General features: G+C 46.3%; 7 protein-coding genes across 7 annotated transcripts; 4 read left to right on the top strand and 3 right to left on the bottom strand.

Annotated features, from left to right (window-relative positions):
* Positions 1-28,427: 28,427 nt before the first annotated feature.
* On the top strand, positions 28,428-28,925 carry PtA15_13A91 (uncharacterized protein; the record flags this gene model as incomplete). The annotated part of the gene is made up of 1 exon (XM_053162772.1): positions 28,428-28,925. One exon carries the CDS (start codon positions 28,428-28,430, stop codon positions 28,923-28,925), a length of 498 nt encoding a protein of 165 aa, XP_053026247.1.
* An 18,490-nt stretch (positions 28,926-47,415) lies between these two features.
* On the bottom strand, positions 47,416-48,506 carry PtA15_13A90 (uncharacterized protein; the record flags this gene model as incomplete). The annotated part of the gene is made up of 5 exons (XM_053162771.1): positions 47,416-47,516; positions 47,600-47,694; positions 47,825-47,943; positions 48,022-48,152; positions 48,260-48,506. The coding sequence occupies 5 exons, from the start codon at positions 48,504-48,506 to the stop codon at positions 47,416-47,418; spliced, it is 693 nt and encodes a 230-aa protein (XP_053026246.1).
* A 497-nt stretch (positions 48,507-49,003) lies between these two features.
* Positions 49,004-51,150, bottom strand: PtA15_13A89 (uncharacterized protein; the record flags this gene model as incomplete). Its single annotated transcript, XM_053162769.1, has 4 exons — positions 49,004-49,718; positions 49,809-50,239; positions 50,336-50,455; positions 50,551-51,150. 4 exons carry the CDS (start codon positions 51,148-51,150, stop codon positions 49,004-49,006), a joined length of 1,866 nt encoding a protein of 621 aa, XP_053026245.1.
* Positions 51,151-59,905: 8,755 nt separating this feature from the next.
* On the top strand, positions 59,906-61,128 carry PtA15_13A88 (uncharacterized protein; the record flags this gene model as incomplete). Its single annotated transcript, XM_053162768.1, has 2 exons — positions 59,906-60,567; positions 60,633-61,128. The coding sequence occupies 2 exons, from the start codon at positions 59,906-59,908 to the stop codon at positions 61,126-61,128; spliced, it is 1,158 nt and encodes a 385-aa protein (XP_053026244.1).
* Positions 61,129-61,375: 247 nt separating this feature from the next.
* PtA15_13A87 (uncharacterized protein) lies at positions 61,376-63,672 on the top strand (the record flags this gene model as incomplete). Its single annotated transcript, XM_053162767.1, has 3 exons — positions 61,376-62,629; positions 62,694-62,824; positions 63,426-63,672. 3 exons carry the CDS (start codon positions 61,376-61,378, stop codon positions 63,670-63,672), a joined length of 1,632 nt encoding a protein of 543 aa, XP_053026243.1.
* A 1,861-nt stretch (positions 63,673-65,533) lies between these two features.
* On the bottom strand, positions 65,534-68,648 carry PtA15_13A86 (uncharacterized protein; the record flags this gene model as incomplete). The annotated part of the gene is made up of 5 exons (XM_053162766.1): positions 65,534-66,473; positions 66,558-66,791; positions 66,874-67,283; positions 67,364-68,141; positions 68,221-68,648. The coding sequence occupies 5 exons, from the start codon at positions 68,646-68,648 to the stop codon at positions 65,534-65,536; spliced, it is 2,790 nt and encodes a 929-aa protein (XP_053026242.1).
* A 1,574-nt stretch (positions 68,649-70,222) lies between these two features.
* Positions 70,223-71,605, top strand: PtA15_13A85 (uncharacterized protein; the record flags this gene model as incomplete). Its single annotated transcript, XM_053162765.1, has 6 exons — positions 70,223-70,408; positions 70,499-70,521; positions 70,605-70,761; positions 70,917-71,002; positions 71,136-71,314; positions 71,469-71,605. The coding sequence occupies 6 exons, from the start codon at positions 70,223-70,225 to the stop codon at positions 71,603-71,605; spliced, it is 768 nt and encodes a 255-aa protein (XP_053026241.1).
* Between the last annotated feature and the right edge of the window lie 322 nt (positions 71,606-71,927).

Raw genomic sequence — 71,927 nt, 5'->3', positions numbered from 1 at the left:
TACTCACCGTCCTCATCAATATTTGTTTCCAAACAAATTGTCATCATGTTCTAATCTTCCCCATGGGACGGTGCAGAGCACCGATGCGAAACATTCCGCGTATCAGCAGTAGGACTCGTGCAGCAGGGAAATGGGCATCACCAAGGCAGTAAGTCTCTCCTAGCCAACCAAGAACTCCGTCTTCTCAGCACGATCCAAGCTGGCAGGCGGGCTCGGGTAACTAGACATCCGGAGCGAAGTGTTTGATCAAGCACATCTGAAGTAAACCTCTCCTAATTGGAAGGGGTTATATCAGCGACACCTTTCGCGAAACACTTGAACATCTGGACGGAATCCAAGCAACTGTAGTCAGGTCATCCGGAGTTTGCATGTTTGAACTGTATCAAGACACCCGTAGTCGTACCCGTTTGTGTGTTTGCTTCCTGTATGTTTAGCGCTTGGTTTTGTTCTCATTCATCGCTCATTCCTCACTACCGCGCTCATCGGAACCTTCTTTGCCTTTTTCTCTCTTGAATCCCAAACTAAGACCGTCACTGACAGGATCTTACAAACACATGATTTCAAACAATTTTTATTGACATTGCACTGACTCTTTGACTATCTTTTCTGATAAATCACATTGGCTTTATATACATCCTTTAACACCACAAACTTACAAAGACAATTTTCATCCATCTGACACCTTCATTCTCTCCAAACAATCACTTTTCACACTTCACAGGTATAATTTTCCTTTGAATAAATCATCATTTGGGACAATATACACACACAGAGCAGAATTGTATCACCAACTCTGCAGAATACCTAGATAAATATCTCATTGAAGATGGATAAATTTTCATTCTACAAAATCAAATGGCTCAGTGTTGCAATTTTCATGTTCTCGACTATTGGATTAACGACTCAAACCCCAGTTGAAATAGTGCTACATAATGCTGCTCAAGGCCCTAGAGTTAAGCGTAAGTGAACCTGATGTATGATCCAAAATGACTGAATACTTACAGAATCTATTTTCTATTAGCTGTAATGGGATGGAACTCTTTCTATCCTTTTGGCTGTGGGAAACATGTAAAAATTAAAGGTCTAAAATGGCAAGCGGACTTGATGGCTCAGAAGGGTTTCATAAAAGCTGGATATACAACTTTTATCATTGAATGCGGATGGGAGGCTAATTCCAAGGGTGATTTTTTTACCCCATATTATGATCTGGTAGTAAGTGACTCTATTATTTATTTTCAATTGAGGATTGGACCCAAATTTCTCACAAGTACAACTATTCCATCAACAAAAAGTACAAATCCGAAGTTCTCGGAAAAGCTGCTCATTTCCGTGAAGACTTCAGACGTAGGCAACTTCGTCTTGGTTTTGGTACTTGGGCAGGGTGAGTTTGATATTGCTGTGTTTTCTTGATAAAATGCATGGATGAAAAGAGTTTAACTAATTGTTTGCATGATTTGGCAATTTTTAGACCACAAATATGCCCAAGATATGAGGGTGAAAATTCACATGCAAAATCCAAAAAGAACCTTCAGACATACATGCATGATTTAATTAAAGCCCTTGGTGCAACCTATATATCTCACAGGCCGTCAGTTAAAATATTTTTCCAAGAAACACATATATGCTTTGAGATTGCTGACTTAAATTTCCATAAATCAAAAAGTTGTGACTGGGCAAAACCTGAAATATTGCAAAATCCTGATTCAGCCAATCAAGTGAATGTATGTCTAATTCTAAAAAATCTTAAAAGGGCCATAGAAAGCTGATGAATGTTGAAATGAAAGTCACGCTACATTGAAATGGAAAGTGAACTAGCAAAGACTGGTTCCCGGAATGAAATATTTTATGCGTGAGTTGAATGGTCCTTGATATTTCAAGAAATCAGTAATATGTTCACTTTATTAACCATCCTTTGTGAAACTAGCACTGGACAGTGGGGGGCTTCCCCATCAGCTAAAGATACCAAAGCCAATAGCTGGCGAATAGCTGATGACACCCTAGATAACTGGAACTCTTTGTAAGAAGCTCAACGACTCATTGCAAATTTCTTGCACTTCCAGCTGAATATATCTGTTTATTTAAAAAAGTATCAGGACATTAAATGCACTTTACCCATATTCCCTCTCAAACAAAGGCCCATATAATGACCTAGGATTTCTCCAATTTGGTGAAAATAAACTAACAATGGCAGAGAAGAGAACACAATTTTGCTTTTGGGCTGCAGCAAAGTAAGTTTTATTCCTACTTCTTCTTTTAAAACTCATCTAGATTCCCCAAGCACACAATTAACCTCAGATACCTCTTGAATAAAATTATCAACATCCCAGATCTCCCCTAATCATTTCAACTGATATATCCCGCCTCAGTCAGGAGGAAATAGAACTACTGACAAACCCCGGGGCAATTGCCATCAATGTGAGTAGTTTTCAAAGGAGCTAAATTTAAATCAATTACTGATGCAAACACTTCCTCTTTTTACACAGCAAGACAACCTGGGGAAAAGTATCACCCTAAATCGCCGATACCCTGCTGACATGGATATATGGAGTGGGCCTCTCAGTGATGGTAGTACAGTTGCAAGTAAGAATTTAATTTCCTCCAAGTTTCTATCTAACTTATATAGGTTTCTTAATTTTGAGACTAATCATTTTAATGAACTTCGATTACTTTCTTCAACCCAGTCATAATAAATTGGTCTGATGATAGCTCACAAAAAACCATTCAGCTTGAAGATTTGGGTTTTTCATCTGCACATGTGGTTGATGTACTGACTCAAAAAGATCGGGGAATTATCAACAAAACGTATGTTATTCAAAATTTGGTAATTCACATCTATTGCTGATTAAAGCTTTTCAAAAATTTCTTGTACCACAAATTCTTACAGTCTAATCACCACAATTGACAAGCACGGATGTTTGTTAATCAAGTTAACTGAAACCAGGCCGGCTCTCAAGAGAAATTTCCAAGATTTCCCGGTTGAAGTAGCTGAAATAAAGGGTTCTGCCACAATAAAACTGACTTCTCAAGGTGTTAAAGTAGCAGGTAACCTCATGCCTGATGGTAAAAGTGGAGTGCGCTGGAGCAAAATTCCTGGTTCAAAGAATGGACCCACTTTGGTCCGCTTGAGTTACATCAATGCAGATCTGTCTCCGGGGAACATGGATGATTCAAAATTAAACTTCAAGCACACAGCTTTTATCATAAACGACAGTGCCCCCTATTATGCAGATTTACCTATAACTGGACTTGTAAGTACATTCATTTTGAAAAGGAAAAAAAAAAATCCAATCATTGGGACTCTGGGTAACACTTCAGCTGATTGATTTTGACATCTGGCAATCTTTAATATCTTGAATGTAACAGACATGGGATGATATGGCTGAAGGATTTCTTGTAGCACTTCCCCTTAAAGTGAGTGTTGCAAAACAATTCACGATGTAACCTAATTTGATAGCCCCAATATTTTTGTAACTGATTATTTGATTATTTCGTCCATTAGCCCGGAGAAAATACAATCTTTATTCAAGGAGAAGCTGGTCAGTATGCCCCAGACTTTCATAAATTGTCAGTTGAGAAAACAGAGTAGCATTCTTCTGAGTCAGAAATCCACCTTTGCAAATCCATCCACATGTATTGTACTACATATGTAAAAACTTTCCCTCAAAATGATTTGTATTGGCTAAAAGCATATCCACAATCTTTCCACTGGCAATATTCAAATTACTTCATCCAATTTTTCTCACAATCTACCCGATTGTTATTTCTTTATTCTACAAAGCATACTCCTGCTAAATGTAGATAAGGATTTCAATCTATGAGTCAAATCAATCCATTTGATCAGGAGTTGAGGTTACCCAGTGTTTTGTGCTTGGGTGCAACTGCTGCACTGCGCTGACAACAACGGCACTTCTGGCGCAGCGCAGCGGTTTAATCAGTGCTAGCGCAGCACTCTGACCGCTGCGCTAGCATGAATTCAAGTAAGAAATGTTCCCAAAATCCACACATTGTTGCATTCCGTTCATGCAAGTATTGTGCATATGCCCAGATGATTTGCAAGTTATTTTATGCATTCTCGAATGATCTAAAGGATGGGGATTGAATTGATGGGTGGATAGACTCACCATTTTATCAACATCAGCAACATGGCCCTTAGTTTTGGAGGTAAAGTGACAAGTGGTGAAAATGCGTCGCACATTTCCAACAATCCGCAGGCAAATCCAAAGTCACTGCGGAGTCATGGACCGCACAGCCAGATCACATGTTACACACATGACAAATCGCGCGGTGGCTTGTACAACACAGCACATGGGGGTTACAAATGGTGGCTACGAGATTACATATTGTATTTTTGAATATGTACATCCTGTTTTTCTCTGAGGCTCTTATGCGCCGCCATTGTGCGGCGCCCTGCAAATATCAATTTCAACCAAGTGCCAAGGTGGTCACAGTGAGTGTGACTTGTTCAGCTCTCAATAGCTGCACTGCAAAAATAACTGGGTCCACTGTAAGAAGTTGACATGCGGGAACTTGAGGAAGGCTTGTGGTGTTGCTCTCAAGACTGCACATATTACACTGATTACATTAGCACCACTAGAAATTAAATATAACTGAGAGCCGCTAAACTTCCAGGCTGTTAGCTTTAGCTGAAATATCGACCCGCTAAGATCCGCTAACGCTAAATTACAGCTAATTAGCGGGCCGCTACAGCTAATTAGCTGTAATTTGTAGCTAAACATGCACTTTTTCCCAAACATTTTGTACCTGTAATTGTAGTTGATTATAAGCTACATTGTAATACTAGCCTAGCGGCCACAAGAAACCGCTAATTACAAAACCACTACACTAAGTGCAGCGTAATATGTGCGGTCTTGTTACTCTAACCTTTCTCAAAGGGTTTGCTCAACCAAGCATCAATGCCCAGTGACTGGCACATTGCACAGTGATTGCACCTAAAAGGCAATTAGGTAATCAAAAGTGGGGTTACAATGGCAGCTTGGTTGGCGCACCCTGCATCTCAAATGCAAGCAGTTGAACCAGATTTGTCTTTGAAGTGCTGGTGGAACTTGATAATTAATTTTGAGGGAATTAGGCACTCATCTCAATAGCTGGTCTCTGCGGGCCATCTTGTTTCTCTTGGTGAATGGTTTTTCCCAGCCATCCAGATAAATGGATATATTAGCAATTTATATCCCCTTGATGGCTGGTCTTTTCCAGACATTGAGGGTTCAGTTAAGTACTACCTTCAATGGCTGGTCTCTTCTGGACACCAAGAGAGTTTGGTGCATTTTTCTGAGTGGTGCACCTCTCTAGCCAAGTTTTGAATGCATTTGTCTGTGTTGTTTTGCTTTTTATTTCTGCTTCAGTTGTTTCCTTCTCACAGGCTTGGCACAGTTTTTCACTTGTAATTTGTGTGGAATGACTCATGAACCAGGTTATCAATGGTAGCTCTGCAGATGACTGATGTTCTGGATGGTCTGAATGGGGCTGGCCTGTGGTTAGAAGCTGTGACAGGTTGTGTCTAAGGATAAGTGGAGTGCTGCTGAGTTTCCTTGGGACCTCAATTGCAAGAGGTGAACATCCTGAAACCCCTCAAACTGCCAGACTGAAGTTCAGGAATCCAAGTCCATGAGCTTTTGGCCAACATGGGGTATTCGACATTCATTCCCCAGAACCTCTTTTTTGGCAGGTGATTTTTTTCCTGGAATTTGAGACCTCCACAAGCTCCTTCACACCTAGATTTTAATTTTGAACCCTCCTAATTTGAGAAACCAGCCAGTCATACATACATCAGATCAGGCATAAGATGTTCAGATGGCCCAGCAAAATGTTGTTCTGCTGTAGAATCAATGTAAAGTTAATTTCAGGTCAACAAAGAGACCCAAAATTATGAAATCCAGTCTGATAGAATCCAGAATATGAATTAACAGATAAAAATTCTATGGAATACTTCAAAGCTAGCAGACACCAAAAAAAAATGTGTTAATATTACGGATCAAATGATTCACAGGCTCTAATGGCATTGCAAGTAGCTCAAGAGAACAAAGTGTTCCAAGTAACAAACCAGTTTTTGAAGTAACTTGGGGATGAACAATGGTTGATCTCTGTGCAAATAGGTATAATGTAAAGGTCTTTGAGGAATAAACAAGATTGAAAAGGGGGCATGATATCCTTGACTTGATCAAGTAACATTGTGGCAAGGTCTGTGTGATCTTCCTTGTAGCACGCTTCAAAGTGATCCAGGAAATAACTAAGAGTTTTGGTGATTTTTTCCGTTGATTCTTGTCAGCCTTAGAGATACATTAAGTATCCAAAAGACTGCAATAACTTAGTAAATAATAATAATTATTAAATTATTATTGCAGAATCAGATTCCTCATCATAAATTAAGGGGGGTCACCCACTTAAAGTACCCCCTTATTCCTATTTCTTCATGGACTAATTGTATAAATAAGAATTGGCCCCAGAAAGCGCCCAAAAATAGTATTACATACATAAATTTAGTAAAACTAACAATGTACATAAAATTAAACTGTTGTACATTAATGAGTAATATTACTCGTGTAAAAATACCCCGTGAAAGTATTATGTAGACTTCTACTGAAGCTCTTTCACATGACAATTGGTTATAAACATGTCATGTGACAGAGTCAGGGAAATTAGTCTATTACAATACAATTAAATTACCCACAGCCAAGCCCTTTTTACGGCTACACCCCTGGATACTCCTATAGGGAGAAAAGGACTCAGTGTTTACGCCCACTGAAGTCTGTTGTGTGGAAAAACCGTCAATTTCACATTGCTCCTCCCTGCCCGCCTCTTGACTCCTCCATGCTCCAAATGTGGAGTTTGCACACCCCACCTCACAACACCCCCCCTCAAACTCCACACCTCTCAGTACAAGCCTTGAAAACAATAACAAAAAAAATAGAGAAAAAATATGATCAGAATAAAGGAGTTAGGGAAGAAAATGAAGAGAGAGAAAAGGAGAAAGAGAAGAAGATATTTCAGAAGGAGACAACTGAGGAAATATTATTGGAAAGGAAATGTTAACAAAAGATTTTCTTCATCAATCTTGAATGGATGGTTGCTTTCACGGGTTTGGTTAGGAAGTCTGCTATGTTGGTTTCAGTGGATACCCAGTCGAGATTGATTTGATTTTCACGGACTGCGTCGTTTACAAAGAAAAAATTGTGTTCCAAACTTTTCATTTGTCCTTTGGATGCGTTGTTGTCGGAGATCAATACCGCGGCCCTGTTGTCACATTTAATTGATAATGTTGGATGGATTTTGAGAGATTTGAGGATGGGGACTAAAAACATGAGGAAGTCCACCGATTGGCCCAGTGGAATGAATTCCGCCGCGCAAGTCGAAGTCGCCACTACCTTCTGTCTCCTCAATCCCCAGGCTACAGGCGCACCAAACAGAGTGATGACAAATCCGGATGTAGACCGTTGAAATTCTCCACCCCAATTTGCATCCACCCATGTCGTCATATCATTTCCGGATGCCGACATTTTCAATCTTTTTGAGCGAGTGGTGTGAATGTATTGAATTAAGTGTGATAAGGCTGTCCAGTGAGAGTCATTCGGCCGACAGCTGAACCTAGCAAGGTAGTTGACCGCGAAGCTGATGTCCGGTCGGGTTCCAAGCGCGAGGTAGTTGATCGATCCAATGAGCGATTGATAGAGAGTCGCAGATACCGGTTCTTCCTCAGATGTCACAAGATTATCACCAATAAGCGGGGTATGCGTCGTAATTAGGTTTGGGTTGACTTCTTTCCTGTATTTTTCCAATATTTGGTCGATGAGCATGTGTTGACTTAGGTAGATGGCATCGGGTTCATACTCAAGTCGGATTCCCACGAGTTTGTCTGGTTGCAAGTCCCATTTGAGGCGAAGATTTTTATCCATGTTTTGTTGAAGCAGGTTGATCGCTGTTTGATCGTTGCCAAACACAATCCCATCGTCGACGTGTATCCAGACGATGATCACCGAGTTATCCTTCTTGTATCTGTACAAACATTCTTCTACCTCGTCACATTGAAAACCCCAACTATGAAGTAACCCCTTGAAGTGCTTCCACCAGCACCTACTGGCTTGTCGCGTGCCATAAAGGGCCTTTTTGAGCTTAAGAACCTTTCCCTTGAGGTGAGGAAATAATTCCACAGGTGGATCGACGTAAATGGTTTCTTCTATGGGGCTATGGACGAATGCCCCGGTAATGTCGAAAGAGTTGATTATCCACTTGTTCTTTACGGCTAAAGTGAGCAGGATCCGAAGAGTAGATAGCGATGCTGTCGGAGCAAAGGTTGATCGCACATCTTTTCCCAAGCGTTGTTTAAATCCTCGCACCACAAACCTAGCTTTAAGTTTGTTGACCGAGCCATCTGCATTGCGTTTAATATTGAATACGAATCTGGTTCCGATCGAATGCTTCCCTTCTCTTTCCATGATGTTGAATGTGTCTATGTCAATGAGTTGATCCCATTCGGAGATACATGCCTGTCGCCACCGTGCGGCATCTGGAGACCGTAACGCATGTCGTAGGGTGCTCGGAATGTCGGCATCGGATGTTGCTTGGAGTAAATCAATTTGATTGTCTTGCTCGTCGCATGTTTCTTTTGTGCGTTCTTGTCCCAGGGTCAGAACTCTACGGGCAACAGCTTTGTTAGTTGAGGATAACGGAGATGGAAATAATGTTTTTCCTTGAAAGTCTAGAAATTACGTGGCACACTCAGAGTTTATCACTTTCTGAGTTGCTGGGTTCCAGAAAAACCACCCCCTCTCGTCGTCTTGATAACCGACAAGATGTCCTGTCCAACCTCGTTGATCCAGTTTCCGTCGTCGCTCTCTTGGAACGTGAATGGTGGCACGTGATCCAAACGGGTAGAAAGTGTCCGCGCACGGTTGTTGTCCAGCCCATTTTTCTAGAGGAGTCGATTTGCACCTTTGATTGGGGATTCTATTCACTAAGTAACAGGCACACCTATAAGCATAAGACCAAAGTGTCGATGGTAACCCCGAGTGAGCTAAAGTGCTGCGGGCGATGTCGCCCAATGTTCGGTTCAACCGCTCGGCTTCTCCGTTCTGCTCTGGCGTGTAGGGGGAAGTGAAGATGATTTGGGAGCCAACTGAGCTGAGATAATCGGATAGGGGCTTAACACAATACTCCTTCGCATTGTCAGAACAAATGAATTTCAGAGCCGATTTGAAATGAGTAATGAGCTTTTTGACTAGTGCAATGATAATGTGAGGTACTTTGGAGCAAGATTTCATCGGATATACAAATGAGTAGGTGGTCGCATGATCGCGGATGGTAAGAAGAAAACGATTGCCGGAGATATCAGGGTCAAAAGGTCCCATAACATCAGTTACCAGGAGATCAAGTCTGTTGTCCCGTGGGATAACTTCCGGTAACGAGTGTCAACGTCGTTTGCTTTTGGTTTGTTTGCATGTCTCGCAGATGAATGGGTCCCAGCTTTTAAGATCAAAGGATGGTACAAAGCGTTTAAGGAAATCTTTAATTACCGAGTCCGACACATGCCCTAGTCGGCAATGCCACTCATACGCAGGAGAAGTAGGATGACTAGAAGATCGAGTAGAGACGGCTTGTATAGAAGGAGAAAAAAATGAAAATGAGTTTGGGGTTATGGTCCAGGATCGATGACGGAATTTAGCGGTGATTGATGCGAAGCTCAAGACCAGATGTATGTCATGATTTGGAAGAAAAAACGGTTGGAAGCCTGACTCAATGAATTGGCCGAGACTAAGAAGTGTGCCGGTCATTTCCGGACTGTATAGTACCTTCGGGATCATGAGGGTGCCATCCCCATTGACCATCTTGAGGTGCCCACTGTGAGTTGCCAGCATTGAACCGTTGGACAAAGCTAATTTCAGCCTCATGGGTGGCTTGAGAGGGGATAATGAAGAGAATGATAGGAAAGATCCGCTCACGTGATGGGTCGCCCCTGAATCCAAAACCGTGCCATCGCCAGCGGCACCCGTCGCATCCGCGCCCACAGCCAATCGAACTGCCGCATTCTGATCCGGGCCTGAGGGTGGGTCGTTCGGGGGTGCGGCCTGACGGGCGAAACCGGAGACGGGGCGACCAGGTAGTGGAGTGTTGGGTGGCGGCAGCTTGGCATCGCTGCGGAGTGTCGGACAAGATGACCTCCAGTGCCCTTGCACTCCGCAGTACGAACACGGTTTACCATGGAAGATAGACGAGTCCGTCGGTCCTTGGTTTCCCTTCTTGATGTTGTTGAGGGCTGCCGATATGTCGTCAACTGATGGGTTCCCGGGTCTCCCCACGATTGATAGTCAATGTGTCGATTGGTTGTGGTGTTGTGGAGGCCGGTTGTTGGGTCTGCCGAGTGGATTCTGACGGGTTGATTGATTGTACCTCGGTGGTTGCCAGTTAGGTTGGAAGGATCTAAAGACCGAGACGTTGGAGGGTTGACTGCTGTCAAATTGGTTGCTTTCGCCGTATGCCGAGGTGATGATGGATTGTATGTCTCGAGCGTTGACGTCTTTCTTATCTCCCAGTTGTAGAGAGATGTTTTGGAATAACTGAGACCTAGACATCGTTTGGGTCGGCGGTGCGATGGCTTGAAGAATGAGACTTTCGACCAGAGGAGGTAGCGCAGCCTGGACGTTCTTGAGGCCCGCAAACACTTCAAAAACCTTGTTGAATAGGCCTTGAACTTGAGAGGGGTCCGTGGTAGGTCCGGTAATCCTGAATTCGAGAAGTCGATCGATGAGCTCCATTTGTCTAAAACGAATAGTACCCTGGAAGTTTGCTTGGACAGCATCGAATGCTTCGGTTCCCTTTGTGTACCGGTCAACAAGTGATGATAGTTCATCGTGTACCGTGATCTGAATAAGATAAAGCAGGCAAGTCTCTTCCTGGGATGAAATCTTCTTGTAGTTTTCCGGATTCTGAAAGAATGCAGCATGGCTTAGCGTCAATAATATGACCCGTGAGAGGTCACATTTCCACTTATTAAAGTTAGAACCGTCAGCCGTGAGTTGCTCAATTTCCGATTTATACACACTTGGTTGCTGAAGAAACTTGTTCCTAGGGGAAACTTCGTTCGCAGTGCTCTGTGACATGAAGGAAAGGGGTGAATTGGGGTTCGATATAGCCTTAGAGGTATTGGACGATGTTTCTGACGGAGATTGAGATGGATATGTTTCCCGAGGTACGTTGAATTTTGGTAGATACTCTGGTGTTGGGAGAACGGTCGTGATAGATAGGCCAAAAGGGTTCTTTACAATTCGATTTGCGGGTAGAGCCGGAACCGATGTTGATGTGCCGTTGTCAATGTGCCGGGTTATGACTTTGGAGAATATGTATGAAATTGCGGAGATAAAAGGTGATGGGGGACGGTCGTTTTCTAACGGATTCGATTGTTCCTCGACCGGAGAGGGTGGCAACGGTGGTAGCTGAAGGAGAGCCTTATATGCCTTCGTCTGCTTTGGGCGTTTCGCTCGTGTTGGGGGAGGGAGAGGTCCTGTGAGGGTTGTTTTCTCGCGCCGAGTATTAACCATACATCGATTGTTGGTTTGCCAAAAATGGAGACGGATAAGGCTAGCGTGTTGGTGAGCAGCCGAATCTTAATCTGTTGTGTGGAAAAACCGTCGATTTCACATTGCTCCTCCCTGCCCGCCTCTTGACTCCTCCATGCTCCAAATGTGGAGTTTGCACACACCACCTCACAACAAAGTCCCCTCTATAAATAGAGGCCTATTTGGCCCTCAGGAAAAGATCCCCCAGACCATTCACCGCCCATAAACTGTAAGTTTGCCGTGAATATTCTCCCCTGCTACTAATGTAGCCCCTTTTCTCTTTTAAACCATCCCCAGCACGTAAAATCCACTGGATTAAACCTTTAAAATATCAAAAATCCCTTATTAGCATATTTACAAGCTTTATCGTTAAAAGTAGTTGCAGTAAGACCTCCGCCTCTGACAAGCAGCCAATCAGTTTAAGCGCTTACCACCTACTTTTCTACGCCAAATTTATTCCCTGTAATTAATAATTATATATTATTAACGGATGTACTTCGCGCACTGCAAAAAACTCGTTGCGCACTGCGGGGGGCGTCCACTCGACGTCCCGGCCACAGTGCGCGGAAGCTCAAAATGCTTCGCGCACTGCAAATGAAAAGCTTGAAATTCTCATTTTTTTTTCTGCCAGCCGGCAGAGGGGATTTTTCTTTCCCCTCCTCCATTTTCTTGGGGTATTCGGACCCCCCAGCATGACATAAAAAAAGGATGATAAAAAAATACAAAAAATAAGCGGAGCGCCTCCCCGGGGCGCACCCCCCGGGGATTCTTAACCTGCTAAAAAGCCATGGATCGGGTACCCAGCCCCTCGAAAACAGAGTTCGAGGGGCAGAAGTACACACCCCATGACTTCGCCGTGCGGATGGCCGGCACAGGCTGGTCCCGGAGCGGAGTACATGCACACTCCCCCAATGACCGGCCAGCACACACGTGGAGTGCAAATCACCGGTCATCAAGGGGATTACGTACTCCTCTTGATGACCGGAACGGTCCCGCTTATCGAGAGGAGTAAACACACCTCTCGATGACCGGAACAGTCCCGGTCATCGAGAGACTAAGCATTCCGCTCGATGACCGGAACAGTCCCGGTCATTGAGAGCAATTGATCCCCTCGATGAACGGAACGGACCCGGACATCGAGAGGAGGAACACTCTTGATGACCGGGTCTGTTCCAGTCGTCAAGGGGAGTGTTTACTCCTCTCGACGACTGGAACAGACCCGGTCACGGTCATCGAGAGGAGTAAACACTGCTCCTCTCGACAACTGGAACAGACCCGGTCACGGTCATTGAGAGGAGTAAACACTGCTCCTCTCAACGACTGAAACAGACCCGGTCATCGAGAGTGTTCCTCCTCTCGATGGCCGGGTCCGTTCCATTCATTGAGGGGATTAAGTGCTCCTCTCGATGACCGGAGCGAACCATTCATCAATCCTCTCCTTGAACAGTTTGCTCCGGTCATTGAGGGAGTGTTTCTCTACTCGGTGACCGCAGCAGACTCGGTCATCAAGATGATTATTTTCTCGATGCCCGGGTTCGTTCCGGTCATCGAGTGGTGTATTTAATCCTCTCAATAACCGGGACCGTTCCGGTCATTGAGAGATGTGTTTACTCCTCTCGATAAGCGGGACTGTTCCGGTCATTGAGAGGAGTACGTAATCCCCTCGATGACCGGTGATTTGCACTCCACGTGCGTGCTGGCCGGTCATCGGGGGAGTGTGCATGTACTCCGCTCCGGGACCAGCCTGTGCCGGCCATCCGCACGGCGAAGTCATGGGGTATGTACTTCTGCCCCTCAAACTCTGTTTTCGAGGGGCTGGGTACCCGATCCATGGCTTTTTAGCAGGTTAAGAATCCCCGGGGGGTGCGCCCCGGGGAGGCGCTCCGCTTATTTTTTGTATTTTTTTATCATCCTTTTTTTATGTCATGCTGGGGGGTCCGAATACCCCAAGAAAATGGAGGAGGGGAAAGAAAAATCCCCTCTGCCGGCTGGCAGAAAAAAAAATGAGAATTTCAAGCTTTTCATTTGCAGTGCGCGAAGCATTTTGAGCTTCCGCGCACTGTTGCCGGGACGTCGAGTGGACGCCCCCTGCAGTGCGCAACGAGTTTTTCGCAGTGCGCAAAGTACATCCGATTATTAATTACATAATAAATCTTCCTCTTTTTAAAGAGTGTTTAAAACCCTTGTAGTGGCCAAATTACCACGTAACAAGTTTAGTAATTTACATTACTAGTGTTTACATCAGCACAGTTATAGTGCTAGGGCCCAAAACCCTTATTTTGACGGGTTTTTTGCCCTAAGCTTCATAAACAGAGCTGTCAATTCTTGCAATAAGTCGAGTTTGTAAGAAGAAATTTCTGTATAAAGTGGCGTCTTGGTTTTAGCCATTGCCTCTGACATTATCTTTTTAGAAAACAACTTCAATAGTTTGATGAGTGGTATGAACGCCTGGGCCAGCTTTAAGACTGATTGATTATAATGCGCTTCAACTTTTGGATCGACAACGGCGAATAGGGCGTATAAGTTGAAATCAATATCTACAACAAGTCCTTCCAATTGATTGTAGATGATATCTAATTCAGATGCTTTCGACCACATAATGACCTAACTTGACACAAGTCCTTCCTGGTGGGAGGCTCGCTGTGGCTGGCCGCGAAGCGGCCCCTCCCGCAGGGAGGGACTTGTGCACAAAGTCAAAATTTTGGCTGAGAAAGAAATCACCAATGGCTGGAGGAAAAATACTTAGCATCACCCAGCCTCCCCCTCAGCTCCTGTGGACCTGCCCCAGAGCCAAATTACACTTCTCAATCTCAGCTTTCAAATGGCGCTGGTCTCATCTCCTCAATCCTTATCATTTTTTCTGTACTAATGTTTTAAAAATAAAAAAAACACAAAGAAATGTAAACCAAGGAATTACAACCCTCATGCCTTGTGGATATTGGATTCACAAGCCTGCAGATATCTGCAGATCCTACACCTGTAGCCACCCAATTGTTGCAGATAGGATATTCAACTGTGCATATTATCAGAAAATCCAAAATTGGATCTTCAGTGCAATGGAATATCCTCCAGGATTCCTTTGACCTCCAAAACAAATTCCTTCAATCAGTTTTGGAGTTTATGCCTCAAAAACTTGGGTGAGGGTGCCCATCAGTACTGCCAAGAAAACTGTCTATTCAGTTTTTCTTGTACACTAGAGGCCAAGGCGGCTGCGCTGCTGCAAAATTTAGGGCCCATTGCCACTCCCACCTAATCTCATCCAATTCCAATACTTCAATAAACACAGCTGTGCTCAATCCATAATGCAACACATTCTCCCACATCTTTGGGAAACTGCTTCCTTCCACACCCTTCCACCATGGCAGCTCTTGCTATAGATTCCACATCAGGACTGTGTATGAATTATCAGATGTATAACTCCTAGTTTCTACCTTGTGATTCAATCAAAAGGGAAACTGATACAATACAATATTGTACCAATTATGAGTATTGTATCACGTTTTTAATACAAATAAACAGGTAGTGGATTTCCTTTATCAGCTTAGCAATACAAAACACCTGGATTGTATAGCTTGCCACAATACACAAATATCTTCGATCTTGCATTTTAAATAACCGCCAATCCATTTGACAAAGGTGGGTCACATACTACACTGTGCTAAATGACCACATTGCACAAGCATAGTTGCCTTTGCCACAGCTCTCATTTTCTGTGATTTTGGCCTGACTTTAGCAGTGCTACACCTATCAGGAGCATTTGATTGCTTTTTCAACTTGAAAATTGAAGTAATGCAGCACAGCAGTCATTTTTTCTGAAGGAAATGGTGAGCTGAGTGCAACACTGCTCAAAGCTGAGACAAAATATTACACTCCGTTCCAGTGGTTTTATTTGCTTTCAATAGATTTTTCTGTTACAATAGCAGTTTAACACAGAACTGCTGCTAGGTTTTCTGGCTGGAAATGTTAGCAATATCACAAAAATGCTAACAGATGTCACATTTCATGCTCAGTTCTAGCAGAATTACACTATTGCTGCACTTAGAGTAGGATGACCAGTTTGGCTTGTGATATGAGTGTTATGAGCAGCACCTGTCATAAAATCTAGTTACACCTTGTAGAGAGATCAAGAGAGAGAGAGAGAATGTATAGGACAACTGCGGAGACAGGGCACAGCAGAATATATATTGAAATTTGACACTGATAGAGGCACACATCCCCTCCCCTCTCTGTCCAGTCCGCCCACTTCCAAGATGAGAGAAACTATACACACATATATATACAAGAGAGAGAGAGAGAGAGACGGACGACGTCGTTTTGGGGAGATAATGAAGAGGAGACGGGGAGGAAGAATGTCCCGAGCGATCTCGGGCGCAGCAGAAGCCAAGGCTACGCGAGAACGGCCTCCTCCTCGTCTCGAGGCGCAAGGCGCCTGTTAGGTCCAATGCAGGCGCCCGTGGACGACGGCCCAGCGTTTGATCCCGCCTCTGATGGGCTACCGCGAGGCCCCGGGCGGCTACAAGCGAACGCCGACACCGTCAGCCCCGCTGTGCCGTCGGAAAGGTTATAGAGAGAAATATATGTATGCGTGGAGCGGGTGTGACGGGGCGTGTTTTGGGGCCGCTGTAGGGCCAGCCATGGTGGTCACGGGCAGATGAGGAGCCGGGTTGTCGTCATCGGAGGAGGGGGAGGAGGGGAGCAGAAGGGCGCGGGGGTCCAGCTTGGATCGAGAGGTGTGTGACCCCTCGATGGCCGGTCCGACCAGTCATCGAGAGGTGTGTGACCCCTTGATGGCCGGTCCAACCGGTCATCGGGAGGTGAGAGACCCCTCGATGACCGGTCGGACCGGCCATCGAGGGGTAATATACTGCGGAGTCCCCTCGATGACCGGTACAGACCGGTCATCGAGAGCTAAGACTCCCCTCGATGACCGCACAGAACGGTCATTGAGAGCTATGACTCCCCTCGATGACCGGCACAGACCAGTCATCGGAGAGGAGGAGTGAACCTGATCGATGCCGGTCTGTACCGGTTGTCGAGAGGTGTGAGCCCAATACCACTACAGACCGACATCGAGAGGAGATGGAGACCTCGGGGAGGATGCCTCCCAGCAAGTGGGGACACAATTGAACTATAACTCACAGCCAAGTTCCTCGGACCCAGAACATGTCTGGATGACCCTGACGGGTCATCTTGAGGATTCAAGCTCTCAAGCTGACCTGTAAACACTCGGATGAGTGTGTACAGGCCTGTACAGGCCGCAGGGCCCTGACAACCAAGTTGTCAAGTTTTGGTTTGGAGGATGTCAGGGCCCAGGGTGTCTGAGCTTGGTCGGATACTTAGGGCCCAATTATAAACAAGTTTTGGGATAATATTGGGATTGTTTTCAAATAAGTTTGAAATCAAAAAAAAATATCTTAATGGTGCAGATACAGGGGCCAAAACTGTTTCCAACCTGTTTCAAACTAAGTGTAAATTATAAACCCACCACCATGCTGGATGAGTTTCTGGTGCAACTGAACGTAAGCCTCCAATACCAAAGGTTGCTCCGTTGGACAGTTGTCCGTCTCGCATGCGCCAAGACAATGGCAGCGACGGCAGAAGCCTTCCCAAGAACTTGGGGGGACAACCTGGGTCGGGACAACTGGCCACCAATGTCTGCTGACTCTCCCTAGTCAATAGATACCCGTGAATCAGCCTTGAAGGCTGATTATTGCGCGCAACATACTGGTTCAACCGCGAGAGCCTGTAGCTCGCTCATTCTGCAAGCTACATATGAGGTCCTGGGCATCAATAGATGCGCTTGCATCCTGGCTATCCATTTATGGTGTCTGTTTTGCAATTACTCGCAAATCAGCCTTGATGGCTGTATCTTGCGCAAGTACATATGCTGTGGCCTTTGGCGGGGGGAAGTACTGGTCAGGTGTATGGTGGGAATCTGCATGCTGAGCTGTAATCACATTCAAAACAGTATTGGTAATCCAGTTTTCCCCAAACCACCTCCCCAAGGTGGTTTGGGTTGTTTTGAGATTTTCAATCCCAAAAAAGTTAGCAAAAAGATCTTTCAAATTTATTTGAAAATAATCCCAATATTATCCCAAAACTTGTTTATAATTGGGCCCTTAAAGGGCTGGGGGGGAAGCTGTTTGTCCCCCCAGGGGATCTGGTTTTGTCCACCCCCTCCCTGAAGGCCCCCTATTTCATTTGAGTAGGCCCCTTCTTGATTTCAAAAAACAAAAATTCCAAACCCAAACAAAACTTTAACAATTTAAACTTTAAACTCACACAAAACAATGCCCTGTGTTCACACATCAGGGTCAGGAGTCTTTCCTTTAGGAAGGGAAGATATGGTTTTTGGGGAAAAAGAGTTCATGACTCTCTCCCAGAAACTTATACTCAAAAGAGGTTGGGATCTCTGGCTTAGCACAGAGATCTCTCCCAAAGGCAGGAGCCCGCCGGGCGGGCGGGACCCACAACTGGGTGGGCGGGTGGGGGCAAAAATTAGTTCTTGGAGGTGCTGTCGGCGCGGAGTGTTACCGGTGGTTGGTTTGCTGGAAGCGGCGTTAGGACCGGACAGACTAGGTTGCACGTGGCCAGGAGTACACCATGGCTGCAAGAAAAGTTTCTTGTTACTGATGTGAAAAGTTTTAGGTTTTCAAGTGGTGTTTAAAAAGTTTCTTGGTTTGAGTTTGGTTCTGGGAAAAGTTTTTGGGTGTGAAAAGTTTTGAAAAAGGTTTTCACGGTTCCAATATTGCGGTTATGAAAAAGTTTTGCAGTTTTCAAACGGTTATTGGAAAAGTTTCCGGTTTGGAGATGGTTTTGGGAAAGTTTCTGCTCTCCCCCAACCATTTTGAAACGTTTCAGGAAACTTTTGGCCCAAACTTTTCACCCAAACCTTTCAATCTGGTTCAAGATAAAGTTTATTGAAAAGTCATCCAGACTGACAAAACTATGGAGGCGCTGGACCGACATGTCGGACAGCTTTTTGTTTTTTGCAGTTTTTGAATTTTTTTGCATTGGCATTTTTTTATACAAATTGATTCTCCAAGATGGCCAGAAGCCATTGGATTATTGGTTTCCACTGTGCCACAACCACATATACAGACCAATATGTACATAAATATGTACATAAGGGCTATTGTGGCAACTGTACCTACTTTCTGCACCGCATGGGTGCGAAAGCAATGCCTTTAACCATACACAAAGGCCATCTGAGGATGTCCTGCGAGTCTTACAGCTTGCTGATGTCCTTGCAGAGGTTAACGGCTTGTTGAGTGGACTTGGGTCCCTGCGGGACGGGGCCTGCACTGCAAAAATAACTTGGTCAACTGCTTGCAGTTGACATGCAGGATACTCAAGCCAAGCTGCCATTGTAACTCCACATTAATGCAGAAGTGCCTTTGTTGGCACAGTCACTGTGCAAGGTGCACAGTGACTGTGCATTGAAGCTTGGGTTGAGTCAAACCTTGAGTAAGGCTGGTGTAACACCACAAGCTTCCTCAGAGTTGCCGCATGTCAACTGCTCACAGTTGACAAAGTTTTTTTTGCAGTGCTGTTGACTCAATTAAGTTAGAGTGATTTTTGGAGGCTCCCTTCGCAAGGGGTACTTGGCGTCAGCCAGGCTGCACCAGGCCCTGCAAAGAGAGTCTGGTGTAAGCTGGCAAATCACTTGACAGCCATTTTTCTTCTTATCTAGTCAATAATGATTCTTTTGCTGGAATAAAAGGAAGAGGTAGTCTCAATTCCTCAGCTTATATGCTCTGAAATGCTGTTCTGACTCTCCTGGGCACCTAACCAACCCCCAATCAAGTCAGGAAGGAGCATGATAGAGAGAGCACAAAAGTCAGCATGTAAACAGCTTGACCAACTCTTCAGGGCACCTAACCAACCCCCTGTTGAGTGATAAAGAAGTTGCTGAGAATGATGGGGGGGTTGGAGCGGGTTGAAACAGAAGAGGTATATATAGGAACCAGGCTGCTCTCCTGCTTGGTGAGGTACTTGTACTATTACAGGATTTATAAGCAATCCTGACACTGACACGTGTTTGAGTACTGCTACCGTTGTATACATACACTGATACAGACTGATACTGATCCCACATGTTTGGCAGATGCTCAAAGCAGAAGCAAGGAAAGAGGGCTAGATTCAAAACATGAAACGTGACTGACCAGAATATCTGGTTCAGAGCCATTTTTGTCTAGAAGTGTCGGCTCAGGCACCATGTTTGGCTAGGAATGCCGGCTCAGAGCCATGGTGGCTGTTTTGTTGCGCCAGAGGCGCCGTCAGACCAACACCAAAGTGGCTGGATTGTTGCTCTGAAAGCATAACAATGGCCGCTTTGTTGGTTCATTTGTCCATTTTGTCGTGGATTCACCAGCATTTCACAAAAAAAACACAAACTTGGGTGTTTTTGTTGGTCCAGCGCCTCCATACAAAATGTTTCTGGATGGAAAAAGTTGTTTGGCCAAAACTTTCCTTGAAAATAAAAAGTTTCCAAAGCCACTTACAGTGGTTATCTGGGAAGTTTCACCTTTCTTGGAAAGTTTCCAGATATCTTTGCATATCCAGCTTTCCCACAAGGCCAACCCAACTGGGCTCTTGGGATCCAAGTGCCCCACATTCTTTGACTTGATCCTTCAGCCCACTCTTGAGTTCTACCTGCCCTCCCAGCGCAAACAACCATGGCCAATCCCCCATCCAAATCCAACTACAATACCCATGAACCCCAACCCAACACCATCAACAGCAATGTTTCCTCCTTGTTTGATGTGGCAACCGGGCCCCCTGCTACCAACCTTTGCAAGGTTCATTACAAGGTTTCAGAGACCCCCACCAACGCTGCTATCTACATCAGCTACAAGTTTTATGCCAACATTCAATACAATGCTGACAACGCTTCAGGGTACAAAAGCATCCAGACCAACCACCATCTTCAGCCCTTGACCATCAGCGCCACAGAAATGAACTCATTCGACTTGGCCACCTTCAAGGCGCGGATCATCGCCTACATTTCTCAGACCAGCAAGAAATACCCCGTCAATATCATTGCGGTATACTCGGATTCCAGGTCCATCCTCACCTGGAACCATGCGTTTACCAAAGGCCTCGTCCATCAGCCAGCCACGCTCGCAATGACACCCCTCACCTGCTTTCCCACTTTCCGGTTTGAGGCAATGGACACCCACTTGGGGTGAAGAATCTGGCTTTCCCTCAAGATGGATCCAAATGTCATTGTCACCCATCCCAATGCCGTGCTCTTGTTATTAGTAAGTCCTCCGCCTAACAAACTGGCTAACCCTTGCAAGCTGCTAACAATTTCTTTGCGACTAGTGCCACAAGGGTGTCGCCGGCTTTACAATTGAGGCAAGGCTGGAAGCACACAACTCCAATACTAGGACCCCTACCAATCCTGGGAGAAGTACCAAGCCACCCATCCGTACACACCCAGAAGCAGGTGGCCTGATTGATGCGACTGCGGCCGGTGAAAATCAGCCCACTCTCACCAGTTCTTCAAAAAGACGCCGTGCCGATGTCCCATTGCCACCAAAGGACTTCACCATCTTCCAATTCCTGGCCGTGTGCAACATCACCCCCGACTCCAAAGAGTGAAACGAGATCCTCCAGGCAACGGTGGGCCGCTACGCTGCGCTAGAAATCAGCTAACTGACAATTACAGCGGCACAGCTGGCATCAGGATTTTCCAAAATCCCTGAATTGTGCAGTCCTAATTGACTGATACCTCATGGAGGCTTATAGTTCAATACACGCAAGGCAAGCAGTTGAATGCTGCAAAACAGAACATGTTTGCTGAACTGTCCTCAAAATGGAATTTTGGCTCTGCATCTGGTAACCAGGATGTCCTTACTCCCTGATGCAACGGTCCTACTGGACCATTTTGATCAGGGAGGCTCCTAGAATATTCTCACCAGTTTAAGTGGTTCAATGCTGCGGAAAGGGCCGCGTAATTTGCTGTTAGCTCATTTTTTGGCGTAGCGTAGCGGCCCACCGTTGCTCCAGGTCATTACCAAGCATCAGGTAATCAATCCACTGGACTTTGTTTGAGGATCTTCCACCCAGGAACTTCATTGATCTAGGCTTCAAGTGGGGGCCGGCTCGGTTACTTTTGAAGAGTTTGCGCAAGGCTTGCGCAATCATTGAAGACCTCAAAAACAACAACAATTGGCGTGATTGACCCGTTGGCATTTTTCTATCTACTCCGTCCCCAATTGATCTCTTTCTCCCGGAATGACTTGTCTATACCTCTCTGCCTGATTTAAGCTTGTCTATCCCTCTCTGTGAAAAAGAAGCTGTTGTCTATCTCTCCCTAGCTCTCTCTTGAAAAAATATCTATGAAAATTCTCTGTCTCCCTGAATGATGCTGTTGTCTGTGTCTTGTGCCTGAAATAAATATGATTTGGTCTATCTCTTTCTCCCTGAAAGATGCTGTTGCATATCTCTCATATGTTGAAATATAAGAAATTTGAGTATTGAAATATACAAAATTTGAAATAAATATGACTGACAATTGAAACATAAGAAACTTGACACCAAGCAAGATCACACATAATGGGTCTGTTTAAACAACTAAAACCCTATTTTAATTGATATCTTGGGATGAAACACCACCAAAAAAAACAATAAAAGAATGTGATGAGCTTATTCATTTGCCCTTGTTCTGCCACATATTCAGGCCTTCCTCCAGAGCCAGTTTCATCATCTCCTCAGGTATTGGTTGGACATACATATTTGAATGTTTGCGGTGCAAATATGGGGCATGATGTGATACAGCATTCAGTAGGTAGCTATTCATTGGTGTGTGATCTATATAATTGATGTGTGATCCTCCTTCTTGGCGTCTGGTGAGAGGAACAAATTTATGTCTGACATGGCATTGGGCAGCAAAGCAGTTATGTTGAACATTGATGGTGCATATAATGCACCGGAAATAACAAGAAATGGTTTTGTATATTATTGTGAGGTTCATATCTCCAAATTAACAAGGAAAACTTACCTGTGCTGGTACATATTGATAGGTTAACTCCTTGACAATAACTGTCATGTTATTCTCTGGCTGAGTTCCAGTTTTTATGCATCTTTGAATTTTGGCATAGAACTGATTATTTCCCACTTCCCATATGGATTCAACACAGAAAATAAGACCATGAGGACACTCTCTTTCCTGGACCTGTTACCTCCAGGAACAATGGGTATGAGAAGTTAGCACAAATATTTGGCAAATACAGTGTTGATGTTGATTTACCAAGACAAATGTCCCATCCCGGATAATTTCTTTCTCATCCACTCTGACTGCATTCACCCTTGTGATGAGGAGGGTGGGAAAATTTCTCAAAAGAGGAACTGGAACCAGTTCTCCAGCTTTGCGTTCCCGTCTATGGCCGTGGATAGTTGGTTTGAGTTGCCCACACCCAAACCAATGGGAATTGTATCCCATGGCTTTTTGGATGAACTGATTATTTTCAAAAAGTGCTCTAATTTCTGGTGAGGCTTGGAAATATCTTTGGTGTTCATGGTCAAATAGTATTGCTCCTGATAACAGCAACCTAATAATGTTGTAGTTGTTGAAGCTTGTGGCTATATCCCTGCTGGGGCTGAGGCGATTGGAGTGAATTGATGCATTCCTGATCACCCCATTGAAACTTTCAAATTTCTCGGTTGCAAACAAGCTTGAAGGGCCGTATCTGCGGATAGATTCTGGGAGATGCAAGAGATGATGAAATTTGGGTTTGTTAGCCCACCTCCCATTCATGATACACACATGATATAAGAAGAGGTGAATGTGATTTTCCAGCTCCCAAATATATTGGTCCATGTTGTTTATATGGGTCTGAAATGCCATACTTGCAATCTGGGTTAATGATGTCCAGATTTCCTTTTGTTCCTCACTCATCATTGGGAACAGTGCAAATGGGGTGGCCTGAAGAATGAGGTGGAATTCTTTGTTAATGAGACTTTTGTAATGCTGTATCATATATTTTGGCTGAATTGGTGGTCCATTAATCCCTTCAGTATTGAAGGCCCGCCACCAGGCTTCCAGTTCTGCATGCTGTGATTCTTTCAGCTGTCCCATAAAATCCTTCCACAGGTATTTGACAACCCCCAGAAGTATGACATGCAGGATTTCTATGGGAGTATCCTTGCAACCATCAAATGCTATCAAATGAGCAAAGGGGTTAATCATCCTTTTGGGAGTATCTGCCTGGATTTTGAGTATTCTTAACATTTCTTCATAATCAGAGTGTTTCAGGTCTATTAATGCAAAATTGATGTGGTCCCTGATTCCATATGCTTGATGTTTTCTTTCAAATTCCTTCTGGGTACCTGATTGAGAGGTTTCCCACAATTCATAGGTATTATCAATTGTTTCTTGCCATGTGCATGGGGGTGGCATATGAAAGTGGCCAAAAAATTGTCTGAGGTATTCCATTGTGCATCTTTCCTCCCCTTGAGGCAACGGTGGGTAGTTATCGCTACAGTAACGCATAATGTAACAATAACGTAACGTTTTTTGGCCGTTATTGTTATTGTTACCAGTAACGGCAGTGCGATATCAATATCACACCAAGAGTTTTTTTTTCGCGACGGCCGTTACTATATCTGAGCGCGTAGCAACAGATATTGGGCAAGATAACAAGCAATAAAAGGCCAAAATCGGGCCAATTTGGCCTTTTATTGCTCAATAACGCGTTATCCGCTGGATAACGCGTTACTTTACTGGTAACGGCCTAAAAAAAAAGGCCCGCTACGTTACGCGTGATGCCGCTGTTCGCGCATTACTGCTAACGATAACGGCGCAAAAAATAACGGCGGGTAGTTACTTTACAAAAATCCCGCAGATATTGTAAAGTAAAGTAACTACCCACCGTTGCTTGAGGGCATTGCAATCCGCACATGCAACAGGGGTTGTTGGAGGATCCAGGGTTTGGTGTATTGGTCACTTCTGCAGCCATTGGTGAATCCCCCACAAATGCAAGCATAACAGTCATAAACACAACTTCTTGCTTAATACTTGAATCATAAGCAATGCTACCTGCTGTGGCCAATTCACTGCAAATATTTTATTTTCAATGGTTTGCCAATGGTTAAAGACACTTATGAGTGATAGGTTAGCTTACTTCATTTCTTGAACTGTGGGTTCAGCAAGTTCCAGTGGGCCAGCACGATTAGATGTGCATATAAAATGGCAGTTGTACTCCATGTTTGAGAGGCTTGCAGGAAGGCCACTTAGTGTAAAGCAAAATGAATTGTGCTTATTCCATCTTTTGGACTTGTTCCCAGAGGTTTCATCAGCATACAATGTGATAGGAACATGACATATTATACTTCCGTTGGCCTCCTTCCTCCAAGGATTGGGAACTGGAATCTTAGTTGTTCCACCACCAGTCTGACATTCTGAAGGGAGAGGAAAATAAGTTTCAAGTAGCAAAGTAGCCAATATTGAGTGTAAATGAAATCCCCTTGCCGTATATGCAGTTATTGCATTGAGCAATAAAAAAACCACCTAATGAGGTCATAATTTGATCATATTTCAGGCAGAAATATGATACTGGGATTTATTCAAGAAGGTGGTGGGTATATGGCAGGTCCGCTGGAACCAACATCTGTGTCACATTGATACTGACATTGTTGTGGATTTCCACAACATTGCAATATTTAGGCCTGACACATTTGGATTACAAACAATCATTGTATTTGTAAAAATATACTGGAATCATTATCAAATCTGGTCCATAAGATTGGCACACTGTGACTGGCTCATATATATAATAATGCTTGTTCTGAGCTTCAACCATTTGTACTCAGCACTTCCAGGGAAGCTCCTCTCTCCATTTGATATTTTTCCCCTTTGGGTCGTGAGGGTAAAATTCCAAGTGTTTGGAAACAAGAGGATTGGCCAGTTCCTGAAAATTTACACATGGACATCATCAAAGTCATACACTTGTATTACCCCAGCTATGAGATTCTTCAAGCTTAACATATAAGTCTTGTTTTGGAATACAGAGATGTTTTGCTTGATTTCATATTTCAAGATGTTGTAACAAATGCGGGTCCTTGCTCTCCTGATTGTCTCCCAGTGGGGAAGATCCATGTTGCACAATAATAATATTGACTGGATCTTATCATACATCTGTGAGTATAGGATTGTATGCAAGTGGCCCAACATCAGGGTCCCAATTAAGTACTTTGAAGCCCACTCAATAAAGTCATGATCAGCTGATAATTACCAGTTTGCAATACATAAGATGCAACACATACCTCCCTGTTGGGGAAAGGGTACCACGGACTATTCAGATCAACTTGGTATCTATTTTGAGTAGAATTGTTATGTGCTTGATTTAAGTTTGCTTGAACAATTGCTTCCTAATCTTCAAAAAATTCATGCAAGTCTAAACTGCAATCAGAGCCAAAATTGGATGAAGACTCATCATCTGCTTCATGGCCAAATTCTGCAGGTTCCATTTGATCAATGTTCAGTGGTAGGGGTACTTGTTGTTGAGGAGGGAAATGATCAACAAAGGACCCATCTTCCATGTCTATCTCTTCCCTAGCAGGACCTTGATCCACTGCTTGAGGGACATGAGGAGGTGTGCGTGGCCTCATCAGTGCTTGAATATGAGTCCATTTATCCACATGCCCTCAAGATCTCAGGTGGGCTGGAATATTCCTTGGAAGACATGATTGATACCCACATATCAGACACCTGTATTTCACAAGGCCATTCCTAGGGGGCAGAATTTCCAAACCTAAAGGTAAAATAAATGGTTAGTCAAACATGGGTGAAATCATACAAACAAATTCAACATATTTCAAACCTACCAGGTATATCAGACATGGCCAGGCCAATTATATTTCATGGGAGGCCAATCCTATCTAATGGGTATAAGATTAGACAAAATTGTTGAAGGGGACAGAGGGGAATGGTGTTTTTGGATGGGCAAGAGAGGCAGTTATGAACTTGTCCAGCTCCGCGCGCGCGGCGCAGCCCCCCATACCCCCCAATCCCAATGATACTTGTTTGATCTCCGACCAGGTTGGATATCAAACAAGTTCTGACTTCCACGTATCCCCTGGGCCACTTCCCCCCCACACCCGCAGATCCTGACCTGACAACCTTTCCCCCCCACACACGCAGATCCTGACCTGACAACCTCCTTTATCTGGACGCTGTGGTGCTCCATTACAAACCATAAGTAGTATTTTATTGCTTTTCTTTACATATATTCATCATTACATTGCCCATCTTCTTATAACCCTTCACAAATACCTCATTATTATTGAATATTCAGATTCTACGCCAAATTTCACCTATAGTCACTCATACATAGTACCCCTTTATCTTTAATGGTTCAATAGTTATAAAGGATATAAGATTTACAGAAAACCTACAGTCTTCATTGGTTACAACACTCATTTCATTAGTAACTGACTTAAATCATTACAGTACTTTCCTCTTACAGTTACTTTCTCACATATTAAACCCTTTACAGACATTACTCATTATGTACTATCCCTATTTGCACACATTGCATCATTGGATCTGTGCTCACCTCCTTTAGTAGTGCTCATCATTACAAGCTGTTACTATGTTCACATCACCTTCCCCATTTGTACAGTCTTTCTTCCCATAGCCAGAATTCCCATGTCTGTGCTCATCCTTGTACCCCCCCTGTGGTTTCTTTCACTTATAAACTCCCCTCAGCTGCTGTACTTCCCCCTCATGCTGGTTTGTTTTGGATTATCCCCCCCCCCATAGTATAACTCTCATCACTTGCACACTTTGCTCTTACCCTTCTCCTCAGATTGTACTCTTTGCTAGACTATCATCACTTGCATATCTTTGCTATCACCTCCCATATTGAACTCAGAATTGAACCCCATCACATACTTTGCTCTCAACCTCTCATCCTTTTGCACATTTGCTCACAACCCTCATTTCCACTCACCTCATCCTCAAGCTTGTGGTATTCCAACTAGACATTGGTTGATATACATAAACTCCTTATTCTAGACCTCACTAAGGATTAGTAGAACTCAAGCCACACCCTTTTCTTTCTTCTTTTTCTTAGTGTAACTCTCACCAACTCCAGCATTAGATAGGAGGGCAGCCTCAACAGCACCCTTAGCTTCAACCTACATTATTACTAGTGTAGTTGTCTATTTCCCCTCCAAGCTCTTTTCTGTTTGTTCAGTAGTTCCACAAGTGGTGTCCCAACAGTGGCCTGATTTCCTTCTTATTCTTCAGTCTTATACACCTCTAGCATAAGATTTTCATCATCACCTCTAGTTTTGGCTATAAATCCACATTATTAATCACAATCACACCCTTCTTACCCCAGTCCTTCATTCAAATCCTTCTATCCCTCATCAATTCCCTTCAAAATATCTTCTACTCCATCCCTCTCATCAAAGATCTCCATTTAAATTCTTCCCTCTCCCTCCATCATGGCCAGTTTCTCTCTTCACCCCATTCCTCAGAATCAACAAAATCATCCTGAAACCTCGAGGAAACCTTTTTCAGCCACTAAATCCTCAAATAGCCCGCAACCAAAGAATTATAAATGTTTATATTGCTTCCAGAAAGGTCACACCATCTCCAGGTGCCATATAGTCACTTATGATAAGCGGAAAGGATTAATTAGACAAACTAGCAATACTGGCATATGGCTCTCAGATAATTCCTACATCCCTTTAGATTTATCTCGGCCTGTTAAAAGTGTAGTTGAATGTTTAGTTGCTGCTTGGACCCTCGAATCTTTCACCTGTTCCTCCTCTTTGGCTTCCCTCAATCAATCTCTTGCTTCGGGTGGAGTTTGCGAAGGAACGGATACACTGGAAAACCTCAGCATGACCCCGGCCCCGTTATTGGATCAGAGTACAGCTACGGATCAGATAGACCTCACCAATGACCTCCCCTACGTTGGATCTCTCAAACTCACGGTGAACGAACGCAATTGCGAAGCAAAGGTGTATTCGAATTTGATCTTCAATTTTATCACGGAAGGCAAGGCTCGGACGGTTGGTTTGGATGTGCGCCGTCGAGGATTTCGCATACCAGGAACGCGGCTGGGTGATTACATCGAGGTCAATGGGATAGCCGCTGCCACCGTATCACTTGGAAAGGTATCCAGCGTCACCTCCTTTTTGGTTACCGACAGGATTGGACCTTTGATCCTCGGCAAAACATTCCTGGACGAATTCCCTGCCAAGCTACAGCGTAAAGGATTGTTGGGCCCAGCGCTGGCATTCTCAGACTCAAGTGGAACAAAGTACATCGCTCCAATCGTTGACACTAGGAAGAACAAATACAACAACCAGGACAAATCAATGACCAGTCCTCCTTGAGAGTGCTGCATTGTTTAACCAACCGGGACTGTTGCTAGCGGCTATCAGCACTCGTTTTTGACACCGGTGAACAACCCGGCATTCTCCCTAACTTCCGCTTATAATCACTTGTTTTTGATGACGGTCTGCAACTCGGAAACCTTTCACTTTTCTATTTCTTTTTGATTCCAGGGTCTCAGTCAGGAAATAATTCTCTCTCATGCTTTCGACACCGGTGTGCGATCCGGACCGCTTTTAAAACTCTTTTGACTTCGCTGTACAACCCAACTCAGTGCTTCCCTCCTAGCAATGCCGACGCGCGATCCAGATTGGAATACCAGCTGTATCATCCTGTCGCATGGAGCTGGATCTTCAAGCACTGCTCTTCTTTCGGCACTGCAGTTCGAACCGAGTGCTGCATTTATACTGTTGGAAGAGTCTAGCATCCAACACCCTTCTTCAACCCCGCCGAGGGGATTACACATGGTTTTTCTGCTTTCCAACTTGGTCGTACCCTCAGCATTTCGAGAATATTATTGGATCATTAGATGCGCTAGGATCTCAGCTCTTGAATGAATCAGGCTTGACGTTATTCCATCGACGCCAGTGCACAATCCGGAAACCTCTTCATCTATTACTCATTACTCAATATTTACTTGATCAGTTTCCATCTGCGCAGGTTTTTTTTTTTTTGACCTCATGCTTATTGTTTTCGACGCCGGTGGTCGACCCGGATATGTACAAAATTTGATTGGAGCATCATTTTTTTCTTCAGTTCTTCTCTATCTTTTGGCACCGGACTCGGCGCTACCTTCTCTGATAATGGAGATCATTGGATGCGCAAGGATCTCAGCCCTCAAATGAATCAGGCGTGAATTTATTCCAGCAACGCCGGTGCACGATCCGGAAGCTTTTCCTTTGTTTTACTGCTCATAGCTTTCCCAAGATCTCGTCTGCGCGGGTTTTTCGACTTCATTTTTACTGCTTTCGACGCTGGTGTAGGACCCGGATCCTACTGATGCTTCTTTCGACACCGGTACATGACCCAGTGCCTCTTTCCTGATATCAACTATACATCTCACATCTTTTGGATGCGGACTTGTGGTACATACCTCATACTCGTTGGATTCTAGCTCAATTCGTGTCTTCATGGACCACCTTTCTTCATGGACCACCCAATACCTCAAATTTCATCATCTACCTGATTTCTTTTGGACACTTGAACCTTGGATTTGATCCTCTGAAATTCTCCTGGACCTCTAGGAATTGGCATCTTTGAATGAAATCCTCTCAGTTTATTCATCAGGCCCCAGGAATTACTCAGGGACCCCATCATTGAACCCAGACACTATCAGAACTTGGAATACAGATTTACAACTCAGATATCAACTCAGAACTCCCTCTTGTGTACATCCTCTTCCCTTCAGAATATTTTCATCATCATATCTTCCAGGTTATTCCCTCACTTCACATCATTCAGACATCAGCCTCACCTTCAACTTTTCCACAATCATGAATTAAATCAAATCAACCAATCAAATGGACCAATTATTCCCTCATCATCATCCATCCATCCATCAATCATTCCCATCATCATTCATTTTCTCCCCCATCATCCATCAACATTCCTTGGCATCTGATAGCAAATTACTGGACATCCAACCACCACAATACTGGAATTTCTTCATCATCTTCACCCTGTATTCTAGGAATTATTCAACCAACAATCCAATCATTCATTCCTTCACCATTATAATCAATTTCTTCCAACACATTGCAGCTCAGAAACCACCCAATTTGAGCAAGAATATTCTTTGGACAGCTTATCAACCTCCCTGGACTTCAAATTCTCTTCACAGAACTTTACATTATATATTCAGACACTTCAGAAATTCAGTCATTCAACTCCAAATCATTCACAACCTTCAGAAATTACAATTATCAACCCCATCATTCATCATCATTGCATTGCATTCTTCCTTGGTCTCATTTTAGGCAGGAAAATTATTGTATTCTTCAGAGTGGAATTTAGTCTAATATGTGTCTGTCTCAAGGATATTGCCTTCAGCAGAGTTAGATCTTCTTAAACATTCAACCCCTCATTGATAATTGGACCTTCTTTTGGAAACTGGACTCTTTTGGATTGGATACTGGACTATGGATACTCTGGATACATAGGACTATTGGACTTTGGATTGGACTTGGATACCTTGGACTCAGATATACTGGACTTGGATTATACTTGGATTCTATTTGGCTTTGGACACTGGACTCTGGATTTGGACTGCTACTCAGGACTTTGGATTTCACCTTTTGGAGGAGGAACACTGGACTTTGGACCTTGGACTCTTGGACTCAACATTCTTCAACTCTTTCTGGATCACCCTTCTCTTTGGTGCATTGCCTGGGGACAGACAATAAGTTGGGGGAGGATGTGGTGCTCCATTCCAAACCATAAGTAGTATTTTATTGCTTTTCTTTACATATATTCATCATTACATTGCCCATCTTCTTATAACCCTTCACAAATACCTCATTATTATTGAATATTCAGATTCTACGCCAAATTTCACCTATAGTCACTCATACATAGTACCCCTTTATCTTTAATGGTTCAATAGTTATAAAGGATATAAGATTTACAGAAAACCTACAGTCTTCATTGGTTACAACACTCATTTCATTAGTAACTGACTTAAATCATTACAGTACTTTCCTCTTACAGTTACTTTCTCACATATTAAACCCTTTATAGACATTACTCATTATGTACTATCCCTATTTGCACACATTGCATCATTGGATCTGTGCTCACCTCCTTTAGTAGTGCTCATCATTACAAGCTGTTACTATGTTCACATCACCTTCCCCATTTGTACAGTCTTTCTTCCCATAGCCAGAATTCCCATGTCTGTGCTCATCCTTGTACCCCCCCTGTGGTTTCTTTCACTTATAAACTCCCCTCAGCTGCTGTACTTCCCCCTCATGCTGGTTTGTTTTGGATTATCCCCCCCCCATAGTATAACTCTCATCACTTGCACACTTTGCTCTTACCCTTCTCCTCAGATTGTACTCTTTGCTAGACTATCATCACTTGCATATCTTTGCTATCACCTCCCATATTGAACTCAGAATTGAACCCCATCACATACTTTGCTCTCAACCTCTCATCCTTTTGCACATTTGCTCACAACCCTCATTTCCACTCACCTCATCCTCAAGCTTGTGGTATTCCAACTAGACATTGGTTGATATACATAAACTCCTTATTCTAGACCTCACTAAGGATTAGTAGAACTCAAGCCACACCCTTTTCTTTCTTCTTTTTCTTAGTGTAACTCTCACCAACTCCAGCATTAGATAGGAGGGCAGCCTTAACAGCACCCTTAGCTTCAACCTACATTATTACTAGTGTAGTTGTCTATTTCCCCTCCAAGCTCTTTTCTGTTTTTTCAGTAGTTCCACAACGCAGTCAGCAACCTCTCACTCATCTGGACAAAGCCGGCGACCTCGCCAACACCTTATACTTGGATGATCCGTCACTGGACAGACAGTGATATCTCCACGTCTCCGGGTTCCCTCCTCAGTGGTATGTACTCCATTACCTTGAGCCCCTAACCCTCCAAACCACTCGATTCACTAGCCCCTTCTCACCTGTTTCAGATAAATAAACAAAATGGAACCCCTGCCCAATCCTGCCCCCAGTGTTATAATCTGACCGGATGCAAACGGTAATTGGCCTATGCCAGGACCCAATGAGTGGCACACAATTCAAGAAAAGTAACAACCGGATCTTGCAAGAGGTCCAATCACGTCGAATCCGGCCACAGAACCGACCCCACTGGCCCAACCACACGCATCACACGCCCCATTAGAACCCGGATACCCACAACAAGCCGGATTTCCCCCGAATCCGCCCATCATTGCCAAGCAATCTGCCCCCCAGCCTGGCCCAAACCATTACCCGCCAGGCAGTAAGTCCATATGTCCCTAACCCCTCCCCCCCCCCCCCCCTCCTCATGATGTGAATACTCAAGTACGACACACCAGCCCCCCCCCAACCAACATGGCCCCCATTTCCAAACCAATTCAGGTGGGGCAGGACCCATCTGCCATACACCAGCTCACCACAGACCCTCTCCCTACCACTCACAAGAATGCCCAGCGGATAGCACCCCCGCCGCACCCGCCCCCCCAAACAATACTTGGATCAATCAGCAGCTCACTGGTACCTGGAGGCCCAGCCCTCCATCAGCCACGGCCACTCACCAGCAGCCCGGTCCCATCTGAACGCCGCCCCTCAACTGCTGCAAGTTTGCAGTCTGGCCGATCTGACTTATCTTCAGCAGCGGTTTGGCCAGACACCTTTTCCTTTGTAAGGGAGCATGTCAGGATACTTCTTGGGCTAACATGAGCAACTCCAAGGACTTCATTTGGGTTGCAACACCTATGTTTGATGTAAGTTTGAAGCCTTGCATCCCATCCCATCCATCCCACCTGAGCAGAGACACTAATTATCCCGTTCCCACAAGATCCCTGAGCACAAAAAATGGCCGGCGGCCATGGTCTTAATCCTCGCCAGCATAGACCACATGCAAGGTGAAATCCTCAGCAAGTTTGGCGCCATCAAAAACATGCAAGCCAACATAGTCAGCAAGATCATGGCCAAGCTGAAACCCCAGGCCAAGGAGGGGGCCCTGGCTCCCAGCAAAGCCAATGCGGGTGCAAGCACCGAGACGCCTCAGGGGCTTTTACGTAACAACCTCCAAATCATTTTACTCAATGGGACCCTTGACGCTTATGGAAGGGTGGCAAATCACAAGCTAGCGGGGGCCGCCACCCCCTTTTTGGCCATCAAAGTAAGTATAAGTCTTCCTATGGTGGCCCTAACCCAGAAATCAGCGCTAATCAAATGACTTTCAGGCCTTGGTCAAGACCCAGGATGAAAAGTTCCTTGCCCAGTTCCCGCCGGACTATGTAGACAATGCCGCCTGGAACGCACAACTTGATATGATTATTGCTAACGTCCTGAAAGCTGACAAGCACAAGCTTCTCTCCCTCCTCCAAAGCAACCTACCAACCACCGGCAAACCACCGTGGCCCGTCCCCGTCTTGGTGGAGATGGTGGGCAATGTTTATTTGGCATGCTAACTCGGTTCAAGGATGTCTGCCCCATCCAGATCAATCAAGAAGTGAAGAAGCCCGCCCAAGCCCGTCTTGCTCACATGCGAATTGTCCTCCACCTCAACCAGATTGTTTGAAATGACCAAGGCAAGAAGCACACTTTCTGGACTCAACTCAACTCAGACCTTGCCCTGCGAACAGGTAAACCCCCGATGTACAAATTTGTGTTTGCCCGGCTCCAACGGTGTATCCGCTGCGCTGCATATAGCGCAGCGAAGCGGTTAGCGCAGCAATTTTTCGGGTCGCTGCGCTACGCGCTTTTTTATTTTCCCGGGAAAAAAATCAAAAAATAGCGCGCTAAAGAAGCGATCACGTAGCGGTCAGCGACGCTTTTCTCTATGCCATGTGGGATCAAAAAAAAAAAGGAAAAAAGGTTTAACATACATAAAAACATGTTTACAACATAAAACTGTTCCGCTATCCGCTAATTTAGCGGGTAGCGTAGCAAATTTTCGCTTTCGCTGCGCTTTCGCTAATGGCCCTGGGAGGGTAGCGGACAATTGCTGCGCGTAGCAAGTAGCGCAGCGGTGTTCTCGCTGCGCTATCGCTTTTTGGTCTGGTCACGTAGTGGTCAACCGCTGCGCTACGCTAAAAGGCCGCTTTTTTTAGCGTAGCGCAGCGGATACACCGTTGCCGGCTCATCCTTCGCAAGGACAAGGCCCTCTGGGATGGCATCAATACCGTCGACAGCATCGGCGAGGCCGACTGTGTCCTGCCCACCGAGGCGGAAATCAAAGAAGAAATGGCAAGCTACCTTTGTAGGCAGAGTGGCGCAGGCGCGGCACCTACCACAGAGCCAGAAGGAGGCATGGATTTAGCGGATTTCTAACAGATTCAATGGGAGCTGTCCTTATCCCAATACCATCAAAAAAGCCATATCCTCCCTTTGATTCCCTACTCAGTTCCTAACACTTATCATCCCTCAGTTACTAACCAATATCCTCCCTCAGATTGATTATATAAATGATGCCATACATAGTTTGATAGTTTATCCTCCCTCAGATTCCCACCTTGTTTCCTGACAATTCTCCTCCCTCAGTTACTATCCAATATCCTCGCTGTGATTGCTTATATAAATGATGCCATCCATATAGTTAGTGAGAAGAAAGTTATACAATGTGATTGACCAGCAACAATTTCTAAAAACATCCGGTGATTCTTTGCAAAACGTTTTCCCATTTGTAATGAGCTAGCGAGAAAGTTTTATGCGGGGTAAGAGGAAGTTTCTCAGAACTTCCTCTTAAACCGCAAACTTTTGTATGTTGTGGAAACTTTTTCAATTGAGTTGGAAAAGTTTCCCAAAACCTTTGCAGTTCTGGAAAAGTTTTTCAATTGAGTTGAAAAAGTTTTCATGGTTGGCAAAAAGTTTTTCCCACAGAGAAAAAGTTTCCCCAACCACCTCATAACCTTTTCTGGAATAGAAACCAAATGTGGAATATTTGATAGAAGTCTTGGAAAACATCTCAACTCAGTTTCCGCCGCAAACGGGACCCAACGTCTAAGCTGAATTCTATTGAAAACTTTCTTGAGTGGTTTCAAATACCACTCAAGAAAGTTTGCTTGCAGCTGTGGTGTACCTCCGGTGTGCCCCGCCTTGTGGGTTGCCAGCCGCAGCCGCAGTGCCCTCCTTGCGTCCTTTTGCCTTGCCACGCAGCTTCACAATGCCATGATGGTGCCGCGCTGCCTGCGCGCAGGGTGCAGCTCATTGGGTGCCGCTCCATGGATCAGGCCCACATCCGCTGCGCTCCTGTAAACTAACATAGAACAGAGCAAGTAAATATGAAGAATCTATCCTTTTTTACATCAAGCGTTGTAGTCAAAAATAGAATGACTTCACCGTTTCTCATCCGCGACTATGTTGGTACCCTCATGTTCCACTATGTAGGGTCTTTTCCCTCTTCAAGTCCTTTGAACTTCAAAAGACTTTGGAGGTTGACTGTTCAGTTTTCAAGAAACGGGCAAGAAGAGTTATGGTGTTCATAATTGCATATGTCACGGTTTACATAAAATCATAAAGCAAATTTTGGCTGGGAGATGTCAGTGTGCATAAAACTTAAAGTGAAATTTCCCAGCCAAAATTTCAGTTTATGATTTTATGTGAAAAAATCTTATGCAATTTTGAACACCATAAGTGAAAGAGACGCGTAGCCAACTTCTTGGCGGGTTGTCTCAAAATGTGTACTGTGATTCCAGGAATGCCTGGACAGATTCTTGAGCTGTGAACTCAAAATCATGGAATCCTGACATTTGAGTTCAGGTTTTCACCCTTCCTGCTGGGCAACAATAAGGGGCTGACATGCCAAGTTTGCAGCTGTGTTTGTCAGAAAACCAAAATTTTAGCGGTGCTGTGGCTCAAAGGCCATAACTTTAGCCCACTGAAAATCTTGAATTGTTCAAGCTTAAGCGGAATGACAATATGTCCCAGGGGACTTGTCTTGGAACACTGGCCTGAGACTCTTTGCCCATGGTGTAATGATCTTGCTTTGAACATCTTGATTGGAGGTTGTGATAATGCTGATCAATTTCTTTAATCATGCGCTGACTAATACATTTGTTCAGGCAGCAGAGCGCTGCTGATCGAGGTTTGTTTTCATGATGATGAATTAGATTTGATCACATTTGTCATACCAAAGTTTCATGCTATGTTGTCATTGGATCATCTTTTGTTTTTGGTTATGTTCCTTCAATTCTGAAGATTTGTTTCCCTCTTTCCTTCTCTTTTCCTCATTGATATATTCTTTGTCTTTGTTTCCTTGAAAACCTTTATCCAAGGAATCAAATTCTTATTATATACAAAACATCATTACATTACATTCAAGGTTCATTCACATTTTGCAATAAATTATTAGAGTTAAAGCTACCATTAAATTAATTTGCAAGATATCCTCTTGGATTATCTTCATAGCCTATATATAGCAAACTGAGTAGTAGCCTAGCCCTCACACATGGCCCCATGGGCCATTGGCAAAAATGTGCGCCACCATTGTGGTGAGAAAAAGAGGTCACCGCGTAGAAATGTCAGGACCTCCGCTGCTCCAAGATGTTTCCCAGGTAAAGTCGGGTGATCTGGGAAACTCCGCTCCGCTCCGCAAGTATGTGTAGGGGCGCAATGATCAAGGAGCCAGTGTAGTAATGTATAAATAACCGCAAGACACATAAAGACAAACTCCGCCGCAAGTAGTAACATCTCCGCCGTAAAGAATCTGTACCAGAGCAACAAGAATGAAGTAAGAGTCCATCCAAAAATTATGATGAGATGATGGATGGATGGGGGAAAGAATCCCCCCCCCCCCTTTGTACAAAAAGGAAAAACAACATCATGAGAAAAAGAAACCATCCTCCTCCACCTGCCTCTCATGCACGCCATCCGCCAAGCCCCGCTCCCAAAACCACGCACATCATCTGCCCATTCCGCTCTCACACGGATCTTCTGTCAACGTCACCGCACGTCATTGCCCAAGGTCAGACTCCTCTCGCCCCTGTCTAGCCTTCAATGCCGGGATCCCACACGCCGCCTCCGCCCGCTGACGTAGCCCGCTTTGGCTGCCACAGCTTCCCCCCGTCACAGCCTATACTATCCAGTCCGCGCCGGCCTGCTTAAGTCAAGTCCAGCTCCGCCGCCACCGCGCCGTAGACATAGCCCCGCGCTCCGCCTCGTGGACACATTCCGCACTGTGCCACTCCGCGCCAGCCTTGCGGAATCCGCAGCCCGCAACCTCCGCAAACCCGTGCGGGCACTTTGGGTCCCCGACCTGGTTTTAGCATCACACCATCCATTCCCTCCTCACCTCCAGTCTTACTCAGCCCTTCAAGCTCTATTTCTCACTCCAGACTCTAACCTCCATTCCCTGTTAACGAGATGTGTCCACCAGACACTGCGACTGGACAAACCAGTGTTTCTCTCATCACCCAGCTCATTATTGCAGCATGTTTTTGTACCTTGTTCAACGCTAGCCCACTACCAACAGGATCACCACTATAAGTACTGCCCAACCAAAACTCTCATCAATATTCTTTCTCCCGCTTCTCAAAGTGGATGGAAATCCCTTGTGTTGGCCACAACATGGCAGGTGGTCAGTCCTCATGCTATAACTTTGTGTTAAATACCCTGGTTTATGAATCTCTAGACTGAGTCCTCTTGCAACACCAACATTCCAACCAACAGGTAAGCACCCATGCCACTTCTCCTCAGCGTGATCTCCCCTTATTGCAGACGGGAAACTTGTCAGAAAGCCAAGGGAAGTCATATTCAAGCTTTATATCCCCTCCGCAGAGGTCATTTCCACTTCCCCAATTCCATCAAGCAGGGCTAGCGCAGCGCTTGGAGGGTGCTCCAAACTTTATGTCTTCTCCCCAGAAGACATCTTCACTACCCCCATTGCCCTTCAAGTGCTGCGCACCAAAGATTCACCAAAGTTGGGCAGGACCAATTCCTGCCCCCATCTAGATACTTTTAAGCCGCTGGACCCAAGTAGTAAGAATTGCACCCTGATCAGTTTGCTTGAAATTGAGCAGAGAATGCCCGTCTGACTTCAATCGCTTTGATTATGAATGTCCTAGAGTGTTTTTTTTTCTCAGTGTTGACCGTGGCAAAGCGTTTGTTCAACAATTCCATCTGCCAATCAGCTTTTATTTTGGACTTACGCAACAGGGCAGCACAAGAAGCGGCAGAAGCAGCTGCAGCACGAGAGGCAGCAGAAGCAGCTGCAGCACAAGAGGCAGCCTGGCCCACTTCATATCAGGACGCAAGCACACTTTCCAGCAGGGGGGGAGTGGTGGCGACCCCGCGTCCCGAAGGGACCTCTCCGGACCTCCTCGGAAGGAAGGGACTTGTGAAGTTAGACTTTCCAGGGATCCTGGCTGCTGCCCATCACAAGAAGCAACCCAAAGGGCTGCGCAAACCGCCGACAACCTTCACGCAATGAGGGCTTACTGTGCTTAGCTTGTCATTTGAAGCTTTTGGGAAATGTTTGCAGGTCTGGAACCCCAAAAAGAGTGCACGAATATTTCGATCATCAATCTTCGCCATCATCTTATGGAATTGGAAGCCACGTAAGTGCCTCCTTTGTCCTCACGAGACCGCTGCGCTTGTATCAATCTCCAGACGGAATAAATGAATTCTTGACCTGGCCGCTGGAAGGATAGACATAGTACATGTACAACATCTGATGGGAAAACGTGATGATAAGTTAGGCAAAGCTGAGGGCGAAGGAGTTGGGCTTCATCTCGGTAGCATGAGCTCGACAAGGCGCTGGGGACTACAACGGGCTGTGTGACTACTGACGGGGGCTTTTAGAAGTGTGACAGACCAAACAGACACTTTCATAACGGAGACAGATATGCAGACAAGAGGTGGAGGAGAGTTTAAACTAGATAGGAGTCGGCCAATCGATGGACCCCGTATGCGATCGCTGAAGGAGCTGGAAAACGGTGGCCAAGTCAGGGGAACGTCTGCCGTCCGGGGCCCGTAATCTGCAGGTTGACGGCAAATCAGTTTTACATACAGTTCCGAGAGCGCACCCAGAAGGCTGACAACACTTGTGGGGGTGGGGAAGCGGCTCACCTGGTCCGTCGGTTCCACATCTTTCTCTGCGAGCATCCTGTTATCACCGGCTTAGCAGATGCATTCCGTGTGGGTATTTTTCGACCCGGCTTCTCCAACAGGCGCGGACGAGACAGTGGCAAGTTGGAAGGCCATCAAAGAGGCCAAGACAAAGACTAACGAGATGTACATAGCGTAATGATTTTTTCTGTCGGGAATTTACTAGGGGCTGGAGATGGTGCTGTGAGAGTGATGGGTTGTGAGCGACTGGAGGGGAAGGAAAAGAATGCTTTCACTGGTCCTTTTATATCCGCTGTCAGCCTCCTCGAGGCTCAAAGGCCTGGGCATGCTCCTCACAGTCAGTCTTGCAGTCGGGACAATCCAATCTGTGCCTGCACTGCTACAGGCTGCATGAAGATTCGATTGTCTCTTGGAGTCTTGAACAAGGTTGAACACGGTCTGTTCCAATTTCGGCTGCGATTCGGAGATGACTCGGAAAGCTGACAAGCTGCCATCCATGAACGGATCTTTTCCCAGCCGGACTCGGTCCCCGCAAGCTCTCACAGATACAGTGCTCCCCACAACTTGTCAACTACCCCGCACCTGCAAAAAAAAAATTGAACTTTGAACAATGTGTTCAAAGTCACCTGACATGTATCACATGTAAACTATACATTTTTGAGCGCTACAGACGTAGGAGAACTCAAAAATATAACTTTGAAGTCTGTGCAATGCCTCAAAAAAAAGTTTCATTGGAGGACTTCCCGTCATTTTTGAATAAATCTGGAATTTCAGATTTCGCAGGGAAATCTGGAATTTGGGACTCTGGATTGCTTTGGGGATCTTCGGGGACCTAGATTTCCCTGCGAATCTGAAATCTGGCGGCTCAGATCTGACTTTCCAGATCGACGGGAAGTCCTCCATTTTTTTCAGATGCAAAATTTGGAACAGCTGGTTTTAAGACCATAGTATGTGATTACAGACATGTACTATGGACTTATAGAATATTCATTATGTATAGAGACTAAATTGTCTATGTACATACATACTACAGGTGTAGGTATTTATGTAAATATGTACCTCCTTAGTTATTGATGATTGCCATATCCATCAGTACACTCTTTGGAATGCGGGAATGTGAAGAATATTTCTTCATTGCTCTCTTGGCAGCGGGTCCAGTGAAATTTCAATGACTTTAGACTATTATCATGCATGTTACCAGGTCTGGTTGGTGAGTTGTGACATTTGCATCAAAAAATGGCCAAAAAGAGCCCAGGGCAGCATCAGCCCACTTTTTAAAGAATTTTTGGAAAAAAAATCTCCAAAATTTGGAACCCCCCTGTAGGGGTAGTTGAGAAGTCGTGGGGGGCACTGTACACGGCGGTTGCGGGAAGCCGGCAAAAAGTGTGGAAGTTCGGTGGTCAAATTGACCGACCCCCCTGAGCGCGCTTTGACCGTTCAAAAAGGGACCTCCGGTAAACCGGCAAAAAGGCCGTCAACAGCGCAACCCCCCCGCCCATGCGCATCCAGTCAAACCCCGGGCAAACTTAAGGGTCGATTGACGGCAAGGACAAATTGCTGTCCAGCCCGCTCCCCCCAAGATGCGGGCCGTCTCCTGTTACTGACGGGATGTGGCCGCCATGTCTGACGGCGGATGTTTGGTTGGGGCGTGTTTGCCGGCGACTCGACCGGGCAAGTTAACATAACTTGCCTGAAGTCGAGTCAACTTCACCTGAGCTTGAGTTTCGGCGGGAGAGTGGTCAGATGGTCGGCAATTTGACAGAGCGGGGGTTAATTTGCCGGTGGCTTCCACCCCCTGTCAATCTGACGGGCAAAACTTTAAAAAGCGAAACCGCCGTTGTGGTGCTCCATTGGCGTGACAATGCCAAAAGCACATTGCAGAGGTATTGAGACAGCATAGATACAGCTATCATTCATTATAAGAGGAGGAAGTTATATATAATACAAGCAGTGTATGTGTTGATGGAAGGAATGGATTCATTACAGATACAGACAGATGGATGAGGGATAGTGTTAGCACGGACGGAACGGCAGACTAGGATCATGTAGGATGGACGGCGTGATCAGGGATGGAATGGAGGACCATGACTAGGTAGGATGGCAGGGAGGTGGAAGGATGTTATCAATAGAAGGGGTGGAAGGTATTGGGAGCACATGTCTCAACCAGGAATGGAAGGGAGGATGGTGTGGTGTATCAAGTAAGGCAGTGTTATAAGGGTATATTACTTGTGTAAGGGTATATTATCTTTATAAGGGTGGTATATTACTTTATAAGGGTCTAGGATTCAGTATGATGGGATATGGATGTAAGTATTAATTAGGGAGGAGGAAGAAGGAAGGATGGAGCAAGGTGGGAGGAGAGGCTTTGACCCCCAATATTCTGGATGGAAGAAGGCAACAGCTGGACATGCAGGCATATGGTAGGTTACAGAAGGTTGTTTGGGTCACCTAGCAACACATGATATCATGCAGTGCAGCATATGCAGGCAGATAAGGTGTTCAAGGAGCCTGCCTGCAGAATCAATTACATCATTGTTTGGCAGGCAGTGCAACACATGCATATATTGCTGTGCAACTGATATCCCCTCCTGCAGAATCCATTACCTCATTGTTTGACTGGCAGTGCAACACATGCATATCTTGCTGTGCAACTGATATCCCCTGCAGAAAATAGCCCTCACAAGGAGTTCCCCTGGAGCTAAATTCCCTCACCCTTCAATATATAAGGAGGCCTCTTTCCCCCCCTCATCAGATCTTTTCCCCATCAGCCTACAGAGGTTTGGTCACAGTGGTTAGTTTAGTTACAGTGGTAGTTTAGTGGTATTTTAGTGGTAGTGGTAGTGGTAGTGGTAGTGTTAAGTTTGAGTCAGTAGTAGTAGTAGTAGTCAGGAGCTCTAGTAGTAATTAAAGTGCCTTATCAAGAGATTGTTAAGGAAGAGATTATTACCAACTTCATCAACAACAATTATAACAAGTAGTAGTAGTGTAGTAGCAACCAGGAGCTCTAGTATTGATTAAAGTGCCTTATCAAGAGATTGCTTAAGGAAGAGATCATTACCAACCTTCTCATCAACAACCCAACATCAACAACAATTGTATTTTACATAATTGATCCCACTGGATTACATTATCCCTCCAGCATCAGAAGTTGTAACAGATCTGCAAGAATAGTGATTTGAGGAATCTAGGTCTGATAGAGATTACTATACAAAAGTAAGATCTATCTTGGAATCAGCCACATCTTTATAAATATTGATTACAAGACTCTTAGTTATTTGCATAGTACCATTAGAGGGGCAGGTCTTTCAAACCACCCGTAAGTTGTAATAGCCTTTCAACCTATTAGCAATTTATTTCCCCCTCAGAGGATATTTTCACCAAATAAACATTTAGTGTCCCACAAGAGTCCCTACACCGTGTAATGGAGAAGCCGAACTGCCAAATCCCGATTGCGGAATCAATACACTTGATACATACACTGTTTTTTCAGCATGAGGAATTGCGCAATGAATCAGCTGACTTTTCGTTCACTCTGTTCAAAAAGCTTATCGGCATTGGCCGGTCGGCGCTCCCACATTTTGCCGGCGCCGCCTCGCACCTCATCCTCAGTCCTGACACACCCATGTAAAGTCAAGTAAGGTTCCAATCCGGTGCTCCGGAGCCGGATATCACCCACCCCGCACCCTGACCCTGGTTGTATCCGGAATCCGGCTGGATTTTCCCGGATCTGAAAGCAAGGGGCATTTCCCAAAAAAGTGCCAATTTGATTGGGTATGCCGGGGATTCCCTGGTAGAGCTCCCGATTCATGCGGGTTTGACGGGTATTCCCCAAGAAAAGACCCTATTTTTGGGTGTTTTCTGAGGTTTACCCGCATAAATCTCGCTTTTGGAGTGCTTTTCACTATCCAACCGGATTCCGGATCTGTCAAGCTCAACCCCAAACCCTGATCCGGCCTGCGGGGTTTCCAGATTTCTCTGGATCTGCGGGGTCCGGATTGGAACCTTAGAGTCAAGCAATTTATGTATTTAGGCCCCGTTTGGCAGCAGTGATTTTATGTAATAACCACTGCTTTTCTATAACTGGGCCTCACCAAGGCCCATATCGTATCACTTGCATGTTTGGCAGATTTGAGAGTTTCCTCATCACTCCTCATCATCCCCACCATTTCCGATATAGTACCCCTGGGGGTGTATTTGGGGTGATATTGGCACCCTTACACAACACACCCCCAACTCCACCTCAATGGCTGCTACAGACTTTGTACCGGTCACCGAGCGGAGTACACACTCCAATCAATGGAAACTGTCATTGAGATTGATGACCGATCCAACACAATTGGCCATTGATGACCATTGGTCATTGAAGGGACTATGTATTCTCCTTGATGACCATTGGTCATCAAAGGGACTGTGTACATATTCTCCTCAATGACCATTGGTCATCCAAGGGACCATGTATTCCCATTGATGACCGATGGGACTATGTGTTCCCCAAAAGGGACTCTGTATTCCCTTTGATGACCGTGTACCGGCCATCGTCGAGAGGAGTTAAACACTCAATTGGCCTTGCTGGTATGTACGCTCAATGGCCGGTATTTACCGGCCATGGAGCTTGTTATGTAGGCAAGCTGTATGACGCAAGTGGCAGCCAAACACTCGTGTTATGTTGAAAGATATGAAATTCAAGAGTGATGTGCATCACATTAGGTAAGTGCACAACATCACATAACATGATTGCTGCCAAACAGGGCCTTATTTATGTATAGCAATTGTTGCGTGCAGGAGTGATTTGGCCCAAGAGTGGGAGTGAGAAAGAGTGAGAAATGTCTAACTTAACACAAGACACACTTTGGAGGACCCTGGCACACGCGGCCAGAGGGTACGCATCAATTCAAAAATTGTGGGATTCATAATTTTTAAAAGATATTTTTGGCTTTTCTTGCCAACTTTTACCACATTTTGAGGAGAAATTAGCAGTAAATTATTCTCCCTTTAAGCGTACATGTGCCCATCTTTTCAGAATACATTTATCATGTTTGGTTGTGAACCAAAGTGGCTTGAAACATTCATACATTTTCCTGGCTGGCGCGGAGCACCCCTTGCAAAGCGAGCCAAGGAGGGACTTCCGCCGTATACCCCACTACCCGCCCTACTCTTTTTGGCATTTGGCAGGGCATTATGTATTTTAGAAACACTGTCAAATGTGATCCACTCAAATTTTTTTTTCTTGTTCAGTGTCCCATGACCGCCTACTTCTTCTCTACAAGCATGCCAAAAATCAAGTTTCCCACTCACTTTAACATTGTTCTTTTTCCTTTTTTTTCCATGGGCAATACATATGTAGGCTGCTTACGGATGTAAAGCCACCAGTCAGAGTACAGGGAGTGGTGCCATCAAACCTGAGCCCTTTGAAAGTCTCATTATGACAGTAAAAAATGGCAAGAAGGTCCAAAAATAATGCTACATATCCTACAAGATGCAGGAGAAGGAAGGGGTCATTTGGCTCAGCTGAACCTTCATGCTATTCCTCACGACTGAGGAGGTACAAGCAATAGAATGGAAAACAGCAAAAAAACAAAAAAGAGTAGGGCAAGAACTGGCGCATAGTGTAGAAGTCCCTCCTTTGGAAGGTCCCCCCTCCACAAAGAGAGGGTTTTAGTTAAGTTAGGAGAAACGTAAAACGGAGAACTTATTTAAATTTTACAGCCATGTTAGAAAAGCTTGTGGGCTCATGTGGCTGAAAATAATTTCTGTATTTCAGCCACAGGCCTGTACAGCTTCACCGTATAGGCAGTTGAAACCCCTTTGGGCGGCTGGGTCAGCTCAAGGAGGGTGCCAGGCTGGCCATGGGGGCAGGGGGGGAGGGTCTGGCAGAGGCCTGGATAGACATAAAATCACTACAGGATTCCAATGGTACAACTCTTGAGGCCCCAAAGTTAAAAACAAAGAAACTGGATTTTTTCTTCCAATGGAATTCCTGACATACAGGAGCCATACTAGCTTTGAGGCTGAAATCAGCAGCCCAAAAGTTGGGCCTACCCAACTGCAAGCTTTTCTAACATGTCTGTACATGTTTACAGTGACACAAGCATGTGAAGCCCACCACATGCAACTGCAGTAGAGAAAGGTTTGACCACCCAAAAAACGCCACTAGATTCTTTGGCGGACCCCAAGTCCAATCTCTTCCCGCAGAGTATGTTCAGTAGATGAACTCACATCATTTGCAATCTGACCATACCCTTTGACTTCCAGATTCAGCTAAAGGAAATTAGACTGCAACCACTGATTCCAAAGGAATTTCAACCTCCGCTAGTCTTGCCGAGAACCCTACTGAGAAAGTGTCCGGTGCAGAAGAATCTCAATTGGCACCGAACAATTTGAGGGCAGATATCACTCCAGAGACTGTCACTGCTCCAACCAACGGATCCGCTTTCGCAGTCCAGACCCCCAGACCCTAGCCCTAACCACGGCAAAGCTGACGCAAAGTATCGCTTTGACGATCGCAGAAGCTCCACTAGCCAGAACCTTAACGGTCACAGATCATAGACAAGCTCAAGCTCATCCCAGAACCTTGTACGTCCCGAGAAGAAGCAAGAAGCAGACTTAACTTTGAGGCTGACTTTATTGTGTTCATTTGCAGAACTCTTGCGGAACGACTCGGACTCAAAACCCAGACAGACCTGCTTTCAAGACTATCGTCGGAGGCTTTAGCCATCAGTAAGCACAGAAAACAGACTGCAGACCATATAGCACAAAGAACATAAAACTGATACGGTAAACCGTTCCTAAACAAACAGACCAAGACCAAGCAGACCAATACAGACAGGACAAGGCGGAGTTACTCCGGTAACCCAGCTTGCATCCAGCGTAGAAGCACCAACAGACAACCTTAAGATAGACGAAGGCAGTGCAAGCGCACGATCCATCCCTTCCACTTCCAACCAGACTCTTTACCGGGTGCAACCTGCCTGCTTTTAGGTGCTTACTCACAACAATCTTCTTACTCAGATTCTCTTTTTACCTCATAAGCATATTTGTAAATACAAATCTAACAAAGCAATAAACCTTTTTAGTTGCTCCAATTCTTTTAGTTTTCTCTGCCCCTGAGCAACTTATCTGAAAGTTTTGGTACATTCAACACTATATACATTTGTCCCAGAAACGGCCCCTCTTGCAGCCTGATTTCACAGCTACGGTCACGTACCTAGAGTAGCATAGAGTAGGCCTGGAGAGTGAGCCAAGTGTGAAGAAAAGAGTCAAAGACTGAAAGGACTAAAGGAGAAGATTGCTGGAGCTGAAAGGTGATATTTGTGGCCCGGTCTTGAATTGGATTGAGCCCATCTATTGCTTCAAAAACTTTGGCTACGAGCTCTGGTAAGCATTCCATACACAGCATCCAGCTTTGTCTCCAAAAAATAAGAATAAAAACTTTGATAACTTGGGTCCAAAGGACGAGCAGTAAAGCTTCCAGTGGAACCACTGGAGGGCTGAGAAGGCCTTCGCGGCTGCTTATTGTTGAAATGTCTTGGATGCCAGGTGCCACTGTTCTACTCAGAAACTTGGGGTTGGTGGGTGATTGACGCGGGGCCTTGTTTGCATTCCTATGTTGGGATTTTCAGCGGCATTAATCAACTGATTTTGTGGTTAATTGTACATTCTCACAAGAGAAAGGAGAACGATGGTATAGAGCGACAAAACTAGAAGCAAATCACCTCAAAAAGAGAAATCATGCCTTACAAAACTACAGATAGAAGGCACATAGTGTCATGAAATTGCATCCCAAATCTCATTTGCCAAAGTGAATCCGTCCCGATTCGTCTTGGGCTTTCGAACGACCCTCGAAGCCGTACAGTTAGAGTCACAGCCTTGAAAACACCAAGAAAAATTCAGCAACAGCTCCACCTTTCCCTACAAATCTCACAAATGCAAAGGACATTTGATTGCGTACGGATAAACATTTTTTCTGGTTCGGGGTGGTTGGCATCTTGGAGAGCCGACCGAACTTGTACAAATCCTAGATCATGATAGAGTTTTGTCTTGAGTCTACGATCATCGGTCACGGACAAATCAGTTACCTGGTTAATGTCCATTACTTCCTGCTATTTGCATTCGAACATTCTTCGATCATACTTTCTTTCGATCGTGTCATACTCGCAAGGAATAGGAAACGTACACAGAAGATCCAATAACGAAATCGGGCGACCGAGTGGGTTCAGCTTGTTCCAATTCTCCAAGATCATTTTGGAGCTTTGTGGTTCGAGCTTTAATAGCACCTATGCTGACATCTAGTTCCTAAAAAATAGACCCAAAGCGTCATGATGACATTGGGGAAGATGGTTACTGCTGGTCGAAAGCTGGACGCGTACGCACCTTGATCTTTCTCGCTTCCTCGTATGCGGATTGTTCAAGGGAATAAATTTCTGCTTGGTTTTCTCTTGCAGTCGAGTTGGCTTTCATCTTTTCGAGAGCATCTTTTTTGGCCTCAACCTGTCTATTAACACCTATACACGCAGGAGAAGGGAGAGTAAAATATTTGATCAACGCGTCAGCTAGCTATTCCCACTGTGTAGGAGAGAAAGACAGAGAGGGAGGGATGACGACTCAAAACGGATGAGTTCGTTGTGAGCGTTCTCGACGCGTTCTCTGCGCCGTTCATTCCACTTGAAAGTCTGGTCGAGCGCTTCATACATCATCCCGACTTCTTCTTCGACCCCATCCTTCAAGACCTCGGCCATATCCTGGGCGAGTACCAGGGTGGTCATCCACATGTCCGAGTGCGACGGCGGTTCGTCAGCAGCTGGTATTGTTGGATGATGGTTTTGGTCCATTGATCGGTTTGCTGGCTCGTTTTCCATGTTCGCTACTCGGACCTGGGGTTGGCTTTCGGGCTGGGATGGGTGCTCGTCGATTATTTTCGTGTTCAGATTCGCCAAGCGCGTCTGGGGCGCCCAAGTCCCGCGCGGCCGAGTGCCACGGGGTGTCGGCGATGGGGGGAGGAGCTATAAAAAATTCAAAAACCTTCCAGCCAAACAAACTTCCTGCCGCTTAAAATTTGCAACCCCGACAGGCAGCTGCAGCCGCAACGAGCCTCCCGCCAGGGGCTGTCTCAAGACTCAAGTTGGCCTCAACAGCCCTCCTTGTCCCTTAAATGAGGGACCTTAGCGGATGGAAAGTTGGCATACATACCTCGCAGGCAAAATTCACCAAGCAAAAGTTGTTCCCAGAGGGGGACTTCGGCAGGGCAATTCGTACAATCTTCGTAGCTTTTGCTTATGGATTCTCGTGAGAAGAAGGAAAATGTGGAACAATTATGGGAGCCAGCGAGAGAGGTGAGACAAAGAGAGAAAGAGGACTAGTCAAACTTTTTCTTCGTTCCGGCCGATTCGACCACGCTGCCATTGACTTTATCCCGACTGCCCCAGCCAGAGTCACCACCACCCCGACCCCTTCCACCGCCACCACGGCCTCTACCTCCCCCACGGTCTCCTCCGAACCCTCTGCCTCTGCCTCCGCCACGTCCACGGTCACCAAACCCGCCTCTGCCACCTCGGTCGCCAAACCCGCCTCGGCCTCCACCGCGGCCACCACCACCTCGACCACCAAACCCGCCGCCACCACCTCGACCACCACCTCCTCGGTCATTGTTGGATCGCGGTTGACTAAAGTCAAGTCGCGCTTGACGGTTATCGACGTAAACCCCCTCGCCACGACCTTTCTCAATAGCGGCCTTGGCCGAATCCACAGTGGCATATTCGACGTATCCGAACCCTTTGATCTGTTGGGTTTCTGGGTCAGTTGGTAGTCGGACCGAGTTCACGTCCCCGAATTCGGCAAAGATCTCCCACACCGCATCTTGGGTGGCCGAGAAAGGCAGATTGCCAATAAAGAGAGTCGACGAGGGTTCCGAGAGCTCTTCCTTGGAGAAGTCTCGCTTATCTGTCGGAGCACGCTCCGGCTTGGGTGTTGATAGGTCCACCTTGAGTGTTCGGCCATCAAGTTCAACCCCGCTCTTGGTTTCCACTGCCTTCTTTGCAGCTTCACTGGTTTCAAAGTCGATGTAGCCAAACCTACCATCAATCAAAAAGAAAGGGGAAAGCAACTATTTAGCAAAGGAAGCACGAAGGGACTGTCAAATCAAGTTGGAAGGTAAGACTGACCCTTTACTCTTTTGAGTCATTCGGTCAACAATGACACGCGCATCGAGGATTGTGCCACAAGATTCAAACTCGCTCTTGAGCCACTCATTATCAACATTCCACGATAATCCCCCAACGTAAACGCTCTTGATCCCCTCTTCTTCAGCTTTGGCTTTCTTTGGAGTTGGGTTAGGGCCTTCGTTCTTACGCTTCTTGTCATTAGAAGCGGGCAGGGCATCGGTGGTTGATGGCGTGGGAACTTCATCCTCATCAGATTCCGACGAGTCTGAGGAATCATCTCCGACATCTGAGCTGTCCTCATCATCAGAAGTGCTATCAGAAGAGGCAACTGGTGCAGCTGCTTTACCGTTGGCCTGTGGCTTTGATGCAGCTTTTGCGGGCACGGCCTTGGCGGGTGCAGCTTTGGCGGGCCTCGCTTTTGCGGCTGGGGCCTGGAGTCCACAGAAACAAAAATATCGTAGCTTGTTAGCAAGGCAAGGACGAAGAGAGCTTTCAATGAGGCTTGTACGGGTGATCAGGGCACAAACCTTAGCAGTTGCGGGCTTGGCTGGCTCATCATCAGAAAAATCTTCGGACTCGTCAGATGATGGCTCAGCGGCTTTGGACTTGGCGGGTGTGCTTGTGGCGGGCTTCGTGGGGGCAGCAGCCTGGGAAAAAAGGAATTCCAATGATGGAGGATGTGAGCCAGGTGGTAAGCTAAGTGGTATGATCTAAAGGGATGCATCTTGGAGGTCAGACTGACGGGTTTCTTAGGGGCTTCACTGTCACTTTCGGAGCCGCTTTCACTGTCGCTTGCCGACTTGGTGGGCTTGGCCGCCGGTTTGACTGACTTGACGGCAGAAGCTTTGGATTTCTCTTTGGCGGGCTCGGAGTCATCCTCGTCGCTTGAAGAGTCCGAGCTAGAACCAGATTTCTTAGGCGGAGTAGGGGCAGTCTTCTTCGACTCGCTGGGTTTGGCTTTGACGGGTTGCTTCGAATCAGGCTTCTGGGGAGTTGACTTCTCGGCAGAGGTGGTGGCGGCGGCGGGTTTTGGTTTGTCATCCTTCGTAGATGATTTGGCCGTCTTCGAAAGTTTTTGGGTTGTCTCGGCTTTTTCCTTGGCGGGAGAAGGCTTTGCGTCGGTTTTCTTCTTGTCGGCTAATTTTGGCTTGTCGGTAGATTTCTTATCGGTCGGCTTTTTATCAGTTGCCTTCTTCTCGTCAGACTTCTTGTCAATCTTCTCTTTTATTCCAGGAGGCAGGGTTTGAGGGGCAGCCGGTTTGGCTTTGGTGGCCGGCTGTGAGGATGAGGTGGGCTTGGGCTTCTTCTCACTCGAGCTGGATTTCTTCTTGGTGTTGCTCATGGTAAAGAATGGGCTGGGGAGGAAGAACTGGGTGAAGTGGGTGACCAGTGCTGAGAGGATCGTAATCGTGGGTGTTAACGGTCAGATATATAAGGATGTCGTTATCTGGGAGCCGGAAGGTATGTCTGAGTGGAGTCTGAGACGGGGAGGTGGGGGGAAGTGGAGTTGTATTATATCGGACAGCCTCAAAAATCTGAGCTGGATGGTGGCTTGACCAAACAGTGGGTTGGGCACAAACAGATAAAATGCCATACTGAATATTCATTATCCAATATCCATATCCATACACAGTCGTTGCTCGTTTTCGAACATGGTTTTGCGCCTGCGGCCCTGCGGAGTCGGGATACTCCTCGAGTCCCTCACCATCCCCTCGTTTCAGGGGCCGGGGGACCCGGCGCGCCGAAGGCGCCTCGCGAAGCGAACCTCTGAAAGAGGGGCTTGTGAGTAAAGTCCCAGCCGTGGCCTGAGAGCTTGGGCTTTTTGTGGCTTTTTTGGCCTCTTTGAGGCTATTGCACTTATAGCTCCCAAACCATCTGGCCAATCAACATGCCTTGAACTTTTTCATGTAGGCAACAATCTTGGCTTTGCAGCCATATTTTTTTACTCACACATTTCCAAGAATGGGTATCCCTTCTCTCAGGTGTTGATGAGAGTCTCTCTTGGAGCTTGGATTTTGTGGGTGTCCCATAATCAGTGGTTCCCCTTATACTATGGGTTGTACAGATTGACCTTGTTCAATTTGTACAGGTATGAAATAAGTAGTAGAGGGCAGTATGGGTATCTCTTTAGCTGGGTGGTTGATACTTCTACAGGATTTATATTGGCATAAGGCATGGAGAGGAAAGGTCACAGAGGAAGCAAGAAGAACCCCAGGGGCCTCTCTTGGAAAAATAGAAATTTCAATAATTTATGGTTGGTGGAGTACACAACCCCTAGCAACAATGGGAAGTTACATTATCCAGTTCGCCTAGGTGTGATTTAGTTATCCAGTCCTCTGGGGTGTGAAATCCAACATAAATTCAATCTGTGGGTGTAAAACAAAATGCTGAATGTTGATTAACAGTATGGTCCCACTTTTTTTCCAAGATACTCCTATTTTTGATGTTAAAATATCACTTTTGTGACCAAAAATCAGTTATCTGGGTAACTTAGGCCCCGTTTGGAGCCAATATAATCCGGGCAATATGTGAGTTTTTTTGCCTGACATCCTATGTGACATCTGATCAGGTCCGCCAAAACTTGATCAGATGTCACAAAATTCCAGATTATATTGCGCAATTATATTGGCTCCAAACGGGGCCTTAGACCAGATAACTGATGTTGGGTCACCAAAGCGTTATTTTAGCATCAAAAATAGGATTTCCTTGTAATAAATTGGGATCCATATTGTTAACCAACATTGAACCTTTCTCTTGACACCCACAGATTCAGTTTATGTTGGATTTCACACCACATAGGACTGGATAACTAAATCACACCTAGGCAAACTGGATAATGTAACTTTCCATCGTTGCCCCTAGCTTTTGGTCATATCTCCTGGTACTAAAAATGGTGGGTCAGGACTCAGCAATGCTATTAAATAGGGGCTTTGGAGCAACTACTCTTGGGAATAGGAAAAGGAGTAGCCAGAGTGAACCTTTCTCCCCACTAATCCTGGGAGTAAGCATTCCACTCCTACAAATAAACATATATTGTCTCATGGCAATGAACCCTGAAACAAATATGACACATGGATTGTATGTGGTGAATTTTTTTCATTGAAGATGCATACCTACATGTCCAATTCTTTTTGATTATAGTGGTTATCCTGTATATTATGGCTAAAAACAAGAATGTGGACATGTAGGTATGCATCTTTAATGAATTTTATTACCATGTAAATACACTCCAAGTATTGTTTTTGTTTCAGTTTCAGTAGGTGCCAACATACAGTGGCGGATCGCCTGGTGGCAAACTGGTCTAGTTTACTGCTGTGGCGTGGCAGGGATATAGATCTATGTACCTGGCTCAAAATATTCACTAAATTTCCAGTGGACTTGGCCAAGCGGAGGACCTCGGCTTTTAGTTTTCCTCCTGCGGGCACGGAATCGAGCTAAGTTAACACAAGTACCTTGATTCAGAGGGCCCTGAAACAGCCTAGGCTGGCGCAAAGAGTAAGCCTCCCAAGGAGGGAATTGGGACTAATCTCAAAAGTTTTCCCTGAGAGCTTCAGGCGCTTTGGCAGGGGAAAACTTGCCCTCAAAATTGCCCCACCTTCCTTGAGGGAATGCTTTCAGCCAAATGGACCGGCTGAAAGGCCCAATTTTTCTCCATCATTATGCGCTAGACAGATGGCTGTGAAACTGCACATCTAGGTGAACAGCCATGCTCCCATAAATTGGGAAAGCGGCCGGGAGCTCAATCAGCTGCGGAATCTGGTGAGCCAAGCGAACCACTTTCTGCAGTCCAAAATCAGCCGCGCGGTTGCAAAACTGACACATCACATTGAACTATGCAGGTCCAAACCAAGCAAGCAGAAAAACAAGGCTTGCAGAAGATCCCAGCCACAAGACACTCGCAGACAGACTAACCAAAGCAAGCGCCAAAGGTAAGCGGTTGGTCTCTTTGTCTGTCAGGATGATCTAGATGTTGAGCTAACACCGCATCCCATGTCCATTAGGAGATGCCCTCCACTTGATTACTGCTGGACCAAAATTGAGTTCAGGGTGTGCCCACTCAATGAGAATATCTAAGATGCTGCCCATCAAGTGAAGACATCCTCCACTTGATGACTGGTTTTTAATTCCATTGAGTGGAGGGAGTCTCCACATGATGACTGGTGTGTGCTGGCCACTGACTGGATGGGCGGGGCTCTCCACTTGATGACTGGTGTTGATTAGGCATTGAGTGGAGAGAGGCACCCTCCACAGTTTGCTGGGCTGGGAAACAACCAGCTGAATGACCAGTGCACATCCTGGAAATTGGTCTGGGCCTTTCCCAGATTTTTGGGCCCATTGTGGTAGCCAGACCGGTACAGGGCTTCACGGACATCAAAAATCTGCCTCCGCCATATGAAACCACCCACCCCAGATCCTCAGTCCTCTGCACAGCCTCCATTTACTTTACTCCGCTCTTTCCTGATTTACTCCACCTCCGCTCTTTTCTGCTCCGCTCCGCCCGCCTCCGCCGCAGGTTTCCCATCCCATTACATTATTTCCACTAGTTCTTTCTCCAACATTGTTTTCTCTTTTTTTCCCACCTCTCCTTTCCCGCTTTTGGTTGTCTGCGCAGATTATCTCCACATCAGGATGTTCCTGTCCCATTGTTAGTTTGATTGTGGAGTGTTGCACAGTGGTTGTTTTCCAACGCTTGTTGTTGTCATAGCAGCGGAAGTGCATTGGACACAAGTGTCAGGCACACACCACTCATCTTAGACTATAAGTTCAGGCTCTGCTGAGCTTGGACAAGTCCCCTATACAATTCCATCCTGATCCAAGGGGAATAACATCACCTTTTTCTGATCCGCTGGCAGTATCCCCAGCATTCTTTCTGATCCCTGGCCAAGTGGCCCATATCCCTCTTTGAGTTTCATCAATGGCAGTATCCCTGGTCTTCTTTCCGCATCTTTCCCTTACCCCGCCAACAATCTGTATCTTCCCCGTACTCTGCCAACACTCCGTGTCTTTTTCTCTGGATGCTCATCCTTTTCCGCACTGATTTTCCTTACTCCACACGCATTCCCTGATCCTCAAACATTCTTTATCCCGCTCCGCTCTTTGTTGCGGACTTTACTCCTCACTCTTGATTCTTTCTCCTCTTAACACGACCACCAAGGGTATCCATCCCCCTTGCTTTTCTCAACAGATTCCCCACCACTCTGCTATCCAGATTTTATCCCAGATTTCTGCTTGATTCGACGGACCACCACAAGGGCAGCTTCCCAGCACCATCCCCTCACAGCGCTGCCTACAATCTGACACCATAGGAGCTCCATACTGTTAGTACTGCACATTGCTGTGGAAAAGTCCCACCTTGATGAAGAGTGCATAGTGTCCATCCAGCTGGTATTTTATGAGCCATTTAGCCAGTATATACTGCCTGCCAAGCTTGGAAAGGCCAGATTGATGACTAGCATGTGCTTCTCAATGGGTAAGGGCTTCCCTTTACTAATGACAAGTATGTACAGTCACTGGACAGATACATTGGTACTACCAAAAGCTCATTCTAGAAGGCCAACCCACAAAATTGAAGTCATGAGGATTTGGGAACAAGTGTGTAAAATGACTTCAGAAGAATGAATATAACAAAATAAAAAGTATTTGGAACATCACAAAACTTACAAAATTGCTTGCATTAAATGATGATTTTGGAAAATCTTCAATACCATTCCAAAAAAATAATGAATAATCAGAATAAATAGATTGACATGTGAAATGAATGATGATAAATGAAAAAATGAAGTCCAAAATCCATTTTGAAATTTTGCAGGCAGTGAAAACACTTCAAACACTGATTTTTTGTTGCCTTTCAGGTTTATCAAACCTTTAATGTGGAGAAGTAAGTTCCAGTTTGGGCTGTTGTGCAAACTTAACTAAGTCCCTTGAGACTTTGGTCCCCCGGGGAGTAGGCTGAACTCGCAAAGCAAGCCTCCGTCAGGAGGGACTTACACCGTACCTCCCCACATTGGCACAGCAAGAATGCCACTTTGATTCCAGTTATGTTCACAGCTGGTGAACAATTGTGGTCTTGTAGGTCTGATAGCATACTCTGAGAGAAAGCTACACAAAAAAAAAACACCCATTGTGCACACAAGCTGCAAGGTGCAGCGGTCAAGTTGCACACTTACTCAGATTCAAGTCCAGAATTGTTGTCCTTTTGAAATTCCCAGAGCATGAGGCCCTGATCAGTCGGATCTGGCTTCAGTGGTTTGATAGTGTAAATTTCAATTCAAATGTGCTCAATTTCTATTTGTGAAAAACTTTACAAAATTGGATAGTCACAGCGCACACTTGTCTTAATTTGTTCCTTGCACCCCGCAAGCATGGTTCAGAACTGAGACCGCCTTGCGTGGGGCTGCCAGCCACGCAGTGTGCTGCAACAGCACCGGTCCCAGGCTGTATCCTGGTAGCACTACTGAAGCAAATGCAGTAGCAAAATATCATTACGGTAACAGAAGGCGCAGCTTATTGTGAATTAAAGCAGAGAACAACTGTTAATGCTGATGTAAGGATCTATTGATGTAGACAACCAAAAACATAGAAGCTTGCAAAGAAGCTTTCTGGAGCTCACTTTTGGAAACAGAAAGCTTTGCAAGTTTGTATGGGCATTCTATATCACCAGGGGTTATTTTGACGCACTCTCCAGAGAGTTCCATACCATACCCTTTCTCTGGAACTGTGCTGGATGCTTTTGGCAAAAGTAGTGTAAGAAATAATGAGCAATGCTTGAACTCATCCAAAACTGTTCTGAAAATGATCCTGGATTCATCCATAAATCATCAAGAAGTCATTCAGAAGTCCAATGGAACTCAATCAGAACACAGTTGAAACCACCTAGACACAATCGCCACAATCAAATCATAACTCCATTTGAACTGTTTATTGATTCGGATGATACCTTGGGGTTCAATTCACATCATTCACATGCTCATGAAGGTGTTTATTATTTTCAATTTGCTAATTTTTCCCTCATTCATGAAGGTGTTTATTGTTTTTGATTTGCTAATTTTTCCCTCATGTGCCCGCATGATAGGTTGTTACAAATTGCAGGCTGGGCCTCTTTCAGATCAAAAGCATGTACACACCAGTTAGAATGATGTGAAAGGCCGACCTGAATTGGCATATCTCCCTGAATAAAGGCAGGTATAATCTATAATTGAGCCCAAAAAGGATGAGAATAGGGTGAAAGTATGTGGCAAGTCAAGCTTGGAGGTTTGTGGTATCAGATTTCAGCTAGACAACCTGGCTTCTGAACACACATAAGCTTGTGAGTTTTTTTTTGTTTTGTTTTCCAATGTCTCCATGCACATGCATGTGAGCTGTTTTCCATTTTGACAATGTCACCTTTGTGTACATGCGTGCATTGGGGTGAAAGATCACTGGAGGGGCCTTTCACAGATCCATGACAAGTAAAAACTGGTCAGACAGCCATCAAAGCACCAGCTGGTCACATTCATTTTGCGTGAAACCCCTTGCACATGGAGAAATTGATCAAAATAAATTCACCATGAATGATCAATAATTGGGCATTGAGTAACTATCATTTCATTATAGGTTGTGGTTGAGTTATCCTTAAAGAATGTAACAGTTCTGTACAACATTGCATGAGGTCCTGTGATACTTCCTCTTAAATTATGAAAGACTTACCATTGACTTCTGAATAATTTATCAATAATTTCGTAACACACATCTGACTGACATCAGACCCAGAACAACATAAAGTTACATTCAGGCACTCTCTGGAGAGTGCATCAAATTCTCCCCTGGTGTATGCTAAATACTTTCCCAAAAAAAAAAAAAACAGATTGATGGGATTCCCAACAGGAGTATCTTGTGATTTAAGATAAGGAATATTATTGTAGATTACATGAAGACAATGTGTGATTTTTGTGACATGTACCTAGTCCTTGACTGCCCCATATTTCCCTGAGTCTAGTTATTAGTAATTCCTTACATTGTAATATCATTATTGATTCTTTAAGCTCTCACTCCAACAGTGCTAACCATGCATTTATGTTCCTGAAAGTAGTAGGAGCTCTGCATCAATTGTTCCTTGCCCACATATCTGATAGTGCTTCAAAGATCCAAAGCCAATTAACAGGACCCTGGAAACTGGGTCCTATAGAGGTGGGTAACCAAAATTCAAAGATTTTGGCAAAATCCATACATTGGGGGCACTAGGGAATGAATTTTTTGGCTGACTCTGTGCCTATGCTTGGGGCAAAATCCCCCTGGGGAACCAAAAACCCCAATGGTAAGCGGGGTTCTGCAGGTTTGTAGTGGATTTACCTGAATTTCAGCGGAAATTCATAGGCATGTTTGAGGTGTACCCTTTGGGGTTTCAGAGCCCATTGATGCCAATTTGGTGCCTAACATTTTGTAAAAGTTCACATATTTAGGTTACCCGCCTCCTCTGGGGGTTTCCAGGGGGTCCTCAATTGACAGTGGGGTTAGTGATGAAAAATCATCAAAAACGTAGAGCCCGCTCTGAGGTGTTAATCAACACAGTTTCTCATGTTGAGCAACGGGCATCTGCCAGTCTATGTGTACTCTCGGATCAATCACATCAAGGAGTGTCACAGGATATGTCACAAGGATCTAACTGCATCCGATCATCCGAACTCGACATTGACGACCCCCGATTACCCGAGATACAGTCATTAGAACATGCGGAGCATGCCCGTATTGCTTTTAGTCAGCGACGAAAGCAATACAGTCAGCGAAAGATCAACCAGCGTGTGAAAAGATCAAGTCAGGAGCTGGCTGAGCTTATAGACGCGAATACAAGAGCAATAGAAGGAAAGGTAAAAGCAGTCATAAGACTAAATGTCCGTAAACGAAAAGCCCATCGGGCTGAGTTCGCGGTAACTAAGAAACGCAGGATAACTCTTGGAAAGTACAGAATGCGACGAGTGAATCGCACTGAGAAAGCAAGCATCCTTAAATGCTTCAATAGGCGAGGAGGGACTCATGGACTCGTGCACACCCACCAGTGGTGGGCATTAGTATAAATAGAACTGCCCTCTGGGCATAATGTTGTATTCTCATTTTTTTCAATCATCATCTCATCACTTTTATATCATCATCTTATCATTACACATACATATTATCATTAGCAATTTGTCTGGTAGCCTCGCTCAACAGACTTATCAATATAACAGTTATTATCAATCAGAGCTCAATTTTATCATCTCATGCATACCCAAGCAGCTGTTCTGGTTGCTCAGGAACAGCCATCCACATTCAGCTCCTGAAGATGTTTATTGAAAGGCCTTCAACGTTGGCAGCAAATTCTTATAGCTTTCGATGATGAATGCCGGCCTACATGCCATGTCTGTAACAGCTGTGCTGTGGTAGGATTGACATAAGCTTTAATGAGTCTTAGGTGCAACGGGCTCGCAAAATCCATTTATCTCTGTCGAGATATTGGTCCGCTCTCAGTGTACTCTCAGTGTACTTGTTGAAGGTTTGCGGTGACGAAACCTGGACAGCAGCAGGCCTCAGTCGTTTGCTCTCAGTCTACAGGATGCATACGATTAACAACTGAGGGCGGGCGACTTACCCTTGCGCCAGATTGCTCGATGAAATTGAGCCAGGCAAAGCGACATATCTATATTGTAGACTGGATCATAAGGATCCTTGAATATTTATTACGTGTCGATGCCCGCCGTTCTCGATTCCGCAATAGAGATTGAAAAGGCATGCATCTTACCCCGAGATAATTTCTGTGCTGAGTGTATGTAAATAAGTAGTCTTATCGGAATGCAAATGTGGTGTGAGGGAAGAGAAGGGGGGATGAGATTGGGGTGAGTGGTGCTGGGGTATAAGCATTGTAGCATATCTCAGCCAGCCTACTCAGCCCGGCTCATCGTCTCAGCCAGCCTGCTCACTCCTCAGCCCGACTCACTCCAGCTCGCCATGGCAGCACCCGCCGGCGCACTGAGCACTATAAAACAGCCCCCCATCCCCCCCTGTTCCGCCCCACACACCCCCACCACCCCATCCCACCAGCACGACCACTACTACTACTACTACTTCCTATAGTCTCATTAGTGCAGATGTCCACTTACAACCACACCCTGGGCTCTTCCTCTGCCAAGGAGCACCATCGCGCCCAGATGCCCTTCACCCCGCCCCACTCGACCCGCTCGGCATTTGCCGAGCTGCCGCTGACGCAGAAGGACCCGCCGCGGAACAAGCCGGGGGTCCCGGCGGGGAAGCGCTCGGCCTCGGCCCACACCGACGATTCCGGGAGCGAGTCGGGGTCGGAGTCGGACGACGAGGGGTATGACGACTCGGATGCGGGCTCGGAGCGCGGGCGGCCGTACGCTGCCCGCGAGCCGGCGGGTGTGCCGGCGGCGGCGACGGGCAGCAGCAGCACCAGCCCGGACCCGGAGGAGGCGTTCACCGCCGAGGACTCGCCCTTCGCGACGCTCGAGCCCGGCCTGGCCTGCGAGTCCCAGCACGCGATCTACGACCTCGCCGGCGCCATCACCCACGCGCTCACCGAGTATCGCCAGCAGTTCGAGCGCTGGGAAGCCACCCCCAACCCCCCGCGCTCGGTCGTCAGAGCGAGCATCCTCATCGACCAGGCCTTCGCCCGGTTCATCTTCGCCCTCGAGCCCTTCAAACACACCGCCAAGGCCGTCCACTCGCTCGCCCACCTGATCAGCGAACTGGGCTCGTTCCTCACCCAGCATCGTCTGACCGACAGCACACAGTGAGTCCCTGTTGACCAGCAAATAAGAAAGAAAGACATAAATAAACTGACTCTTGTGTCGACAGACTATGGAACGGTCTTGGCCGGCTGGCCGACGAGATCTCCCAGGCGGAAGACGGGCTGGGGGGCGGGCTGCAGGAGATCGGGGAGCTGAACGACTGGGTGGATGCGCTGCTGACGCCGGCGCTGGCGGAGGTGAAGTTCCTGCGGCTGCAGCCGGCCGACCAAGTGAGTGCGATCCTGGACGTCCACTCGTACCTGTGCGACTCGCTCGCCCGGGCCGCCCAGATCCTCGCCGTCTTCCGCGCCGGGCTCGCCCACACCGCCCGGGCCATCGCCGGCCTCCAGGCCGCCCTGCTCGACCACCAACCCGGATTCCCGCTCGAGCAGACCATCCAGTGGTCCGCCACCGCCGCCGCATCGCTCTCTGCCACCGCCGACGCCATCGCCCTCTTCTGCTCGATCTCCGACTACATCCAAGCATCCTCCCGGGCCGGCCCCGCCGCTGCCACCGCCCCAGACTCCAATCCCCATCCCTCCTGCCATGCCATCTCCTACTAAAAAGAAACACTACGCCGCTTGCTTAATAATAGTTGCCTACATACATCCCCCCCGTTCAGTCTGTTTTTCGTTGTTGCATGTAACCCCCGTTCTGAGCATCTTTCTCTTGTGTTATGTATTTATGTCTGTCCAATCTATGCATTTACACAAGCACTACAGGAGGCCCAAGCGAGTGTGCCCAGTGGGAGTGAGACAGGGGCTGCCCATCCATCTCATCGGAACCTTGCCCGCAACCACCACACACACGATGGCCGGCTCCCCGCTCGTCCACCAGCTGCTCGCGGCCACCTCAGACTCCCTCTCAGACTCCTCCGACGGCTCCCTCGCCTCCGACCAGCCCAAGCTCACCCAGCCAGCCCCCTACCTCAGCCCCCACCCGCCCAGCTCCAGGCAGCTCAGCAGCACCACCCCCATCATCTCCTTCGAGCCCCCCCCTGCCCAGCACATCCCCCCCAGCCACCCTGAGTTCGGCTTCGACCACCACAACCAGCACTTCCGCTACATCTCCCAGTTCAGGCCGATCCTCAACCAGCTCTCCGACAGCTTCCACTCCCTCCTCGCCTCCAAGGACCACACCTACCAGATCGCCGCACAGGACATCATCACCCAGGAACCAGAGGAGCCCGGCTACTGGGTCTACCTCTCCACCTATCTCTCCTATCTGATCCTCATCTTACTCGGGTATGGCGCTCACTCTCTTAGCCAGCTAGTGAGCAACCCGAAAACTCACCCCACCTATCTTCTCCACAGACATGTCCGAGACTTCTTCGGAAAACGGTTCAAGTCGGCCGCCTTCCTGCATCTCATGCCCCAGGACGGATACGCGGCCCTGAACTCGGACTTCGACTCGTTCTACACCCGTCGACTGAAGGCCCGGATGGACGACTGCTTCGGCCGGCCGGTGACCGGCGTGGCGGGCCGGACGATCAAGCTGCTCGAGCGGGTCACCACCGACCACTGCAAGAGCTTCCAGTACACCCACCAGCTCCACCAGGCCCTCAACATCTCCTCCTACAACTACCTCGGATTCGCCCAGTCCCAGGGATACGTCACCGACCGGGTCGAACGCACCCTGCACCAGGAGAGCGTCTCCGTCGGCGGCGCCCGCCAGGACGTCGGCACCCTCGCCAGACACATCCGCTGCGAGAAGCTCATCTCCCAGTTCCTCGGCGTCCAGGAAACGATGCTCATCAGCCAAGGCTTCGCCACCAACTCCACCACCTTCCCGGCCATCGCCGCCAAGGGCACCCTGATCATCTCCGACGAATTCAACCACTCCTCCATCCGCTTCGGCTCTAGGCTCTCCGGCGGAATGGTCCGCCAGTTCAAACACAACGACATGCTCGACCTCGCCAAACTGCTCAGGGAATCCATCTCCCAGGGCCAGCCTAGAACCCACCGCCCCTGGAAGAAAATCATCGTCGTCGTCGAAGGCATCTACAGCATGGAGGGTACCATCGTCAATCTGCCAGCACTCTATGCGCTCAAAGCTATCTACAAGGTATATTGTCCTCTTCCAGTTTGATGGGTCTCTGCTGTTGTAAATTGAGTGCCTCTATGTGTAGTTTTATCTGTACGTCGATGAAGCTCATTCGATTGGTGCGTTAGGACCTCGAGGGAGGGGAGTCTGTGACTACTTCGGCCTAGATCCAGAAGGGATCGACATCATGATGGGCACGCTGACCAAGTCATGTGAGTCCGACACCGGAAAAAAAATACTCAAGGTACATCACTCTGATGAACATGTTCCTGTTGCGAGAATAGTCGGAGCGAGTGGGGGATACATTGCGGGCAAATCAGCGATCATCAATCCCCTCCGGGCCAAGAACCATTCGTCGGTCTATTCAGAATCGATGAGTCCGGCCGTGATCCAGCAGATCATGTCTTCGTTGACCCTGATCGCGGGGCTCGAGGAGTCCGAGCCGACGCCGAGTCCCGAGGACCCCGCGGGGGGGACGACGATGGCGGTGGAGCGGCCGATGGTGCCCGAAGGCCAGGAACGGCTCCGCAGACTCGCCTTCAACGCCCGCTATCTCTCCTCGGGGCTCCGTAAACTCGGGTTCATCGTCTACGGAGACCGCGACTCGCCGATCATTCCCTTGTTGATCTTCCATCCAGGAAAGGTAAGCGTCTACCCTTTTCTCAACTGCCAAGAATAAGAAGAAGAAGACGAAGACGCAAGACTAATGGAGTATATCACAGATGCTGCAATTCTCGAGGATGATGCTCGAGCGCTACGCGATCGTCGTCGTCGTCGTCGCCTACCCGGCCACCCCGCTAGTTTCCTCCCGGGTCAGGTTCTGTGTCTCCGCCTCGCACACCAAGCAAGACATCGACAAGATCCTCGTCGCCACTGACCAGATCGGCGACCTCCTCGGCCTCAAAATGTCCAAGCGCAACGGCTTCTTGTCCAACATCTCCTCTTCCAACTTTCCCAATCACTCTGGTCATGACGATGACATGAATCAAGTCAATGTCGACGGCTGTCAGCGCTGGGATATCCAGACCGTCTTGGATAACAGTCTCGCCCTCGTTCAGGCTTGATCTTTCGGCCCCTCTCACACACACACACAAACATTCTTATCCCACTTCCTTGGCTTCCTTATCATTCTTTATTTATTTTTTGGTCGCTTAGCTTTTGATCCTTCCTTTAACCTTTATCGTCCCGTTTCTAATTCGGCTTCCGTAACTTTTATTCTTTTACATATATATACATGGACACAGAGCTCATCCATTCATCTTCCATGAACTGAACCACACACACACACACACACACACATACACAAGTATAGACGAGTCCCTATGCCATCGGCCTCCCATTACCGCATACTTACCGGGGCCTGTCGTTTTCCTCTCTTCCTTTCCCCCCAAACGGGCTTTCTCTAATATTGTACACCGGCCACCCAGATCCAGTCGGCGGAGACAAGCTACAAAGCCGGAAAAGAAGCAGTGGGAAAGTAATCTTTCGTCTCGCTTGGTTCTCAATTGTACTCTTACACACACTCTCACTGGCCTGGCCTTTTTGTTCGGATAGAGGAGCGTGATACTTGTCTTTATAACGAGGTGGATTGACTGTAGGATAGACATTACTAGAGAGATATTTATTTCGAGACCGATTGTACTTACTACATACACACACTGCCTCCTTTTTCCTGTTCACTCGTGAAAATACTCGAAATGACGCGAAGCGATCTACTGATGATTGATGTTGATTGTTATTATGGTACAAGATGGATCCCTTCAACGAGAAAGAAGGCCTGAAAGAATGCCATGCTCAGCTTCCAACTCAGGCCTGGAACAAGGCGCCCTGGGGCTGTGTAGAGCCGGCCACCTTGGGGCCTGTCTTCGTCCATGTCCTTCCTCACAGAGGTACTCTCATAAGACAATCAGATGAGGACACAAAATTCCATATTTTTTTTTCGGTACAGAACACGCATCCGGGTCCGTGCGATGCTTGGGTATCAGTCTGAAAGACAGACATTGCACAGACTCTTCGAAGAATGGTCCCTCCCGGTGACATGAAGATTTGAAGCGTTGTCATCATCTCCAGCTTCCTCGCAGCCTTTAAATTTGAAAACATTGGAATAGTTTTCGACAGTCTTTCTGCGCGCGCACCACTGTCAAGTTCGGCTTGCCTGCAAGGGTCTTGAGCACTTAATCTTAATCTGCCCCAGGATTCTATGTACTTTGGCTGTGTGGTCGAACTGAGGTGCCAGGCTGAATCTTGCAGGATACTATCTACGCAAACAGGAAAAGAAAATCGAATGAACAAAAATCAAACGTAGGATACTGGTCATTGATGGCGGTCGGCGGTCCCGTGTCACCAACCACTCTTGAGGAGAATCAGTCCCAAGCAGCGGTTGCACCATTCATCAGGATGCTTCTTTCCATCAATGGCTGTACTACCACTACCACCGATACCGCCCAGCAAGTGCATTTGACTTGTCCGTGATTTGTCCCGCCGTCTTGTGAGCTGGAAGCATGGCTGCATGCACATGGCTGTTTTCGAGGCGGCACTCACGTTCTCTAGCGCACTTGGGATGAACAAAGACTTTGCAAGCCCCGTGCATATCTTGGACTGCGGAGGGCCTCATCGAACGGTACTTCTTGGTTTGTTTTTGGTTGCGGTTACTTCTTCTCAGATTTCTTTTTGCAACCTCTTGCACAATTGGCAGGAAGCCTAAGGCTATAACACCTTGATAGACACGTGGGGAATTCTCCTTTGACATATGGGCTAGTCAAGAGGTGGGAGCGGCGGAGCAATGGGAACTCAGGGTTTTCGCACACAACCACTACAATATACGTATTACAACAAGAAAAAATAACATTCAAGACAAATGAGAATAAAAATCCGGTATTTCGATACTGGAGTATTCCGGAAGATGTCAAATCACCTTTGACGAGGCTACACAGTGGCTGGTTGTCTCTCTGCTAGGGATCGGATTTGGGTAGCTTCGGAGGCACCGAGTAGGATTTCAAGGTGCTCTTCATGGATATTACGAATGAGAGCACCATATACTTCATGATGTCGCTCGTTCCATTTCCTAACCTCAAGAGTGTAACGTTTGGTGACGACGAGTGTGCGACCAAGCTCAGTCTCAACAGTGTCCTGGCTGCAAGGAATACGAGCCGAATCGATCTGCTGCTCCAGGTGATGACGTCTGGCTGAAGCTAGTGGGTATCGCCTAACACCTTGGGACGCATATTGCAGGAATTGGTTGAGATCCTTGCAGTCAGAACATGAACAAGCTACTCGACGGGTTTGGTTGAAGTCGCTGGCTTGAGGGGGCGGTCCGATGACTTTTTCAACCAAGTGATCGATCAACTCGCGAGTCAGCTGCTGATAAGATGACATGTGTAGAACGACTGGCCGAGAGAGCAGAGCCGTGATGAGTTGGTAGAGGAACGGCATCCAGAGCTCTTGCATGTCTTCAGCCGAGAAACTATGGCATTGTGCAATAATTTCTTGGATAAATGGCTGGATTGAATTCACCGTATTGGTGCTGATGTCGTTGAGGTCACAGGCAAATTGAACCAGAGCCTCTGGAGTAACCGTCATCCCCATTTGATATATTAATTTCGCATCATCCTTGAGATCACGGGTAGATTGAATCCATGGAACCATCGGCCTGCTTCTAGTCTTAGACCTGGTTTTCCCTGTGGTAATGATGTCAGAGAGCCTTCTCTCAGTGTTGACGAAGCGCAAGCTAAGACTTCTGTATAGCTCAATGGTCGCGGAAATTGAGAGATGCGCCGCTGCTGCTTGAGTCTTGAGCCGAGAAAGGATAGCTAGTAAGAAGGCGGTCGCATCGGCTTTTGGAAAGCGGTTAAATATTGATACAAGACTATCGATTGGGGGCACAAACAGGTCAGAGGCAAGTCAGAAACCCTCGAGATTTGTGAAAATATCAGACAAAACAAACGCTTACAGCGCAAACTTCTCTGGCCATGCCTCATCGAGATCAATGACAGCAGACATGATCAACTCTCCATCTGATATCGTCGGCTTCTTGGTAACCTCGGGGAATCTTGCAATGCATCGACGGGCCACGTCTCGTGCCCAGGTGCTAGATAACGCAGCGCCACCAGTCAAGCATGACATAGTCCTAATGATGCTGAGGATCTCGGTCATAGATGGGTAGCCCTGGATGAGTAGCGGTATCCTATGAGACATGTCCTCAAAAACAAAATGAGCTTTAGTTGCTGATTTGACTTTAGCGACGAAGCAGAAAATCTCACACATACCATGTCCGGTACTTTTCAGCACGGTCTGCACCAGAAAGCTTGGTTAGCCATTCCTTTATCCAGTCAAAGAACGAAAACGGTAAGTTGCCTTGATGGCGGACTCCGACAGTTTGGAATAGCTTGTGATGAGAGTATTTCAGGGCAGTCTTGAGCATATCGGTCATCTTCAGCCTCCAGGGCTCTGACACATACAGCACAGATATTTCATCGAGCATCAAACTTTGGGCTGAAGGGCAATTTTCACCAAGATAGCGCAGAGCTGAGTCACAAATATTTCTAGCGCCAGGTCTATCATCGTTTAGTCCGTCGTTTATACATCCAAATGCGCATTGAGCAAAGTATTGCCCAATCGTTTTATGTGGAACCATAATGAGCGCTGAACGGCGATACCAATGGATGACCGTTGTATGCTATATGGGTGAATGCGTAGACCTCCGATTAGCTTTCTCGTTTTACTGCTTCCTAAAAAAGACGAACCAAGGCCACATACCTCCTCCCCGTCGTGATTGTTTGTTTCTCTGTCAATAGAAACATCGAAGGGATCTTTTAGGCAACAATCCAAATCCAAGTCGTAGTTCCTGGCAATCAAGGTCCCGTCAAGTGTACGGAGTGACTTCACAATACAGCTAATCTCCTCCACATTGTCGGACTCAAGGGAATGGTGGCTAGCATAGGAATCGGAATCGTTGTCGGACTCAAAGGGTCGATGGCAAGGATAATCGCAAAGGAAGTTACAGGAATGATGGGCCTTGGGTTTCCGATTGACGAATCCCCTTTTTTCTTTCTCTAATAACGTTAAGAATATTTCCAAAGGGAGCTCACGCGCGGAATCTCGTAGTGTCTGTACCAGCTTCAAGTCTTCTGTCTCGAGTGTTTCAAAGGACATGGAACCTTCAGAGTCAGTATATTCGTACTCAAGAGGATGACAAAGATGGCCTGGCGGTTCTGTTGCGTTGTTGGTAGCTAGGTCTTCGAGCCAGCGTTGAAGCGTTTTTTGGAGTGAAGGTGCATTGGCTGTTGGCCGGGGGTGGCCAGGGAGAACGGCCAGGCTGTAGGTCAAGACGCACCGATAGCCGGATTTGACGGGTCGAACTTCATGCGTCACGTCCGAATCCGAATACCAGCAAGCAATGTACTGTTTGGCAGCCGACGTTCCCAAAGTTATGCATTCGCCGTTGTGCTCCACAACAACTTCCCCGCCCGTGAGAGCTGATGGCAAACAGATTATCAAAGTCCCAAACCTGCCTGTAGTCCTTTCACTTTCAGTACTGCGATCCCGTCGAGATAACCGCCAGATGTCAGTTCTGAAATTCGCTGGGCCAATGGAAAAAGGTAGAAAGCTCTTACTCAGTTCGTGGTTTGGAGATGGCCCCCGGTCCATATATAAGCATCTTGTTCAACCCCAATCGAATGGGCACATCAATGCCCAGCTTGCTTGTGAGATCCTGTCTTACAGTGCGCAGATAACCTTTCCATGCTGGGTCGGGAAAGTGCAACTGGTCCTTGTTCAGCTCCCATCGGTTGCGGACATGCGCCGCCTTGCTTCTGCGGCCATCAGGAGCCCGATGCGCTTTGGCGATAAGCAGTCGAACTTTTTGTTCACTGAGAGGGATGTCAACGTCTCCAACTCCATCGACATTGACTCTAGCAGGTGGAGTTTTCTGATTGGCCTCCCATGCAGCGTATTTTGCACGATTTGCGGGAGCGTTGATGGCTTCGAAAGCCTTGAGCAGGTCACTTTTCAACTGGATTTCGTAGTCGGGATTATCGTCCATGTCGCGTTCTACAGAATCACCTGTGAGTGGGTCCACAGAGACAAGATCAGCCAACGATTGGAGTGACTTCTTGCATGCTATCTTGAAAGCAGAGTCCCTTGTACAGAATACATACTCATTCACTATCTTGAGACTAGACCGCTTTCGTCAATTGTTGGTTGTACTGGTCAGGTTACTCTTGACGTGCAAAAGTGGGCCTTTCACCAGCTTTCGCCTTTGTCTGCCTTTTTGAACCTTTTCCATTGTACTCGAGTGTCACCTTAACTTCAACAGCATGTAACTTTAAGGTCTCATGTCATGATCTGTTTAGGTGTTATTTATGTACAAATATTCTACATGACAGGTACTTTGGTACACGTCGGCGCACTGCGGAAGAAGACCTTGAGTCAGATGCCGTTGCTCTATGTGGTGTCGCCCCCAAAGCCGGGGTACTTGGTGATGCGGCTTCGACCCTTGCTTTAATGCTTATGTAGAAGACTCGAGCCCACATGCCTCTCGATGAGAGCCCGAACTTTGAAGGGCAGTCTGGCCGGCTCTGTCTTCATACAGTCCGGGTCGGCGCGATGCGAGAGCCTCCAGAGGCTAGGCCACTCCAGTCTGAGAACCCGAACCAGCCAGTTCCCAGTGCATATGATAAATTTCCGTTCTGAATTGAAAATCATACTGTTTCTCTTGATATTCAACTCTTTATGATCACATGTATGCATGAATTCACCGATAATCCTTTTGACCAATGCACAGTTGGCTTAACCCATGGCCATGTCGTGTTCGGTCGTGTTCGGAGAAAAACCTGCAATTCCATGGGTTAATCAAGCCTAGTCGTCCTGTGGGGATATCCATTGGCCTTTTCGATGCTGAGAGCAATGATTTTTTTTTTGAAAAAATAGCTTCTTCCATCAGAAATAGCGTATCTTATTCCACTGCTCAGACACCGGCACTGCAGAGTCTGAAACCCTTTCTTTCAACTTTTGCTTGACAAATGACGACCAGATTTCCTGGAAAACTATGAAATCCACGACTGGAAATCATAAGGCTACCGGTTTTGGCCGGTTCAAAATGAGTCTGAACAACTCCTGCCGGCCGGCTAAACGGCAGATAACAACGAATTTAATTCTCACAGGTCCGTGTTATCACTGTTGACATCCATGGCCGAAAGTCGACATTTCGGGCAGAGGGACACTGAGGATGCTTATGGGGGAGTGAATTCATCTCTACCCTCCACGGCACAAGCCGCTCACCTCATTGGCGTCAGAATTTCGCAGTGGACTGGCTCAGACGTTTCCCTGCAACAAAACGCTTTGCTCCACCTAGAGTTATGATGTCATTCATGCGCCAGAAAGCCTCGGACACTGGTTGATGAAATGCTTCTTGGACCCTTTTTCCCTTTTTTTCGATGCCACCTCTGAAGAAGGATTCAGCAACCGGTTCCGCTGATAAGGAGAGCTTTCTTTTACCTTGTTTGTGCTCACCAAAGCTTCTCCATCATCCTTGTATCGTCACTTTTCGCACAAAACTCGTTCGCCTGGTCCACAAGTCATTTTTTTCATTTCAGTTCCTTTACACGGAGCATAGTTATGGTCATGATTTATAAAGCGCCCACAGCAAGCCTCGTGCTGTTTTGTTTTCTTCTATTCTTGATACCCGAAACAACTGCAATCAGCTCTGGTGAGGTACATCATCATCCCGGGGCCGCTACGTCTAAGTTGAGAAGGAGAAGTGCTCCACTTTCAGAAACTTATTCTGGTAAAGGCACGTACCATGTGAGTAACAATGATTGTCGTAATTCTATTTGCATGTTTGTAGAAGCTGATTGCTATGAATCTCAATTGAAATGAACGTAATCCCATTAGCCCGACGATTGGACAAGTGGAAAGTGGGTGACCGAGAATGTTATTTTTTTTGTTGGAGGCTGATACAACCCTAGCTTATGCTATTCTAAATCCATTCTGCATCAAGCTGCGCTTTCATAAAGTGGCCCCGACCTCAAGGCTTAGGTCCAGTGGCGATTGCTTCGAACATGTGGAATTCGTCGCAAAGCTGTGGTGCTTGTCTTGAAATCGAAGGACCTTCGGGTGGTAGATTCACAGGAATTGTGTCCAACCAATGCCCTTCGGTAAGCTGAACTAGCTGAATGAAGATGATTTTTATCATTCTCTTCCGCAATGCAACGTTTTGGAAGACGGGAAACAGATATCTCATCCTTCTTGATTTCGTTCTCTTTCATGTTCTTCATTGTAATCGGAAAACAAAAAACCACGATTATCGTAGTGCGAACAGAATGGCCTTGACTTGGACGTCGGTATATGGAATCAAGTGAGCGGCAATCAATCGCCAGGAATCATTTCACTCAAATGGTAAGTACTTCCGTTTGGATCTATGACTTTTGCTGTTGCATTTATCTTTTCCTCACATTCTGAATCTCAACTAACAAGCTGTTGATTTGTTTTCTTGTTCCGACTTTCCCTGCAAAAACCAACGTTTTGACAGGAAAATTGTTCCTTGTGGATTTTCGAAGCCAATCATTTTCATGAACAAGTCTGGAGTGAGCCAATATTGGACATCAATCCAAGTCCAAGGTGCCAATACTCCGTTAAAATCTTTGGAAGTGTCGACAAATGGGGGAAGTTCGTGGACTGCTCTGGAGCGACAATCAAACTCTAATTATTGTGAGGTGTCTCCCTATCAGATCTCTCCTGCACTGGCAGGCTTACAAGCTCTTGTTGTACCGAACACTCCAGTGACCTCCAAATATTTGAGTAATACTGATTCATTTACTTGGTTTCCGTCGCTTCTACATGAATACCTATGATAACCACCCAGTCCAACCGAAAGATGGTAAAGGCTTAGGCACAACAGGGGATATCCGGGTCACCTGCTTATCCGGCAAGCAATTTGTAACAAAGAACGTAGACTTGGCGAACCCCGAATCACCCAAGCCGGGATCCGCAAACTGTTGAAAAGATGGTGACTACCTCCCTCACCAGAGGTCTTCAGCAATTGATAGAATTAGATCAGAACAAGACAAGAGTGAAACTTTCAGCGAACAAATCGATTTCAGCCTTTCACATTAGCCAAATAATTCTCTTCTCTAGAAACCAGGCGTAACTAGAGAAAGAGTATCGATGTTAAGAAGCATCCAATGGATTATAAGTACAATTTCTCTTACATGTATAGTATCTTTTCTACAAGCAGAATTTGATTGTAAATGTATTGGAGGACTTCCCGTCGAGTCTGGGAGCCTCCCAGATCTCAATTTACAAACCCAAACTCTTAATTAAA

Source organism: Puccinia triticina, chromosome 13A (genome assembly GCF_026914185.1).
Source record: "Puccinia triticina chromosome 13A, complete sequence".
Lineage (NCBI taxonomy): Eukaryota > Fungi > Basidiomycota > Pucciniomycetes > Pucciniales > Pucciniaceae > Puccinia > Puccinia triticina.
Note: the sequence above shows the minus strand (reverse complement) of the source record. Positions and strands in the feature narration are given on the sequence as shown.